At 49.6% G+C, this 70,635-nt stretch overlaps 1 protein-coding gene and 1 long non-coding RNA gene across 6 annotated transcripts; one reads left to right on the top strand and one right to left on the bottom strand.

Annotated features, from left to right (window-relative positions):
• Positions 1–14,182: 14,182 nt before the first annotated feature.
• On the top strand, positions 14,183–16,135 carry LOC139034680 (uncharacterized). Its single transcript, XR_011487170.1, has 2 exons — positions 14,183–14,357; positions 15,110–16,135. It is a non-coding gene; the product is annotated as an uncharacterized lncRNA (long non-coding RNA).
• A 36,222-nt stretch (positions 16,136–52,357) lies between these two features.
• Positions 52,358–70,228, bottom strand: AMOTL2 (angiomotin like 2). 5 transcript variants are annotated; one of them, XM_020875295.2, is made up of 10 exons: positions 70,001–70,228; positions 66,429–67,226; positions 63,494–63,779; positions 62,281–62,425; positions 61,875–61,967; positions 57,890–58,185; positions 56,839–57,146; positions 55,490–55,707; positions 54,800–54,961; positions 52,358–54,063 (listed from the first exon to the last, which is right to left on the bottom strand). In XM_020875295.2, exons 2-10 carry the CDS (start codon positions 67,163–67,165, stop codon positions 54,005–54,007), a joined length of 2,304 nt encoding a protein of 767 aa, XP_020730954.2. In that variant the 5' UTR covers positions 67,166–67,226; positions 70,001–70,228; the 3' UTR covers positions 52,358–54,004. The 5 variants fall into 5 exon arrangements, with proteins under 5 accessions (XP_020730954.2, XP_020730956.2, XP_070322822.1 ...); XM_020875297.2 differs by having other exon boundaries at positions 54,800–54,958; XM_070466721.1 differs by lacking the exon at positions 70,001–70,228 and adding an exon at positions 69,377–69,457.
• Between the last annotated feature and the right edge of the window lie 407 nt (positions 70,229–70,635).

Genomic DNA, 70,635 nt, shown 5'->3' with positions numbered 1-70,635 from the left:
ACATTAAAATTTCATACCCTTACCATGAATTTTACCATTCATCTTCAAATTGTACAATGCCAGTTTTAAATAAAAAATTTAAGAGCATTTAACTCATATACAAGAATCACAGAAATTATGCAACTTATATTTCATAGATCATGCAGGCACTTGTATTTCACTCGTAACAAGCAGTGAAAATGTTGCATAAAACCAACATTTTAATTTTACGTCTTGGTATGCTCACATGGTACCAACATTCTCTACCTTTACCTTACTGATAATTAAAGAACTGAACATCAAATGAACTCTGGGTTACCCTATCATTTATCTGTCGTCATTTTCAAAGTGAGTGACTCACTGATACAGGGAAGTAACACAAGTCAGAAGGGATATGGGTGGGTTCCTGGTTTCTTGTTTTTCCTAAAACACCACTGCCTTCTTTCTGCATTTGAAACAAGTTCTAATTTCAATGGAAAGCATGGCCTCTCAGGGCTGTGGGTCCCACTCACTCAGTCACAGATTGTAACACGCTTACCTGTACTCACTTGGAGTCCTGCTAAAAGCCCTCATGTTGTGAGTCCACCAGAATTCTATGTTCCTGGCGCACGTGCAAATGAAAGACACGCATACTAAACATCAGCCTTTGTCCCACTGGACTTCACTCACAAAGCACAAGTTTCAAAGGTAGAATTAATTACAAATTCAAAACAGGAATACAGAGCATTAAATTAATGCTTGCATGGAGGTCCTCCTGAGTGCATGTCAGAGTACAAGGTAAGCGTGCCGTGGAAGCTACATGGCAGGCATTATCGATGCTGTGTGAGAACGAGGGCTGCAGTGGGCGATGGCACGTTACACTGGTCTCCTCTGCTCGCGGATATTTTCCCTGGTCCCACTGGATCTCATTTACAAAAGCTAAGCTCCAAGAGAACATGAGTTAGATTTTAAAACAGTAACAGTCCACCATCTTGTTAAACTGAGTATGCACCCGTCTGAGTGCAGGGTCCCCTGAGGGTGTGGAGGGCTGCCCCCTTCTGCTCTCCTCCTCCTGCCTGATGGATGTGGGATATAATGGCAGGGCTTCGGCTCCTCCTGCCTGATGGATGTGGGATATAACGGCAGGGCTTCGGCGGCCATCGTGGCCATGAGAGTTGTGCCTAGGACTGGCGGGGAGGAAAGATCAGGCGGATCTGGTATTTCACACTTTACCAGCCTGGTTAGCCAAACTCCATGCTTTTATATGAGAGAATAAATCTGCAAGTGTTCTAAGATACTGTCAAATTGTGTTTTTGATCTACTATGTTATTGTTCAGTTGCTCAGTCATGTCTGACTCTTTGTGACCTCATGGACTGCCGAACACCAGTCTTCCTTCAGTTCAGTTCAGTCCAGTCACTCAGTCCTTTCTGACTCTTTCCAACCCCATGTACTGCAGCATGCCAGTCTTCCCTGTCCATCACTGACTCCCAGAGCTTGCTCAAACTCATGTCCATTGAGCCATTGATCCCATTCAACCATCTCATCCTCTGTGATCCCCTTCTCCTCCTGCCTTCAATTCTTCCCAGCATCTGGCTTCCTTGACCTTCACTATCTCCCTGAGTTTGCTCAAACTCATGTCCATTGACTCAATGATGCCATTCAACCATCTCATCCTCTGTTGCCCTCTTCTCCTCTTGCCCTCAGTCTTTCTCAGCATCAGGGTCTTTTCCAATGAGTTAACTCTTTGCATCAGTTGCCACAGTATTGGAACTTCAGCTTCAGCATCAGTCCTTCCAATCAACCCAAATTCAGGGTTGATTTTCTTTAGGATTCACTGGTTTTATCTCCTTGCAGTCCAAGGGACTCTCAAGAGTCTTCTCCAGCACCACAGTATGAAAGTATCAATTATTTGGCCCTCACCCTTCCTTATGGTCCAAATCTCACATCCATACATGATTACTGGAAAAGCCATAGCTTTGACTATACGGACCTCTGTTGGCAAAGTAATGTCTCTGCTTTTTAATACAAAGTCAAGGTTTAAAAGTCAAGGCTTTTCTTCCAAGGAGCAAGTGTCTTTTAATTTCATGACTGCAGTCACCATCTGCAGTGATTTTGGAGCCCAAGAAAATAAAATCTGTCACTGTTTCCATTTTTTCCCCATTTATTTGCCATGAAGCGATGGGACCAGATGCCATGATCTTAGTTTTTTGAATGTTGAATTTTAAGTCAGCTTTTTCACTTTGTTTTTTAACCTTCATCAAGAGGCTCTTTAGTTCCTCTTCGCTTTCTGCCATTAGGGTGATGTTATCTGCATATTGAGGTTATTGATATTTCTACCTGCAATCTTGATTCCAGCTTGTGCTTCACCTAGTCCAGCATTTCACATGATGTTCTCTACATATAAGTTAAATAAAGACGGTGACCATAAACAGCCTTGACATACTCCTTTCCCAATTTGGAATCAGTCTGTTGTTCCATGTCTGATTATAACTGTTGCTTCTTGACCTGCATACAGGTTTCTTAGGAGGTAGATCAGGTGGTCTGCTAGTCCCATCTCTCTAAGAATTTTCTACAGTTTAAGCTGCTATAAACCAAACCTAATCCTATCTGATACAGCACCCTTGTGTTCCTGTCCCTGTTGGGATACAGGAATTTCTGAATCCTTCAAGCCACTTGGAGGCCAAGGGGAGCCAGAGAAAGAACTTCTAGGTCAAATACCTGGCTCCCTACTGTTGTGAGTGCTGTGTCACTTTCTGGGCCAATCTGAATTGCCCTTCGGGGGGATTTATCTCAGTCCAGGGTTTGATAAACTATTAATATGTGGCTCAGGTGCTGTCCAGTTAACTTGTAAATAAAAGTGTTATGGCAACACAGCTATGCTCATTAAGCAGTCAAAAGGAGTCTATGGCTGCGTTTGAGCTGTAACGGCCGAACTGAATAGTTTTGAGATGGTTCTATTCACTGGAGGGCTTCCCTGGTAGCTCAGCTGGTAAAGTGTCTGCCTGCAATGCAGAAGACCCTACTTCGATTCCTGGGTTGGGAAGATCCCCTGGAGAAGGGATAGGCTACCAACTCCTGTATTCATGGGCTTCCCTGGTGGCTCAGAAAGTAAAGAATCCACCTGCAATGCAGGAGACCAGGGTTCGATCTCTGAGTTGGGAAGATCCCCTGGAGGAGGGCATGGCAACCCACTCCAGTATTCTTGCCTGGAGAATCCCCATGGACAGAGGAGCCTGGCAGGCTACAGTCCATGGGGTCTCAAAGAGTCGGACATGACCGAGCGACTCACACAGCACAGCTACTCACTGGAACCTTTAGGGAAAAGTTTGCTAACTCCTATCTTTAAAAATTTCACTAAGAACACCATTAATACCCCCAATTCATCTACCCCTGTGGCCTTCACCACCTGCTTTCACCACCTTCATCTTCCTTTTTATTCTTATACTCCTTCAGGCTCAGGGGTATGCTGGTAAATATTTAACAACAGGCCTCTCTGGGAGGTAAAAATGAATAGAGTTAGCCATATCTTTGGTGTAAATATTCACACTATGGCTGATTCAAGCTAACAACGTGATGCCAGTGAGAGCTGGGAGGAGATGAAGACAATCTGCTCCGAGGAAGGTAAGACGCCTCCAGTACAGCCCTGGAGCCCCTTCCTTTACATCTGGTCTGGGCTCTTTAACAGAACTCTAAACCCTAATCAACCAGGCCTGGCTTTGATATACTAATTGCAGCTAAAGGAATTTAGGGAATTTAGCTCCCTGGCTTTCAGCAAAGTAAAATTTCCCCTTTACTTGTTTAAGGTTTCTGTTCTGTTCATTACATGTTGTGTCTACAGAGTGAATCTAAGATATTAAACCCCACATAGATAACATTATTACAACATGTAATTCTGATGTTACAATTGTGTAAATACTATTTGCCAGAGAGACAAGTTGCATGACTGGAGCTCTAAAGAAGAAAATAACCTTCAGTTTCTAAACATCTGTAGGTCAGAGAAGAATGTTCCAGGGATCCAACTCCAAAGGAGTATCTTTTAATTTTTTTCTTTGCTTATATTTCTTCTAAGATGTAGTTTCTATTTTTAAAATCTCACTGTTTTTTGAATTATTTTGTTTTAGTGGGACATTTTCTTGAGTGATATTTTTCATCGGCTATTCTTTATTTATTTATTTATTTATTTGACCTCTAAGTGATAATACCGCCATTTCTAGATGGATCAATGATAGACATTGACTGACTTTTTCCTGTGGTAGGTTAGGAGTTGCCTCTTGGAGAGCTTTTTTTTTTAACATGCAGCCTAACTAACTTGCACTTCTTCCACATTGGCTGTTCTTTAATGTTACCTTTTCTGACTACTTGGATTTCAGAAAATGTCTGTATTTTTATCTTCCCGTTTGGTGGTATTTTTGGTTGGCTGTAGAGTTCCAGATTCAAATTAATTTTCCTTCAAAATCTGATGCAAAATCTGATGTGTCATTTCTTCATATATAACCTGTTTTTTTCTTTCTGGAAGAGTATATGATTTTTCTCTTTATGCTTTAAGTTCTGAAATTTTACCTAAGTGCAATTAAACATGTTATTTCTTTATTCATCTTCATTGGCCCTTAGTGGGACCCTTAAAAAAACAACACACAAATCCAAAACAAAATGTTTATTTGGTTTAATACCAAAATATAAAGAAAACAAAGATGTCAATAATAGCAACATGAAGATAATTCCAGTTAACATTTATTATTATTATTTTTTTAATTTGGCTATACTGGGTATTTGTTGCGGCACACAGGCTCAGTAGTTGTCACATGTGGGCTTAGTTGCCCTGTGGTATGTGAGATCTCAGTTTCTTGATCAAGGATCAAACCCACATCCCCTGTATTGGAAAGTGGGTTTTTAACCACTGGATCACCAGGGAAGTCCGCAGTTAACATTTTTTTAAAGCATAAAACAACAAAATGTCATGCAAAAAGCGAAACAGTTCTATACTGTATAAAAATGAAAGGAACAGCCCTCTTCGGGGAACCCACCTGCCAATGCAGGAGACAAAAGATGCGGGTTCAATCCCTGGGTCGGGAAGATCCCCTGGGGGAGGGCATGACAACTCACTCCAGTTGTCTTCTTGCCTGGAGAATCCCATGGACGGAGGAACCTGGAAGGCTACAGTCCATGGGGTTGCAGAGTCAGACATGACTGAAGTGACTTAGTGTGCACACACAGCCCTCTTCAGGCCTCACCTGCCATCCCTCTCTCCTTTTTCCTTGGTTCATTGAGTCCATCCTTCCAGGAAAAAACATTTCTACTGGTGAATGGAATTCACTTTTGGAAAATACACAACACACTCACTTAACACAATCAGCTCTCCCTCACTGCACCCCCTTAGAGATCTAACTGTGATAAGGAAGAACAAATCTGACTCCATATTGGAACTGTTTCTTTTACTTTAATCTTCGTCTTCTACTGCTTTCCCTACAAGTTAAGAATGTTGCCTATAGCCTGAAATATACAGGATAGCCCATCCTCAAGGCTCTGACTTTCAAAGGTATAACATGTTTCCATTCATAGAGAGATTAAAAGTTGCAGAACAGAAAATGACATTTGTCTTGTTGCAGGTTTACGGAAACATCATGACTTGACTTAGGCAGACAACAAGAAGAACAAAGGATTCCAGCACCAAGGAGTTTGCAACAACCAACCACACCTCCTCCCCCTTTTAAAATAAAGTGAAGTGAAAGTGAAAGTTGCTCTGTCTGTCTGTCTGTTTGCCACCCCATGGATTATATAGTCTCCTGGCCAGAATACTGACGTGGGTAGCGTTCCCTTCTGCAGTGAATCTTCCCAACCCATGGATCGAACCCAGGTCTCCCACATTGCAGGCGGATTCTTTACCAGCTAAGCTATCAGGGAAACTCTTTTAATATAAAAGAAATCAGAATTCTAACTTGGGTAAAATGATCGTTTGGGACACTAGACCACCATCTTTTCAGTCTGTTGGCTTTCTGGGAAAAATCACTATTCCTTGCCCTAACAACTTCTGTATTTATTGACCTGTCGTGAAGTGAAGAGTAGGAGCTTGGACTCGCTAACATAGCTAGTACCTTGTTGATGAACATTTAGATAATCTCAAGTTTTATGTCTACACAGACAATGCTATAATAAACACTGGATGACTATAGGTATCTTGACATCCTTTAATGACTATATGTAAGGGATAAATTCCTAGTAGTGATATTGCTGGAATAATGAATATGGACATTTTATTTTTTGATTATTTTTTTTTTGGTGCCAATTTGCCCTGTAAAAAATTTGTACATTTCACTCTCAATAACAGGTTGTCAGAGTGTTTCATTCTTTGCTAGCTTTTTAATAGTAGGTATTATCAAGCTCTCTGAGTATTGCCAGTCTGGATAGATGACAACATCATTGCTTTCACACGAGTTTCTTCAGCTGAATGTATGGCTTAATATCATTTCCTGTGTTTATTGGCCCTCTGAGTTTCTTTTTCCTGGCTCCCTATCTATGTTCTTGGCTTCAGGTGACCTGTGTCCTTCTTTGCCTCAAGAAAAAAAGTCTTCTGTTACTTCTTCAATTGTCTCCTTTCTCCTACATTCTCTGCCTTTTCCCCTATATACAGACATCTACATTCGTCCTTGCGGCATCTAATTTTTATCTCACATTTTCCAACTGTTGGTCATTTCACTCTGCCTTCAAGAAAATGTTTTTCAAAAAGAAAAAAAAAAGAAAGAAAATGTTTTTCACCATTATCTCGTCAACATTCAGCTTGCTCCTTTAAAAAAATGTATAAACAAAATATGGTTTATCCAGTTTATAGATAGCACTGTCCTGCAATTTCTTATTCCTGATACCATTTCCTAAACATTTTAGCAGTGTTTTTTGGCATGTACTTCTATATTTTTTAACTCTTTGTATTTCTCAATCCAGACATTGACCTTGATTTCCTAAGATGGAAGATGAAGATTTAGCCCTAGTACCACCTCCACATCCACACTGCCATTCTCTCCATCCTGCTGTAATAGTTGTGCCCTGACTTTTTGTTAATATATTAGTTACTTTTTGAGATAACTATGTGACTGTAGTTCATGGCTGAGTTCAAGTGTACATTAATATTGTGTTTCTTTTGTTGCTTCCCCTGGAATTAATAATTACCTTAAAAATCTTTTTTGACCTTAGTTTTATATGCATCTTTAATTAATTAATTTTATTTTTAGCTCCACTGGATCCTTATTGCTATGCACAGGTTTTCTCTCGTGGTGAGTGGAGGCTGCTCTCTAGTTGCAGTGAGCAGGCTTCTCGTTGCAGTGGCTTTTCTTGCTGTGGAGCTTGGGCTCTAGAGAACAGGCTCAGTGGTTGTGGAGCATGAGCTTAGTGGCCCTGTGGCATCTTCCCAGACCAGGGGTTGAAGCTGTGTCCTCTGCAGTGGCGGGCAGATTCTCCACCACTGGAGCACCAGGGAAGCCCTACATTCATCTCATTTTTTTCTTTTCTTTTTTCTTTCTTTATTTTACTTTACAATATTGTATTGGTTTTGCCATACGTTGACTTGAATCCTCCATGGGTGTATATGTGTTCCCCATCCTGAACCCCCCTCCCACCTCCCTCCCCATCCCATCCCTCTGGGTCGTCCCAGTGCAGCAGCCCCGAGCACCCTGTCTCATGCATTGAACCTGGACTGGCAATTCGTTTCACACATGATAATGTACATGTTTCAATGCCATTCTCCCATATCATCCCGCCCTCGCCCTCTCCCACAGAGTCCAAAATCATTTTTTTCTTTATTTTTAGTTTAAGGATAATTACAATATTGCGTTGGTTTCTGCCATACATCAACATGGATCAGCCATAGGTATACACATGTCTCCTCCCTCTTGAGCCTCCCTCCCACCCCATCCCACTCCTCTAGGATGTCACAGAGCACTCATGGAGCTCTCTGAGCCTACATACATCTTTAACTTAAAGCTCCAAAAAGAACTATACCCTCCAAAAAGAACTGCAAATGCCTTTTGAATTTGGAAGAGCCCTTTTCCATGGAATGGCTCCTTCCTTTGTTTCTCTTCCTCTTGAGGTTTGAGGACAGAACCAGGAAAGACAGGATCAGGGCTCTCGGGGAGGAATGAGACTCAGGAAAGAAACAGATTCCTGGTTTTTCTTCCTGGGGCCTAGGAAGGGGAAAACAGATTCACAGCAATCTGGAACTGGAGCTTCAGGGGTCAGCTGTCTGAACTCGAAGTGTCTCTACAGACAAGGTATTTTCAATGGTGGGTCGTTCCTGATCCATCTCCCACACCAGCCCATGCCCAAGCTGAATAGTTGCGCTGGACCTTTGCAAGAAGGCTTGTAACCCTATAACAGTGTCAGTTTTTCATATTAGCACCAGCAAGGTTGCATTTATCTAAGAATAGTATGTTGAGGGTAGGGGGAATGTGATGAGTCATGCTTGGTGGAGGCAGACGTGAACCAAAGGCGGCCCTTAATATCTCTAACTGGGCAAATGGGGTGGGACAAGTGGAGCAGAGAGAGAGAGAGACCAAGTCATGATGAGGGGGAAGTTTAACCTGGGCAGAAACACTTCCCTGACCACAGCACCTTCCTTTCCTACCCCTGCTCAGCACAGAACAGGTGTTTAATAAGTAATATAAATTCTAAGCAATGTGAGCTCAGGGCACCTCTCAAGGCTGTTGGCATGTTAGAAGTCTGTAATTTTGAGGCAGGATGGGGAGCCCAGTAACAAGCGGTCCATGCATTTTGATATAATTTTATTCAATGAATTGTAGGAGGACCAAGAGGGGCCCAGAAGGGCTCACTAGGGCTTGGCAGATCTCTTTTGGGACACCAGCCCCTCCTTTCTCCATCAGCAAACCCTTCTTTCTGCAGGTGGGGTAGGGACTCTCAGAAGTTGCTAGTTTTGAACAGAACCAAATTTTAGCTGAATGCAACCCCAGAGATGAGGTAGGGGTAACTGAAAGACTGCAGAATTTCCCCTGGCTTCATCTGGACTGTGCAGGCCCCAGCACTTTCCAAAAATGCTGGGCGGTGACACACCTCTGGCAGGGCACCTGAGCAGAAAAGTCTTTCCTCCGCCTGGTCTGGCTTTTGTGCACTTTACAGGATTCTGTCCTGATGGCTGCAGGGAATGCAGTCATTAGTCCCCAGACCACCAGTCTAGACTGACCCACTAACATCCCTGTTGTTTGGCCCTGATCTGTTTGAAAGTGTCCTGTGTCTTGTCCTGTGTCCTAGCTCATTTTGATAACCTTGCCCAGCACATGGTAGGTGATCAATAAGTAATTGTTGTGTGACTCAATAATCCCCATCCTCTCTCAGAGCTGAGCTTACAGTGTGATTAGAGGAATAGGTGACAATGGCTTTCCCTTTGTCAGCACTGCTCCCCTCTGGAAGGAACCCTGAGCATCTTTCAGAGCTCTCTGTCTTTCTAATGCAGCTGTGCTTGCACAAACACACACACACACAGAGGCTGATGCTCACCACCACCGCCCAGGACAGTCATTGCTCCTTTGTGTCTCTTAGCACAGAAATACAACAGTTCCTGCTCATGGGTTCCCATCTCCCTCCAGGGCTTCCCCCAGAGATATTTTCCAGGTGTTTTTAAACGTCTAGAGGCATTCACATCAATCAATGACATTACAGCACAGTTCTTCCTCTGTGCTCAGTATTGTTCCCTACTTTTCACCCAGCACCTCATTTACCCCTAGCAACAACTCCAATACCCAGAGAAGTTAATTTGCCTGGGATCACACAGATGAGCACAGAAAGGGAGCCAGGTCTTCCATGTCCATGTCTGTGCAATTAACTACACCACAATACTTAACACCGCAGCCGGGGTTCAGCAAGTGGTTAACAGCAGGAGGTATGCTGAGGTTCTGAGGCACTCCTGTTCCAGCCACCAGGGGCCGCTGTTTCCCCATGCTCCGGTCAGGAACCCGGCCGCAGTTCCACTCATCTATAGAACACCCACCCGGCTTAGACTTGTGAGCCCAAGGGCGTCCCCCAGATTCTAGGAGACCAGCCCTCAGCACAGCCTTCAGGCTGCATGGGCCCCAGGTAGACAAAGGGAGCGACGTGGAGGTTAACCATTGCGGATGGTATAGCTGATGTCTGAACTGGAGAATGTGATGCCTGTACTCTATTGCAATTTCTTGCCAGTGGTTTCCAGCAGCATGGCTAACTGTTAGGTTCTCTTCTAGGGAGAGGAAGGTCTGCTTTCAGCGATGTGGGCCCCTGGGGTGGGAGAATCCACAGTTAGACCCCTGGTCTCCAAATTGGGGTATACACGGTGATCTGTTGGAGATACAGGGAGAAAATACTAGTTTATGTATTTATTTATACTTTTAATCTAAACAAAAGAATGTAGTTTCACTAACATTTGATATCCAAACTGGTGGGGGCTCTCTCACATGGATGGATGTCAAATAGCCCTGTGTCAGCAAAGCATGTGTGACAGAGGTTATGTGTCCCTGCTAGGCTGAACTTGTAGAGTGAATTATGTACTTTACCCAAAGTCTTTACAGTATGAACAAGTAGCTTTTAAGAATTCCCTACAAAGAAACCAGAGTCTGAAGGTAACACAAATGATACCTGCACAAGTGACCCAGAGAAAGAGAAATGACTGAGCTGTCACTCAACTCCTCGTATGAGCTCTTAGATGTATATGACATAAAAACAAGGCCAATCCATTCAGATCTAACAAGACATCAGTCTCCCAAACCCAAATCTTTCAAAACCATTTGAAATTATATCTATTATCATTTATAGGGAGTTCTGCTATAATAGCAAACATACCTGGGCCTTGATGTCAGTAGTATTATGGGTGGGAGTACAGCCATATGGCATATCAAGGGTGCGAGCAAAAGCATGTTTGGAGGTTGAGGACCAGATCAAAAGAGCCTGGAGTTCCCTGGTGTGTGCCACTTTCCAAGAGTGCCACATTCCTGGCCTCACAGTTCTCAGAGTTTGCTGTGGACCAAGGGCCTGAGCACTGGGTTTTGTGGAAGACTGTTGCTGATATTGCTCAAGGCCAGTCATTGGAACTATGATACTTTGGGGTTTGGTTCAGATTCCTGCTGAGGCATTTCAAATCAGGTGGGTTTTGTTTGTTCTTGGTCTGCTTCATGAGTGCCCAATGCCTGTAACAGAAAGAGGAGGAAGGGGAAATGGGAGCCTTCTGTGGGAGACCCTCTTCTGGGCTCGCTGGAGTAGGCCTACTTTCTGGGACTCCCAAGGGTCCATCCTGGTTTACTGGTTGTTTCCCCACCATGCACAGTGGAGGGGCTTCCCCCTCAGTCCCAGTCCACATGTACTTCATTTCAAGGGCAAAAGATTCAAGAAAAAATCAAGGGATTTGTCCAAATCTTGACATAGGGAGAGTTCATTCTAAGTGGACTCAGTGCAAATAGATGCACGGTCACCTGTATCAATTCTTATCAGGGTGCAGTCCAGGAACTTCCCTGGTGGTCCAGTGGTTAAGAATCTGCCTTGCAATGCAGGGGATATGGGTTCAATCTCTGGCCAGGGAACTAAGATCCCACATGCTGTGGAGAAACCAAGTCCGTGTGCCACAACTAAGACCCAACGCAGCCAAGTGCAGTTCAAGGACCAATGGCATCAGGATTCTTTAGGATGATTTGGAAACATGCAGATTCCAGTGTCCCGCTTGAGGCCTCCTGACTCAGAATCTGTGAGTGGACTGAAAAAAAAGCATTTAAAATATACCCTCATCCCTACTCCCACCAACTGGTGATTCTAAAGCACACTCACATTTTAAAAACTTTACTCCACATAATAATATCTTTGAAAACTGTAGTTTTCCAAAGGGCTTATGATCTGAATTCATTTTTCTCAATATGGGAGAGGTAGGACCTGGTAGCCTTCTGTTGATTTTAAGGCCAAGGGTGGAATGAGGCTCAGAGGAGGTCAGTCAGTCACCTAAGTGTACAGGATGGGAGCTGCCCAGTTCTGCTGCACACATTTAACTCACAGGGTGGAAGGGAGCGAGATGATAGTCCACACATCAGTGAAAAGGATGGCTTCAAGTAACTCCATGGGAAGCAGAAAATTCTGGGGACAAATTCAGTCCTAAAACCATATCCCATTACCAGGCCCAGAGGGAAATACAAACACACTCATCTTTAGAAAGTGACCTCAGAACTCAAGCTTTCAAGTCTGGCCAATCTAACCGTGTGACCAGCAAAATCCATGGAGATTCTTTAGCAAAATCTAGCACAATGCATGATGGCCTCGCAATACTGAGTCTAGAGTAGGGGCAAGAATTAGAGCTCCCTCTTCTGGCAGAGCCTCCCCTTAACCCCCTCACCTCCCCACCATCCATCCCTTCTACCTCCCACTCCCACAAAGAAGACCCTCCTGCCCATGCTCTGCCTAGCCTTCCTCTGCCTTGCTGCTCATCACATTGCACTGTACTGGCCAGATTGGCGTCTGTCTCCTCAAGTGGACGGTAAGTCTTCAGGTAGGTCCTGAATCAGTTTGTGAAGAATGCTTCACAGAACGTTTGTGAAGTAAGTAGACTCATCACTGGGTCTGTTCCTGTGTCCGTCATGAATACTTCAAGCTCCTCACACTCTACCGAGACAGAGCTCTGGCCCTGCCAGTCAAGGAACCGCTGTGGTGTTGTGGCAGTCTGGAATGTCCATTTTCCGTGTCAGGGGAAGAGGCAGACCTGGAGCTAGGGCTGCCATCTCAAACCAGAGCTACAGGGCCACCAGCCATCTTGTCACTCTGGGCCTACCTCCCTGCCAGGTAAGAAGGGACTGCAGTGTTTTCCTCCTCTGAGAGGCTGAGAAAACAACTGAGCAAAGTAAGCCAGCTTTCAAGGTCAAGGCAAGCTAGCAATCAAGGCCAAGCTCCAATCCAGTGCCCCTCCTGCCCTGCCCTTTCTTACAGCTGAGGTGTTGGCCAATGAGAGTTTGGTTCCTGCTTTCCCATCTTTCCTGGCAACATTCACAACCCTCTCTGATGGTGAGCAATGCAAGTTCCAGGCATGCCTTCTTTCATTACTGGCTGCTCAGGTGTTACTTTAAGTACAGGGTGAATGCCTAACTGATGGGCTGATAAACATGCAAATTTCCATATGCAAACAATGTGAGGGAGTGGCTTCTTTCCCACTAAGAAAGATACCTACAGCAAGCTGAGAAAGTTGGGTGTGAGCCCATGCCTTCCTGGCACTGTCCACCATTCCACTGACCGCCTGTCCCCTCACGCAGGAGTGAGCAAACAGTACACACTCCTCTCCTTCAAGACCCTGGAGGTGACTTAAACAGGTATAGCCCAGTCCCCATTCTGGGCGCCAGTCCTCTTTTTGCGTACCTGTTTCAGTGATGTTTTGGGGTTAGTGCAGTTTGTGTGTGTGTTACGTTCCTACACCACTGTGGAAACCCTCAGTCCAGTGGCTTTCCACTTTTCTGGGGCCTCGGCTCCCCGGGATCCTTCCTATGAGGCAGTGGTGCTTTTTCCAGTAGAGGCTGAGGTACAGACTCAGACCCATTTTCTCACAGGTTTCAACTTAGGGCCACGTTTTCTTTCCCCAAGCCCTCAGTGGAGCAGTGGGAGGTGACTCGGCAGGGGTGAGGCCGTTCATCTTGGTCTCTGGCCCTGATGGTGCCAGTTGGGCCGGCTGGGAGGAGACCGCACGCAAGGGTGGGAAATTCCCACAGAGGCACCCATCAGAGGCAGGTCAAGACGGGCTCCCTGGGGACAGGATGGGGGGACAGGATGGGAAGCCAGGAGAGGAAGCCATCCTGGAGTTAGGATTTTGTGAAGGCTCTGAGGAGCCATTCCTTTTTTTCTGATTTGATTGGCAGCAAATTACAAAAACCAAAAGCGCTTTGGAGTCCTAATCAGTTTCCGGAAGCAGGCAGCTTCCCGGGGAAGATAAAGGAGGGGATTCTAGGATCCAAAGGGCGAGCTGGGCTCAGGCCCAGAGAACCAGGGAGGAGGCGGGGAGGACGGGCAGGGGGCCGGGAAGAGAGGGCAGGGCCCCAGGTCCCGCCTCTGGCCGCCGGCACCGCCAGGGGACGCCCTCTCCAGTGGCGGTCCAGCGTCCAGCAGGCAGGGCCTGGGGGCGGGGCCGGGGCTGGTGGGGCGGGGCTCGGGCCGTGTTCCCGCCCACCCCGAGGAATGCGGCCTTTGGCTGGTCCCGCGTCCGCATTCCGGTCCGCGTTGGAATGTGAACAGGGTGTCCACTGCGCGCCCTGAACGCACAAGTTCGGTCCCCTCCCGCTGGAGAACGCCTGGCAGCGGCTCCGGGGGAGGCCCCCCTCTCTGCCATCCCCCAGAACCTGTAGCACGTGCGGCTGGAGGACAGGGCCCTGACGGCTGCCAGGCCAGCGGGGACTCAACACCAGCAACAAGGGTAGCTGCTTCGTGAACAGATGTGGTTTAGAAAAGAAGGGAAACCCGATGTAGTCCGCACGGAGAAGGCAGGGGAAGGGGTGGAAGGGAAGATGGAATCCACCAGCCTCAAGGGGCAGAGTTCAGACCCTAGATTTGTCAACTTTAGGGGCATACTGTGGCTGGTAAGGCTTGAAGACAGGAAGGGAAAAGCAGAAGATCCTGTTTTGGGGATCAGGTGCTCTTTGACCAGCCAGGGAGGGACTAAATACCCAAGAGTAAGCATTTAATTCATTCACCAAATATTTACTGAGCTGCGACAGACCCTGAGCTAAATTCTGGAGGCACAGTGGTGAACAAGGCACCTCCTGTCCTTTAGGAGTTGACATTCAGATCAGCTGAGACAGTCGCTCAAACACCCAGAGAGGGAAGAAGCCAAGGGTGTTAGGAAACATAAAAGAATAACACAGATTGGGAGATCTTGAAAGGCTTCCAGGAGGAAGCTGCCAAGTGACCTGAAAGGCCAATAAGAGTTAGCCCCAAAGATGGGTGAACAGTGTTCTAGAAAGAGGGAGCCTTGTGTTCAGAGGGTTTAAGGAAGAGCATGCGTACTTAGACGCTTCAGTCAAGTCTGACTCTTTGTGACTCCATGGACCACAGCCCACCAGATTCCTTTGTCCATGGGATTCTCCCAGCAAAAATACTGGAGTGGATTACCATGTCCTCTTCTGGGGAATCTTCTAGACCCAGGCATCAAACCTGTATCTCTTGCAGGTGGCTTCTTTACCTCTGAACCACTGGGGAAACCCTTGAAGGAAGAGCATGTGATCCAAATAGCCCCCTGAGCCTGCCTACCCATCAGTGGCTGCCAGACCACCAGCTGAGTCACAACAAGGATCCAGGTTCCACCTCAGTTGAACCCATGACATTGGTTGGTTTATGGAACCCCCGTTTTACGGACGGCACGGTAGTGGGCCTGTGAGGACTCAACATGATACTTTGGAGTATTGTGGGGACTGTGAGATAAAATCCAAAAAGCATCTAGATGGCACCTAGTACCTAGTAGGTACTCAGTAAATACTGGTGGTCTTCAGTGCCCTGCCTGATTCACTGGGAGATGAGACCGGTGTGGGTGGTCATCATAAAGTTCCTTGGAAACATCTAAGGCACCTGGTGCTGTGGGTGCAGAGAACTGGAAACAGAGAAGGGCCTCTCCTGGAGGTGTGTTGTGGGAACATGGCCTGTGAGTGAGGATAGGAGGGTCAGGGCCAGGAAGGCTGGACTTGGGCAGTAGTCCAGAAAAGGAGTGATAAGAGCCAGATAAGAGCTGAAGGGGGAGAGAACAGAAAGCAGTGCTGAGAGATAGAGACTAGAGAGGCCAATGACCAGACTCTTGAGCTGATTGGCTGCAGGGTGGGCCCAAGGCCCCAAACCCACGGTTAAATCCCCCGCTTGTGTGGGTCAGAATGGAGCTGAGTACAGAAGGCCAAGTGGGATCCTAGCCAGTGCATCCCCAGTGTCCGTGAGCGATGGAGCAAGAACGTTGATCCAGAAATTCCTGAGCCTCCTTCCCAGGAATTCTTCAGGACCTAAGTTCTTCTGTACAGAGGAAAAGTGCAGGCCTTGGAATGGCCTCTCCAGCATTGTTCCTTGGCAAACACAGGAAGATGGGTTTCCTTTAGCTTTGTTGTGCTGACATCCGAATCCGGACCCCTTCCCCAGTCTTTGCGGCGGGGGAAGGGAGGCAGAGGCCCAAGCAGGCAATGGAAAATAAACACGCACCTTTGCTCTTCTGACTTACTTCACGTTCTTAGAATTTCCTCTCTGAGCTCTGGGTTTGTTAGTTTAAAACTCCACACATTGGTTAGGGCTGGGAAAATCCCTTGTTGCTTTGGAGAGATAGCTCCGCACCGGGGGCAGAGCACAGTTCCAGCGCCTTGGGAGAAGGGCCAACAGGCCTTCATCCTGGTGTCAGCGAGCTCCTGGTTCTGCCTGTGTGAGGGAGACTCTCACAGCTGGGTGTAGGGTTTCCTTTTGTCACCAATTCATTCATTCATTCATTCATTCATTCATTCAGTATTTATTGAGCACTACTATATGTCCTGCACTGTGCTGGATGCTGGAAATAGATGAATGAACTGGAAACATTAAAAATAATCTTAGGGGAAGATGCTATAATCAAGATGAGTAATATTGGGGGACCTCCCTGGTGGTCCAGTGGTTAGGAATCTGCTTGCCATGATCCCTTGCAGGGACATGCATTTGATCCCTGGTCCAGGAAGATACCACATGCTGCAAAGCAGCTAAGCCCATGAACTGCAACTGCTGAACTCATACTCTGCAACGAGAAGTCACCACATTGAGACGCTTGCACACAGCAATGAAGACGCGTTGCAGCCAAAAGTAAATAAGATGAATAATATTTTAATGCGATATTTAAAAAAAATAAAAGTCAATCCATGGTGAACAAAATAGGAGAATTTTAAATAAAGACAGTAACATTTTTGTGTTGGGTCACATTGGAATTTGGGCCATGTGGGAAAGGAAGAACCAGTAATAGTGATCACAGGTTCAGAACTGAACACAGCAATGGCAGAATATCATACAGGTATTGAAGTATCTCATGAAGTTTGCTTGTCAACATAGAAGAAACTCATTATATATTGTTGAGTGAAAAATAGATTACAGAACCGTATATAAAATATGGTATGGAGAAGGAAATGGCAACCCACTCCAGTACTCTTGCCTGGAAAATTCCATGGATGGAGGAACCTCTTAGGCTACAGTCCATAGGGTCACAAAGAGTTGGACACGCCGGAGTGACTTCACTTTCAGCTTTACTTTTCATATAAAGTATGGTCCTATTAGAAATATATCCAGGATGGGAACTACAGTTAGAACTATGGTTTTTCCAGTAGTCATGTATGGTTTTTCCAGGATGTGAGAGTTGGACCATAAAGAAGGCTGAGTGCTGAAGAATCGATGCTTTTGAATTGTAGTGTTGAAGAAGACTCTTGAGAGTCCCTTGGACTGCAAGGAGATCAAAACAGTCAATCTTAAAAGAAATCAACACTGAATATTCACTGGAAGGACTGATGCTGAAGCTCTAATTCTTTGGCCACGTGATGCCAAGAGCTGACTCATTGGAAAAGACCCTGATGCAGGGAAAGATTGAAGGCGAAAGGAGAAGGGGGTGGCAGAGGATGTAATGGTTAGATAGAATTACTGACTCGATGGTCATGAATTTGAACAAACTCTGGGAGATAGTACAGGACAGAGGAGTCTGGTGTGCTGTAGTCCATGGGGTCGCAAAGAGTCACACACGACTTAGCGATGGAACAACAAATGGAAACTATAAGTGCATATGTCAAGGTGTTAACTGTTTTTTATTTTCTCTCTTTTATGGTCTTCTTTTTGTTTGTCTGTGCTTTTTTTTTTTTTTTGGTTAACAGTAATACTTATATAATCAAAGATATTTCAGAAAACAAGAGAATTGTAGCAGAGCATGCTGGGCTGTACAGTCAGCCCCTTTCTTGACGCTGGCAAGAGGGTCGAGCCACTGTTACCACTCCCACTTTCTAGACGAGGAGGCTGAGGCTCAGCGAGGTGGGGGGACTCGAAGAAAAGTACCCACTGGGGCCTGGTAGAACCGGGCTTTGCATGCTGCCCTCCTGGGATCTCCATCACCTACAGCCCTGTGTGCTGGGTCTCTTTCCTCCCAGCTTCTTCCAAACAGAAACCTCTTAGCCTTTCTTCTTCTTGGCCAGCTGTTCCTGCATTGACCTACCTCTTCCACTGATGCTTTCTCAACTGAGAACATAACTGTAGGAAGAAAACCTGCAAGAAATATCTGGGTGGATATGGCTGGCCCCCTCTGGGCTTGTGAGGGACTGAGTAAGGGAATGAGAAAGTATTTCCAGTGTCATGTTTTTCTCTCTGGCACAGACACACCCCACAGATTGGCATGAATCATAAGTAATTCTCTGAGGCCCCCGTCTGTCTGGAAATGCCTAGTGGTATTTCCCAGAGTTCAGAAGTCATCGTCCTTCATGCCAGCAAACTTGCCTATTCCTCATGCAGCCACAAACCTCTGACTGCCCCCTGGGGAGGGCACTGAGGGGCGAGGGCCCTGAGGCAGAGGTGCCATTTCTGGAGCCTGTGGCCACCCTGGGGTTATGCATGCACAAGCCTCAGAGCTGAGACCTTCCTAACTCAGTAGAATGACTGTGTTAAGCATGGTACCTGTGGAGCCAAAAGAGAGGCGCACTCTCTCTCTGCTAAGAAACAGGTTTCTAGGCTGTAGCCTACTCTTAGCAGTGTGTGGTCTCTGCTTGTCTATTGAATGCCATGAAAAAGGGCACTTTTGCTTCTAAGTGTGGGTGTGCCAGATTGCATTTCCCAGAGATGGCGGTGACAGCATTCCCCTTGAGGCTAACTATGGCTATATCACTGTTATGGCAATAACATGTATGTGGAATTATGGTGTAGACATTTCTGGAAAATTTCTTTCAAAGAGAGATGGAATGACTTTCTGGTCTCTTTTTCCATACTGCAGCCTGTACTATGGATAGGATGGCTGGAGCTCTAGCAGCCTTCTTGGACCATGAAGACTTAGGGTTGGGGAAAGCTTTATCAAATGCAAGAAACCCAGAAGTTAGGAAAGATAAGATGAACATATTTGACTTGATTACAACTTTGCACAGCAAAAAGATAACACAAAGACAACAGATAGATTTGTCCTGGTTCATAAACCAGAACAAAGGGAGCCAAGAGTTTTTACAAACTGACAAGGAAAAGATAAATGATTAAATAGAAATATTAGCAATTTATTAAAGAGCAATTCTAACGAGTGAAAAGATATGAAAAATCACTAGTAGTTAGCAAAGTAGTTAAATCAGCCCAAAAATAAAAATGAAAATTATTATTAATAGCTACTGCTTGTGGACCTGCAGAGAAAGAGTATTCACATACATCATTAGTAGAAATGTTCATTTTTATACCGTTTCTGAAAGATCAATCTGTCAGCATCCATTAAAATTATTATATAAAATTAGCAATTTGATCTATTATGACTTGTATAAATTATATGTATATAAATATATTTTGACTGCCAATCTATTCTTTATCGTCTGTCTTCAAATATGTGCACAAGATGATGATAATTATTGTAGCACTTATCCATAGTTATTCCATAGTCCATGGAATCAAAGTGAATGCCTATTTGTAGGTTGAGTAAGTACAGCCATAACTAAGAAAGCTATGCAGCCATTTAAAAGAATGAAATAGAGAAATGCCATGATAAATTCTCATTAGACATCGATGAATAAGAAAGGCAAGATGAAAAAAAGCATTTACAGCATTTAGGGGAAACAACAACTTAAAAACCCACACACACACATACACACACACACACACACACACACATATGTTATAGGTATGCTTTGTTTGGGTCCTGCAAGAGTCAGTCCCCAAAACTGTATTAGACTTCAAGTTTATTGGGAAAAACTCTTGTGAGTGAAAATTGGTGAGTTTACTGAAGGAGACTGGTAAGGTGCATTTTTAAGAAAGTTTTGGCAACTCAGATGAGTGTCCTTGAGTCAAAGTCCCAAGTTCCTGGAGTACGGAGTCCTGGGAATAGGTCTGCCTCAATGTCCCTGCCTTGATAGTTCAGCAACTGGGGAAGCTGGCCTCAGTGCAAACATTACGGTCAGAGGTCTGAAGGCACAGTCCTGTGTTGTCACATGTTCACACATGTGGATATGCTTGTGTATGTGTGTGTCTGCATATGGATATTTGTGCATGTGTGTATACATGTAGACATATGTGTATATATACATGTATATACATTTTGTAGATGTGTATATGTCTAGGCATAGAGACAAGTATGGCATAGAGACAAGATATGTAATAGGTGGTTACAAGGGTTATGGGAATGGATCCTACCAAAAAAAAAAAAAAAGAAAGAAAAGAAAAAATTGCACTATGCAACATCTGAAGAAGCATCTCAATTTCCACCTGTTTAAAAAATGAATTCCTGAGTTTTCCTTCCTCCACTGATCAAACCTGGCTCTTAATGAAGCCCTACTCCATTTCTGATTCTTGTTTGTCTGTAGTTGACCTGTTTTCTTCCTGCTGAAAGTCTTTAGAATCTTCTCTGTGCCCCCTATTCTGAAATCTCACCACCACTTGTCTTGCTGAGAGTCTGTCCTCATTTATTGCACCGGGTACTTGACAGCACTTAACATGCATACTTCCGCTCAAGGAAGTTCTCCTGTGATATTTTTACACATTATTTCCTTCTTTCCATTTCCTCTGTACTTCCTTTGCTCATTGGTCTCTGACTGAGCGTCCAAATTTTCTCGTCTTTTTCTCTCCTGTCCTTTATCTTTGGTCTCTCTGGATGATTTTCTCATCTCCAAATCTTCCTATTAAATCCTGTCTGTTTTTATTTAGAATCACAGTTTTAATTTCTAAGATTTTTCTTTTCTGTCTTTAAAAAATATTCTGATCTAATTTAGCAGAAGCCATTTTCTCATCACTTTCACTTTATTGTTTTTATTGGCGTTTTCTTCTACTCTATGCCTTATCTGTTGTCTGCCTTACTCTGTTTCTTTTTTAAAATTTAGTTAATTAATTAACTTTAGTCAGCGCTGTGTCTTCATTGCTGTGTGAGCGCTTTCTCTCATTGCAGCAAGCAGGGCCTACTCTTTGCTGTGGTGCATGGCTTAGCTAGAGCTCTGCTTCACTGGAGAGTGATGGGGAATTCAAGGGTTTGTTGAGGGAGCTGCAGGAGCAAGTTTCTGTGGGTCTTTCCTCTAAGGCCTTTTAGTCCCTTCTGAGAATGATATAATCTGCCTCTGGTGGCAGTGGTTGGGGATATAGGGGAAAGGGGCTATGGGCTCCTCCTTCACACTTGGACTCTCATCCAATGCCCTGTTTAAGTGCTGGATCCCCCTTTGCCCTCTCTCATGCCCTGGTGCCCCCTGAATCTGGAGTCCCTAGGGTTTAACTTTCCAGTTCCCCCTGGGTGAGAGAGAAGCTAGCCTGCTGCTAGTGGGGAGGCAGGCAGGGTCTTGCTGTGTTCCCTGCTTTCCACTCCAGTCCCTCCTGCAGTGCCCATGTCCTGAGAAGCCAGGAGGCTCCTGGTGGGCAGGTCTCTCCGGACTGGCGCTCGGCTTTTAGTTTGTTCATCCGCCACTTTTCCTCTTTTATAAACACACTAACATCTGTGCTCTGTTAGTTTCTCCCCTCTCCCCTCTTCCATCTAAGGGTGGAACTATATATATGATTTTATATATAGATATATACATATACATATACCATGGATATATATATATATATATATATATATATATATATATATATATGGGATATATCATATACTATACATGTGGGATACACACACACATATATGGGATATACCACACACACATATATAAAGATGGGAGATATCATACCCTATATATATGGGATATCCATCCATATATATAGTTCTGCAGTTTGCTTTTTTCACTCATTATTAGGTCATGGGCATTATTCTGTACTGCATGCTCAGGTCTTGGATGTATTTAACTATCCCCTTACCATGTCCACATGCAGGATCTTGTTCAGAATCTTCAGCCCTGAACCAGGGCTGCTGGGAGCTTTCTGTGTGTCCGGGAGAGTGTAGTTGAGCCTCAGTTTTCAGGACCCTGCTGCTCCCAGCTGGATTGGAGGCCTTCGCACCATGTCTCTGCTAGGAGATGTTCGGAGATGGAGCTGGAGGGTGGCTCTTGCCCTTCCAGGAGAGGATACGTGTGCAGTAGGGTGCTGGTGAGGAACCTGGCTTCCCTGCCAATCGGCCCATCTCAGTGCCTGACACTGAGTCACTCCCATTATCTCCACTTTTCTAGGGAGGAGCCTCGCCACCTGCCTAGGGCAGCACCCTGAGTCAGAGATGAGACTCCTGTCCCATCTGCCTCCACTCTCCAGCCCCGGTTCCCAGGTCCGAGTTCTGGGCAGGCTGCCACAGACATACCAGTGAAAGGGCAGCCGGGCTGTAAGGCGACCTGACAGCTTGGGCTGGGGAGGTCTTCAATGGCATTTATTTGTTCCTTGAATAAGTAAGATATCCATAGACTCTTCACGTTCTTGGATTTGAACATGATGAAATTGTCCTTCACATTTCTGTAGCACAGCCAAGAAGCTCTTCATTAGAGCAAACTGGTGCTAATTTCTTATGCATTCTTAAAGAGATACTTCAAAGAGAAAAGAAGTTCGGAGAAAATCCACACTTCCTTCTCTGGAACCCCTGGGGGCAGATGAGTTTGAGAATTTGGAATTCAGAATTTGCAAAGGTAATGTGTATATATTATGTCACATCCCCAGCAGAGTCTGTAATAAAACATGTGAAGATTTTGATAAACAGAGACGTTGTCAGCCTTAAGTCAGTTCAGTTCAGTTCAAATTTTGCTACCAAATGTATTTGTGCCAAATTTCCTAAAACAAACCAACAAAGGCTTATTTTTGAAGAGAGTCTTGAATTTCAAAATTATGGATAAGGGTATTTGGATTTGAGCCTATACAACTCATTTAAAAGCTAATAGTAGTAGCCTGTATACACAGGGTCAGTACAAAGGAGCTTCTTGGTTATTTTTTTGCATCTGCATGGTATTCCATTCTACACATGCACCAGTCAATTTAGTCTTTTAAAGAACATTTAGGTTGTTTACAGTTTTCTTCCCAGCTGCACCAATACTGCAGGGAATACACTGTGTACTCATTTAGCACATGTGCAAGCATATCTGTAGGATAATTTCCTAGCAGTGAAGTTGCTGGGTCAATAAATAATAGTGTTAGTTAACATTTGCATGGCATTTACTAAGAGTGGGGCTCTAGAGTAGGTGCTTTACAATTACTAATATATTTTAAGTCTCTTGAGCATATCCAAAGGTAGGTACTATTATCATCCCATTTTACAGATGAGAAAAACTGAGGCACAGAAGAGTAGCCTACCTGAACAGTTAAGATTCAAACCAAGGTTCTGGGACTCCAGTTCATTCTTTTAATCGTTCTGTTCTACTGCCTTTTGAAGATCATGGGAATTCATCACTTAGAAGGGTGTTGCCAAATCACCCTCTGAACAGTGTGACCAATTTCCATTCTCACCAGCAGGGTGAGTGCCCTATTTCCACGCCAACGCTGTGCTGAATCAGATGTTTTAATCTTTGCCAATCTGATAGGTGAAAATGGTGTCTCTGTATAGTCATAATTTGAATTTCTTTTACTGTGAGTCAGGTTGAGCATCTCTTCATATAAGGGCCATTTATACTTATTTTCCTATGAGCCATCCATTCATGTCTTTTGCTCATTTTTCTGTTTGGTTATGTCTATGACTGTTGTTGAGTTTTTCATATCTTGGGAAGATGAATTCATGGTGATTCCAGTTACACAGAGCATTTCCCAAGTAGTTGTTCATCTTTTGATTTTGCATGTGGCAAATTTGGGGCAGAATACTGTGAGGAGGTGAATGAAGGAAAAGCCTTCAGTGTTGAGAAGTGGAGGGAGGGAGAAGATAGAACAGATTCTTGGAGCCAGGAAGGAAGGAAGGTGATGGCGAGATTGAAGGGACTGCTCGTGGAGACTGAAGCCAGGCCTCAGGTATGGTCCACTCAGAGCAGCAGGTGGGAGAAAGAGGGACTCCATGGCATATGCAGAGATGTCTCCAAGAAAGGGCTGTCTGGTGGCAAGGCTATGGTCAGCTCAAAGCTGTAGAACCGTGGACTTCTCCTGGGTTCACCCAGTTTTCAGGACAAGGTTAAAGTCTTCTTGGGGTGGCCTTGGCAAATGACTGAGAGAGGTGGTGGTACAAGGACCCAGGCATTTTCAAGCTTCCCCCACCAACCCTGGGCAACCCTGTGCTCTTCTGGTCCCTGGTGGACTGGCAGAGAATGCTAGGTCTGCCCTGCAGTCTGGAAGCTCTAGTCGTGTTTCTCTCCCTTCTTTTAGAGGCTTTATCTCCTCTGCCACACTTCCCCTATAAGTCTTCTTGCATTCCTAACTCTATCTAAGCATCAGCTCCCTGGAAAATATTTGCAGTCCAGACTCCTGAAATCTTCTGGTAAAAATTGATGTAAAAGTTTAGAATTCAAGAGCTATTCCTCAGTTTAAAAAATTTCACTGAAATGCATTTCATATCTAAGTCTAAAGATTTGTTTGTTTTCTATTTGGTGGTGACTGTAAGTGTTCTTCGAATTGGACATAAAGCAAACATGTTGGCCTGTGGGTGAAGACAGCTGGGTCTGCCAGCACCTGGGTGGGGGTTTCTGATCTCAGCTCAGAGGCTGGAGAAGCAGTGTGGAGTGGCTGGTCTGGGTCTGGGGTGACTGACCAGCTAGGCCAGGACCTCTGGACAGGTCTGTGGGGTAAGGAATGTGGGAGCACCTCCATCACTGGCCCCAGGTCTGAGAACACATCACACAGGATGTGGGGCTCAGAACAGTCTTTCGCAGCAGCCACAGGTGGACCTGACCATGCTGCCCTCATGCCGCCTCTCTTTGGCCCATCCGTCTCTCCTGGGCCTGCTGTCATGTCCTGACTGGCGTCCCACCCTCCGCATGCTGCCAGAGTGACCCTCTTATACTATGTCTTGGCCTTAAGCTTTGGATGTTAAAACCTGGAGTTCATCTGCCTGACCTGCAATTCAAGGCCCTTCATACACTGGCCACGCTCCTCCTTTCCAGTCACTTTTTAACCGCCCACATCCTTCATTCCGCATTCACAGGACCACCAGCCAGTCTGAAAACCCAATTAGTCTCTGTGCCTGAAACACCCTCCACTTCTGTCTCTACCCTTTAAGGCCTAGCTGATATAGCAGCTCCTCAGATGTGAATTCCAGGGAGAGAGGTAAAAAGGAGATAGAAAAGTGTGGCTTCCATTTGCCATGTTCAAATTTCCTTAAGAAGCTGCAGTAAATATTCAAAGTGCTCTTAATTAGAAAACCTCCCTCCCCTACCTGCTAGCCCACGAAACTGCCAAATCTTCTCATTGTGGAGCCTGGACCACAGGAGAGCTGGGTTATATGGGTTACATGTTCATTCCTGGAAGACAGTCTAATGGGCAGTTCTTAGCCATTCTTCTACAGGCCACCCCTGTTTCCTCCTAGACCACAATCAATGATCAACATTAAAACCACTAACTTGTGTCAAATTTCATCACCAAGATTGCCTGAAATGTTAAAATGCAATAGCATATAAGTCAGCCTGAAAACACTTGCTGAGCATGTAATACGGGTGATGAACGGTGGTAGGTGGGGGGTCAGTGGGTTACAAGGAAGCATAATATGCAACCGATGACCTGCTCCTACGGTAACAGATTGCCCCATTTGTGGGCACAGCAAATATCAGTCAACCAATAGCTATGTGTGGTAGGTGACACAGGTCCTGAGGGACAGTGGAGGCAGCTGGGGAGCACCTCCCACAGGAGGTTGAGGGGGTTGAGATGGTTTTTGAAAAGTGACTGTCCTCTCACTCTTAGTGAGGAGGGCCTCTCAGGAGACGGTGGCTCCATGAATCACTCAGGAAGAACCCTACTTATTTTGTTTGATGAGCCTGGGATGCATCAGATATCTCTATAAAGCACTGGTTGTCACCCATGGCTAATATTTTAATTACTTGGAAGCTTGAAAAAAATGCTAGTATCTGGGTCTCACCTCCAAGGAGCTTGACTGAATTGGCCTGGGGTGTGGCCCGGGTGTTGGGAATTTAGAAAGCTATCCTGGTGATATGTGGCGTGTAGCTGGGGCTGAGCACCTGGGCTGTGTAGGAAGTTCAGGCAGCGCGGCTGTCAGCCCGTCAACCCTCAGGCACACATACCTGCTGGGCTCTGGCATTTCTGAGGCATGCCGCTCATTTCATCCTCCGGGACAGTGGCCACTCCAGGGAGGGGCCCGGGGCTTAAATCCGACTCACACACCTGGTTCCCAGGAATATTTCTCTACCAGCTTCACACTAAGCAGTCATGTGGTTGTCGAGCAGGCTGCAAGCTGCTGGGCTTCCCTCTGCCCTCAGCGCCTCTCCCCTGGCGGCTTCCTGAAGCCCTGAAGCTACAGCCGTCGGGGGCGCAGCTCCCAGGACAGTCCTCCTGGAAGGTTCCCCCCACACACGTCTATGCTCACAGGCTGGGCAGGGGTCTGGCTTGGACCACGGAGGGGATCCAGAGTGAGTTTCCCTCCCTTGTGCTTACTGGCACGGAGCTGGGCCTGAATAAACTGCAGCTTGCCATTTGAGGCTCTCTCCACTCAGGGGTCTCAAGAATGCTGTTCCTCATTTCAGGGAATTCTGTGGGTGTGGCTGGTGGCCGCCAGCCAGAGGTGAGGACCGTGCGCCAGTCACAGGTTCAAGCCAAGGAGGCCACAGCCCTGCTTCCTTTCCGCAGCTCGTCCACGTGTCCAAGCAACTGCAGGAAAGTGCTCGGAGGGGTGACATCATGAGTTTCTGATAAGAAAGCTTGCTGTATGCTGGGGTTTATAATCAAGGTGAGAGATGAAATGCCTTAGCTCAGAAGCCTTTTTATTTATCTAGTTATTTATTTTAAAGTAAACTTGATTTTGTTCTTAAATGATACATGCTCCTTGTTAAAAGAAAAAGATGCGAAGAGCAACACACCCAGAAGACACCGAAATCCCACTGGCTCACTTGGTGAGCGTCTTCCAAGGTCAGTGCTGCTGACTGGTGTGTGTGCTGGGCAGGGGCATGGAGAACTTGACCTCTGAAAGCCCTCTCAGTCCTGGGTCTGCTTCAGTGATGCGATGATTCTCTCTCCACATAGCCCCCCTAGAAACTTCCCACTCCCCTGCCTTCTTGGGAAGAATGTCCAGCATGCCCGCACCGGAACCGGTCCAGGCAGAGAGGATGCCAAGCTGGTGGCTCATCTTCCTCGGGTCTGGTCGGAGCAGCCTCCTGGCGGTCATATGCAGTCAGCTCCCTTGCCTCACAGTCCTCCAGCTATGCTAAGAATGCGAACCATTTCCCATGGGGCTGGCAACTGAGAAGCAGTTCTGAGCCCAACCTCCCCAAATATCTGCTTTGCAAACAGATAAAGCAGGGAAGCATCCTGAAAATGTGATCTTAGGCCCTTCACCTTAGGCAGCGTGCACATCTGCTCGCCTGCCAGGAGTGTTTATGCTTTGAGAGTCCATCTTGGAGTTGTTAGGGAGCCAGCTTGGGATGTGGCGTGTTCCCCAAGGGGGCAGAGAACACAGAACTTTCTGAACAGAGCCTCTCAGGAAAATGAGGACCAAGTAATGACCCAGGCTTTTTGCAGAGGTCTGGCTTCTATTCCTATTCTGGGGTCATCCAGGTGCCTTTTGGCCCCTGAGATGTCTGAGCTGCCTTCACCAGCATTAAGAAGCTACCTGGAACAGCCTTTGGTCTGCCCAGTTCACAGCACCTCCATTTGTGACCTGATGGGGTGGGGCAGTGGCAGGGCTTGGCAGATTGTGAGGGGAGGCAGAAGGCTTGACTTTCTGAGTCCCTCTCACCTTCTGAGAGGCTCTAGCATGCCTTGCTGCATGCATGACTGGACCCCAGTGACCTACATAACCTTCCAGATGTAAGTCACGGGGGAGTCCTGACTCATTCCAGGGGAGTCTGACTTGGGAAGGGTAGAGGGTGGGGAGAATTGATAACCCTGAGATGTTGAAACCACTTCAATGTTCAGGGATGGCTCAGAATCATATGTCCACAGGGTGGATATATCATGTAAAAATCATTATTGTAAATACTATTTAACAACATTGCAAATGTTCATGATACAATGCTAGGTGAATAAAAGGAAGAGATGCATATTTTTGATACACCAAAAAGAAGAGACTAGAAAGGGATTAAAAAAATAACAGTGGCTACCATGGTGTGATTATGGATGTCATTCTTTTAAAAGAAAGGAGTGGCTTTAAAGGCAGACAGATCTGAACTATTGGCTTAGTTATAGTTCTCATTAGAAGTGACCTTGGCAGTTAGCTTATTATCTCTGAGACCAGTTCCTCATCTGTAAAATGGGCATAAAAATTCCTGCCTTACAAGATTCCTGTGAAGACAAATCAGATGATGCATTTCCTTCCTTCTTTCCTCCTCTCCCTCTCTCCCTCCTCCTGCATATTTTTCACTAACACAGCACCATGCAATTACCCACAAAGAATTCCACCACTGAGTCATCATTAGATCTGCCTAACGCTCTCTCTCTCTTAGAGAAGTGCATCTGCCTGTTTGTGCTCAAGCAGAGCTGGAGCCCACACGCTCTGATAAGGAAGGACTAGAGTCCAGACCACCAGGGACTGGGGAGGTCTGTTCTGTCTTTGCTTTCAGAGCTGCAACCCCACCTCTGGCCCTCGAGTGAAGTCATAAAGGCTGTAGGGTTTGAAACGGGTTTGGGAACAACTCCTGCAGCTCAGCTGACACCATGCACTGAAATGATCCCTTTCCCTTTCTGCTGTTGGGCTCTAGCCGGATTCATGGTTCTCAAAGCAGGTGCCCCGGAGGGCAAAGACTATTTCCAGTGGCAAGTGGACATGTTGCATTTCAAGCAGTAGTATAATGGTGTAACAGAAGTGACATAAAACTGAACTAACACAAAGGGAAACATTGCATTAATAATAGTTGGGGTTGTACCCAGATATGTCAAATACCAAGAAGGAGCCAGAGAATGACTGAAGCGTGGGGGCCACTCCCTGCCCTCTTGCATCTATCCTCCAACTCTGACCCAGATTTGTCTCTTCCAGTGTCTTCCCTGACTCCCTCTCACTACAGCAGAGAGATCTTCCTAGAAGGAAACCTCTGCTACAAGGCGGTACCCTCAGGGAGAAGTCTGGACTGCTCCTTGGCAAGGCGTCCAAGGCCTTCTAGGATGGTCTCTACCCATCCTGTGAGTTTCTCTGCCCATCTCATGACCTCCTCTGCCACCCTCATCCTTTCCACTTTAGATTCCTATACATGGATCTCCAAACCCAGCCTACCAGCTGCATCTCTGAGTCTTGGGATGTGTTGACTCCCCTCCCTGTAACGTCCTTTCTTCCTGTCTTAAGAGCTACTATTCAATCTTCAAAGCCTTTTCAAGGATCTCTTTCCTCTGTGAAAATGGTCTATTGCAAAGGGTTAAGCCCACTTCTATCTTGAAAACCATTTTATGACAGGGAGCCCAGAGCTGCTGCTTCCCTGACTGTCTCCTCAATGAGGAGGTCTCTGTGGGCCCTGAACTTTAAGTTCAGGGTTCTGGAACTTTGTACATTAGTGAGTATATGACAGGTGCTCTTGTACAATGTCAAGTGACATTGTACAGGAGTCATGTGACATTGTACAGGAGGCAGTGATCAAAACCATCCCCAAGAAAAAGAAATGCAAAAAGGCAAATTGGTTGTCTGAGGAGGACTTATAAAGAGCTGGGGAGAGAAGAGAAGCAAAAGACAAAGAAGAAAAAGAAAGATATACCCATCTGAATGCATAGTTCCAAAGAACAGCAAGGAGAGATAAGAAAACCTTCTTCAGTGATCAATGCAAAGAAATTAGGGAAAACAATGGAATGGGAAAGACTAGAGAGCTCTTCAAGAAAATTAGAGATACCAAGGGAACATTTCATGAAAGATGGGCAAGAGAAAGGACAGAAATGGTATGAACCTAACAGAAGCAGAAGATATTAAGAAGAGGTGGCAAGAATACACAGAAGAACTATACAAAAAAGATCTTCATGACCCACGATGGTGTGATTACTCACCTAGAGCCAGACATCCTGGAATGCAAAATCAAGTGGGCCTTAGGAAGCATCACTATGAACAAAGCTGGGAAGGTGATGGAATTCCAGTTGAGCTATTTATAATCCTACAAGATGATGTTGTGAAAGTGCTGCACTCAATATGCCAGCAAATTTGGAAAACTCAGCAGTAGCCACAGGACTGGAAAAGGTCAGTTTTCATGACAATCCCAAAGAAAGGCAATGCCAAAGGAAGTTCAAACTACTGCACAATTGCACTCATCTCACACACCAGCAAAGTAATTAATGCTCAAAGTTCTCCTAGCCAGGCTTCAACAGTACGTGAACCGTGAACTTCCAGATGTTCAAGCTGAATTTAGGAAAAGCAGAGGAACCAGAGGTCAAATTGCCAACATGCGTTGGATCATCAAAAAAGCAAGAGAGTTCCATAAAAATGTCTACTTCTGCTTAATTGACTATGCCAAAACCTTTGACTATATGGATCACAACAAACTGGAAAATTCTTCAAGAGATGGGAATAGCAGACCATCTGACCTGCCTCCTGAGAAATCTGTAGGCAGGTCACGAAGCAACAGTTAGAACTGGACATAGAGCAACAGACTGGTTCCAAATCGGGAAATGAGTATGTCAAGGCTGTGTATTGTCACCCTACTTATTTAACTTATATGCAGAGTACATCATGAGAAATGCCAGGCTGAGAGAAGCACAAGCTGGAATCAAGATTGCCGGGAGAAATATCAATAATCTCAGATACCCAGATGACACCACCCTTATGGTAGAAAGTGAAGAAGAGCTAAAGAGCCTCTTGATGAAAGTGAAAGAGGAGAGTGAAAAGTTGACTTAAAACTCAACATTCAGAAAACTAAGATCATGGCATCCGGTCCCATCACTTCATGGCAAATAGATGGGGAAACAATGGAAACAATGACAGATTTTATTTTGGGGGGCTCCAAAATCACTGCAGATGGTGACTACAGCCGTGAAATTAAAAGACACTTGCTCCTTGGAAGAAAAGTTATGACCAACCTAGACAGCATATTATTTTGCCAACAAAGGTCCATCTAGTCAAAGCTATGGTTTTTCCAGTAGTCATGTATGGATGTGAGAGTTGGACTGTAAAGAAAGCTGAGTGCTGAAGAACTGATGCTTTTGAACTGTGGTGCTGGAGAAGAAAGACTCTTGAGAGTTCCTTGGACTGCAAGGAGAGCCAACCAGTCAATCCTAAAGGAAATCAGTCCTGAATATTCATTGGAAGGACTGATGCTGAAGCTGAAACTCCAATACTTTGGCCACTTGGTGCAAAGAACTGACTCATTTGAAAAGCCCCTGATGCTGGGCAAGATTGAAGGTGGGAGGAGAAGGGGACAACAGAGGATGAGGTGGTTGGATGGCATACTGACTTGATGGACATGAGTCTGAGTAAGTTCTGGGAGCTGGTGATGGACAGGGAAGCCTGGCGTGCTGTGGTTCACAGGGTTGCAAAGAGTTGGACACAACTGAGTGAACTGAACTGAACTGACAGGTGCTCAATATTAAAAATATATGGTAATTACAGCTACTACTTATGAAGTGTTCTCCATGTATTATCTTATTTAATCCTCACAGCCTCCTTCAGAGAAAGAAACTATTGACACACCCATCTTAGATATGAGGCTCAGAAATGTAACTCATTTGCTGCAAAGCTGAGAAGTGGAAGGATTCGAGCCCAGGCTGCCTGATTTTTGTGCTGGGCCCTTAGCTCATCACTGTCTGCAGTCAGAGCTGCCCCTTGGTGGGGTGCACCAGGCAGGTCTCTGGCCCCACTTGGTTCATGGGACTCCTTCTGGCCACCAGGTGTGACCACAGCACCCGGGGCTGGAACACTCAGGCTCCTGGGCTACTATATAAACAGCACCAGGAAAAGCAAGAGGAAGGAGAAAATAGAATTTGAGTCAGATGCCTTATGGAATTTCTAACCTATTTTGAATTCTGGGAAGAGAAAATAAATGGCCCTGCTTATTCCAAGCATGTCAAACTAATAAGGGGCTACCTACTGTCCACATGCAAAAATTTCTGGCAGGTGACACCTGCAAGCTAGAGGCCAGGAATCTGAGACCCAGATGCTCTGATCTGGGGCTCCAGGATCCCGGGGCTGGCAGCTGACCAAGAGGGAAGAAGCAAGAAGGGAAAGGAGTGGACAGGACAGTCCTCCCAGCCCTGGCATTTCCTGCCGGAAGAATGTGGTCCTTGTCTCTGGAATGTGGGTGGCCCCTCCTGCAAGGAACGGGAAGTGAATGGCCACCTCCCTCCAAGCCTCCACTCTGGCTGGGCTCGCTTGCTCTTAGGGGCACTGGGGTGTCTAGTCTAGCCCCATTCCTCAGCAACCCTGTCTGAGAAGAGGCCCCGCCACCCAGAGCTCCAGAGAAAAACACTGGGAAGCGCAGTTCATTAGCTATCTTCAAGCACGTGCACATCCGTGAGTTCAGTCAATGAACACTTATTCCTTCATTGAATGTGTGCCCTGGGGCTGGATGTACTGTCAGGCGCTGAGGAGTTGGAGGCATCTGGGAAGGTCTAGATTGAAGTTTTTCACATGCACGTGCTGGGCCCCACCTAATCTAGGAATTGAGACTTTTGGAGAGAGGTCTGGGCCTGAAGAATTTGAAAAACTCCTCAAATAATATGGAGCAGAATGTCTGGCTCAGATACAATGACCAGATTGGAAGCATTTTTTGTTCACATTCCTATCTCTCTGGAAAGGTGGAGGCATGATCTCTGGCTTGGATTCATTTGTTCATTCATTCCACTGGTATTTAGTGTTTTTGTTTTTTTTTCACTTAAGCTTATTTATTTTTAAGGTAAGTAATATATAAATCCATTCTTATTGTTAAAAAACCAATCCAGAGTGCCAGAGAACTCAAATAGAAAATTCCCGGGACTTCCCTGGTACTCCAGTGGCTAAGACTCTGAGGTCCCAATGCAGGCGGCCCAGGTTCAATCCCTGGTCAGGGAACTAGACCCCACACGCTGCAACTGAGAGTTTGCATGCTACAACTAAAGATCCCACGTGCCACAACTAAGACCCAGCACAGCCAAATAAATAAAATATTAAAAAAAAAGAAAATTCCCTTTTTACTCCATCACAACCATACTCCCCTCCCTGGAGATACTGTTATCAGTATACTGAGCACCTTTTAGACACATCTCTAAGCTTGGAGAGGTATGTCACACACACATATCTCTGTGTATAGATATGTATATATACCAACACCTCGTGTTCTTATATTTGTATTTATTTATTTATTTGGCCATGCCACCCTGCTTGTGGGATCTTAGTTCCCTGACCAGGGATAGAACCTGAGCCCTCGGCAGTGAGGCCCCAACCACCAGGCCACCAGGGCTCTGCTTAACACAGAGAAGTATAAAATCACTAATGTGGTAAGTGCTGGCTAGAAAGAATGAGCAAAATTATCTCTGAGCTTGTCTCAACTCTACAATTTTACTTCTGCATTTCTTTGAAATGTCATTCCGTGTTTACAATTATCCCATGTGGTCCAGACTGCTCTTTTCTATTTTTGTTATCGCTGTGTTTTTCCCATAGCTCAGGCCGCAGGCAGGGGAAGTATGCTGAAGACTCAAAGGTCTCTCCACTGCCCCAGGGTTCCTGGGAGTGAGGGCAGCAGGGGACCGGTGGGTGGCCAGCAGCCAGTCACGTATTCAGGCGGAACCAGTCACAGAGGCTGTCTAGGGGGAAGAGATAATGGGATTTTAGAACAATTGTAAAAATACCTAACATGCCAGCAGGGAATGGATCAGTGGGTTCAAGAGGTGCTAAGGCTTCTGACCTTCCATGGAAGCCAAGGGAAGGAGAATTCCAAAGAAAGTGCTCCAGGGTGTCAGGCAGTACGTGTGTATGTGTGCATATACTTGTGTAACAGAAGCTGACACCATGACCCCACTGCTAGAATCCAGCAGAGATCAGAAAAGCCACCCCTCTGTAACAGAGGGAGAATCACATCCAAGGCCTAAATCATCAGAGAAAGGATGTCAGGCAGAGCCCTGGAAGGAGCCAGCCCTGTCCCTGTTCTGGCACGGAGAGCAGAGGGGACAGCAGCGTTAGCTCAGCCACATGGACACTTAACCTTCCTAGGGATGGGGTAGGGGCAGCAGGTCAGTGAAGTCTGAGTCTCTCAGGCCCCTATCTTCTGTCTCCCCCCATCTCTGCGGTGGCTTTTGGCATTTGCCTATTATGAGTGAAGCAAGTGCCCGGCATCCTGGTCAGGGTGCCAGTCCATGAGGGCCAGTCTTTGGTCTGGTTGATGTGCCCCTTTCCCAGAGAGGCAGAGACAGGCTCCAGGAAAGCTGCGATGAAGAGCGGGCTGGCCCATGGAGAGCATGGCTTCCTGTGTTCTCTGGAGCAGGGGCCATCCCCAGCCTCTTCTCCATGCCCAGATACCATGGTGTCCCAGAGCTCTGGTGTGCTGTGCTCAGCTGCTTCAGTCACGTCTGACTCTTTGTGACCCAATGGACTGTAGCCCACCAGGCTTCTCTGTCCATGGGATTGTCTAGGCAAGAATACTGGAGTGGGTTGCCATGCCCTCCTCCAGGGGATCTTGCCAACCCAGGGATCAGACCCTCATCTCCTGCATTGCAGGTGGATTCTTTACCTGCTGAGCCACTGGGGAAACTTCCCCCATCCCCATGTCCATCTGAACAAAGAGCCCCCTTCCAGGCAGCAGGCATTTCCTGGGGTCCGAGCTGTCCTGGTCACCCTCTCTCCAGGCCACCTAGTACCCCTTGGCCCACTGCTCTCTAGGGCAGGAACCTTGGGAAAGCCAAGCACACAGTTCTCTGCCAGGGTGATGTGAGGCCGCCTCTGGCCCACGGGGCCCTATGGAGACCAAGACAGCAGGCCAGGGAGGCTGCAGGAAAGGGGGGTGGCGTCAGAGGTGACATGACTGGGTCACAGCTGACATACTCCAGCAGGTGTGGGATGGGGGTCAAAGACAGTGACTGAGGTCACATGGTGGGGACGATGGGGGTGCAGATCCCAGGAGCCCATGGGAGGAAGAAAAGCTGGACATTCTTCTGCTGGGAACAATTCCAGGCCAGAACTGCGTGTGGATCCATCGAGTCATCCCTAGCTCAAGCCCCTTCTGTGATTCTGATACCCCTAGATCCAAGTCCAAGTCCCTCACGACAGCCTTCAAAACCCTAGCGCAGGCACCTGCTCTCTCTTCTAGCCTCTCCCCCTGCTTCTCATCACCGCAGCTTCTTTCTTGGCGCTTCCTCTCTTGTCGCTCATCCCTCATCGTAAAGTGTCACCACTTCCCAGAAACCTTTCCCAAACATGCCAGTGTCCTTGGTGACCTGGAATGGCTCTTTCGTCTGGGCGTGTCCCTTCTCTAACCAGAGATAGGCAATGGGCACAGAGTGGAAGGCTGGGCCCAGGGAGCCCGGCTTTCCCATTCTCCTCTGCCCAAGTCTGTGTACCAAGTCTCTCAAACACAAGGACAGCACCAAAGTGAAAATGAGTGCAAACAAAGCATAATGCAGGGAGAGTTTCAGAGCCCAGTCCCTGACTGTACCGTCCAGACCAGCAGGCCCCAGGGTGGTCCCTTGGAGACAGCGACTCTGGCAGGGACGAAAGGATTCCATGCCAAATGCATTCCAGAATCTCTCCATGTCCTACATCCTTTATACCCATTAGCACATTAAAGGCTCTGAAAAGTCCTTCAAGAAAGTGCCTGTTGTTGTTGTTGAAGTCCATGCTTTGCAAGTTGATGAGACCAGGGGCTCTGTTGTGTGCCTGTGGGACACAAAGTGTGAGGCCCATTAACATTGTCCAGGGCTCCTTCCACCACCTCCCTGATGCCACCACCTGACTTCAGGCAAGTTCCTTGGATGCTCTGAGCCTCAGATATCTATTAGCAGAATAAGTTCCTCATGTGGTCAGTGAGTGAGTACAGGTTTGGCTGGGAGTTCCAGGAGGACACATTGTGGGCTACTGTGGGTCTAGTCTTGGGATGGCCTAGGGGCCACAGGGCAGAAGGAGGGGCGAGTGCTCTGGAGGGCATGGTCCTTAGGATTAGGCCCAGGAACCCACTTCTGACCCACCCAGCAGCCGTCTGAACAAACAGCCCCCTTCTAGGCAGCCGGCATTTCCCTTTCTCTAGGCCATCTAGTACCCATTGGCCCTCTGCTCTCTGGCCATGTAGAATGGCTGCTGGCCCCCCCATACACAGCTCTCCCCCTCACCCCAGCCACCCACCTTTTGCTCTCACACCCCTTCTCTTACTGACCAGTTCAACCTACAGGCCTCAGCTGAGCCATCTTTCCCCTGTGAGGTTTTCCTGCTTCCCCCAGATCATGGGTCTCTGCCTTGGGTTCCTGTAGAATCTCTGCTTCCCCTTCACCAGCTTCATGAATGCTTGCTCCACCTGTTGTGAGTTGGTTTTTTTTTTTTTTCAGCTGCCTCCAGTCAGCTTGAACCCCTCTGAGTCAGGTCTGCCGCACCATCCGTGGCCAGTACAATAGAGGAGGTGCCGAAATGTTGCTTGGACTGGTGAATCCCTCTCACCCGCTCTGGGCTTGTTCTGGTATCCTCCTCCTCCCTCCGGCAGGAGCTGGAGACCAGGTCAGCCTTCTGCTGCTGAAAGTGATGACTCACCTCTCCCTGTGTCAGCAGCAGGTGGTGGGAACCCCTCCCAGGAGCATGGAGGAAGTGCCACAGACTGGCTGGGCCCTGTCATGGGGAGCAAGGGACCACTTGGTGGGAGGTGCCGGTGCAGGGGGAAAGGGTGGGAAACCCACCTCCGCCCTGAGCATCTCCTTGGTTTCTGCCAGCAGGGGCTGTGCAGAGAGGCGGTGGCTGAGATGGGGCCTGGGCATCCCTGGCAGATGATGGAGGAGGAAGCCCAGCCCAGACTGCCTGGCGCGCATGGGATCAGCAAGCCCCTGGAAGTTGGTGAGGAGCCAAGGCCCAGTCCTCCCCTCCTTAAGCCTGGGGTGGGAGGTGGGTGGCAAACTTGATGCGGGACAGGGCCCTGGGGCCTTGTAGTTATGCCAGAGCAGCCCAATGGGCAGTCAAGGCAGGAAGGCAGGGTGGGATGGGCAGGCATGCAGGCCAGGCCCAGTGCCTCAGGGAGTGAGTGAGCTGCTAAGAGGCTCCATTCTGGGTGAGGCCTGATGGCCATGCTTCCTCCCGTGCCTGGGGATCCTGGGTCCATGTGACCCTGGGCTTGATGGCCCCCATGGTCAGTGTCTAGCAGGGAATCTCCCATGGGTAACTTGCCCGCTGGGGCCCCTGGCTGTCTTTCCCAGCCCTCTGGTAGGTCACTGTTGGGAACTTAGGGACAGAGCTGCCAAAGAAATACCAGGGTGGCCAGCACTGTAGACCTTGAAGTAGGAATGGCGGGGCGGCAGAATGAGTCTCCAGCTCCTCCTAAAATGTAATCTGACCCTGCCATTCCCTGCCTTGTATCCTTCCCTGTGTCCTCTAGGCGGTCAGGGTGACAGGCAACCCTTGCCTCCTGTGATGCAGTCTTGACACTCTGTCTAGCCTCATGTCCAGGAAAGAGCCCTCTTCCTAGGATCTGCTCTTCACACTGCTCACCTCTCATTTTTCTTCACCTGTGAGCCACTTCTGTGTCCCTCTGCCCTGAAGGCTGGGCGCCAGCGTTCAGCTCAGGCCTGTGTGTGCTGCACTTGCTCTCCAGGACCGTGACCCTGATTCCCATCTGGTTCCTCCATGCAGCCCCACAGCTCCCACCAGCCGCCAGCTCAGGGCACCGCTGAGCGGGTCCACATGTCACACTCTTGACCTAAGGATCCCCCAGGAGCTTCTCCACAATACCTTCTCAGCCTGCAGGCAGCTGTGCCCATTCACCTACCCTAGCAACTGGCTCTGCTTGGGCCAGGGGCCACCTGGCTCTACCAGGAGCCACTTACCCAACCTTCCTAAGTGTGGAATTCTCACTCCTGCTCCTGGGGGCTCCCTGAGCCTAGCTGTGGGTTCTTGCTCATGATGGCCAGGCAAGATCTGATATCTTTCATGTGGTTTACATTAGGGCAACTGAACAGCAACAGGGGGCCTAGGTTGAAGAAGGGTGAAAAGTAGATCCTAGGAGGAGCGTTCTTCCTTGGACAGACAAAGTTAAACACGGCATCAGTGAGTGAATGAATAAATGAATGAGCCAAGAGCAACACACGTTCTTGAAGATGATGGTAAAACTTGCAAATCAACAGTTTTGCTCAGGGAGTGCTGGCTGGCTACACTGAGAAGCTGGGAAGCAGAGAAGTCATCCTTGTAGAAACCTCTTCTCCACACCGGCTGCAGTCACTCTGCAGCTGGCTCACCACCACCTGGGACTCAGACACACATCTCCTGCTCAACCATCTAGGGATGGTTCCAGGTCTTCCAGGCATGTTGCTCATGGCTTTCACTGAAATGAAGATGCAGGGTGTGTGTGTGTTCTGGTGCACATAAAAGTAGTTACATATGCTTAGAAAATATAACAAAGTAAAAAGAAGAAAAGAAAAACTACCTGTAACTTTATCTTCCAGAGATGGCCACAATCAATATTGGTTCATAAATTCTATATGTGCTGGGTTGTATCCTAAGTATTTCACTCAATAGTATGCCATGGACTTTTTCTGTGTCAGTAACTACAAGTCTGTTTATTCAGCATGTGTTTATTGAATACCCCCTGCGTGTCAGACACATGCAACTGTGCAGTGACGAAAATGCCTGTGTTCTCAGTCCCTGTCCTCGTGAAGTTTGCAGCCTAGCAGGGGACACAGGCCTCAAGAAAATAAATACACAAATACTTTTTTGATTTTCTATTTTGCAACCATTTTAGAATTACAGAAGACTTGCAAAATGAAGCAAAGTTCTCAAATATCCATCACCCAGCTCAGCTTCCCCTGATATTGACATTTCCCACAACCATTATTATAGTTTTGAAGACCAAGAAGTTAATATTGGTTCAGTACCTATTAAAAAGCAGAGACACTACTTTGCCAACAAAGGTCTGTCTAGTAAAAGCTACGGTTTTTCCAGTAGTCATGTATGGATGTGAGAGTTGGACTATAAAGAAAGCTGAGCGCCGAAGAATTGATGCTTTTGAACTGTGGTGTTGGAGAAGATTCTTGAGAGTCCCTGGGACTGCAAGGAGATCCAACCAGTCAATCCAAAAGGAAATCAGTTCTGAATATTCATTGGAAGGACTGATGCTGAAGCTGAAGCTCCAATCCTTTAACCTCCTGATGCAAAGAACTGACTCATTTGAAAAGACCCTGATGCTGAGCAAGATTGAAGGCAGGAGAAGAAGGGGACAACAGAGGATGCGATGGTTGGATGGCATCACCGACTGATGGACATGAGTCTGAGCCACGGGGAGCTGGTGATGGACAGAGAAGCCTGGTGTGCTTCAGTCCATGGGGTTGCAAAGAGTTGGACATGACAGAGCGACTGAACTGAACTGAACTGAACTATCTAGTACAGACCTTCTTATTCTGTTCTTTTTTTTTTTTTCCTGTTCCAGTATCTAACCCAGTGTCTTATGTTTTATTTAGTTGTCATTTTGCCTTAATCATCTCCAATCTGTGACAGTTTTTAGTCCTTCCTGATCTTGAGACTTTTTAAGACTGTTGGTTACTTTTTGAAGGTCTCTTAATTTGGGTTTGTCTGATGCTTTCACATGATTAGATTGAATATGTGATCATAAAGGATGCCACAGGGGCGGCATGTCCTTCTCTGTGCATGGTATCAGGAGGTGCATGATCACAGTGTCTTATTACTAAGGATGTCAATCTCTTTTTCACTTAAATACATTAAAAATCTGCCAGGTTTCTCCACTCCAGTTTTGCTATTTCCCCTTTGTCATTCATAAAAAATTGATTTTGGAAGAGAATTTTGAAACTATATTAAAAGCATGTTTCTTCTTTTAACTTTTGCCCACTAAGGTTAATATCTAGGGGTAGATCTTGCCTATGGAGATCTGGTATTCTAATAGTAGTTTTGTATTTCCTCATTCCTTCTATGTTTAGCAAGTAGAATTCTTCTGTAAGGGAGAGTTGTCACAAATACTTCTTCTATGACAGCAGTGAAGAGTTTTACAAGGATGCAATGAGAATGGAAGAGAGTGACTTAACTTAGTCAGGGGTAGTCAGTGAAGTCTGCCCTGGGGAGGTGACATTTGAGAAATTCCTGCAGGATCAAAACAACTTACCAGGGCTCACGGGATGTTTTAGGCACAGGGAATAGCATGAACAAGCGATTTACTCACAAAGCTGAAGAAGACTATGTAAAATTGTACGATTAACTTTGGCCAGCTAGGAACCTTGGCCATCTGGAGGTGCTTCCTCAGTTGAGGGGAGCACTGCTCTTTACTCCAGCAAAGCCTTCCCAGGTGGAAATGAGGGCCTAGAATTGCCGGTATTTCTGGAGTTCAAGAGAAGCTAGACATCGGGACTTTTTTTTTCCATAAAAATTTTCTTTTTAATGTTGGCAAATAATCCCATTTTCCTTAAAAGTCAAATGAAACCTGTGAGCTATCAGCGTTTTGGACTTTTCTATACAAGACTTTATTATTTTAGAGCAATGTTTGGCTCACAGCAATATTGAGGGGAAGGTACAGAGATGTCCCATATGCCCCCTGCCCCCACCCCCACACACAGCTTCCTCATTATCAATACCCCTCACCACACTGGTATGTTTGTTTTATCTGTTGAACCATACATTGATACGTCATGATCACTCTAAGTCCCAAGTTTACATTAGGGTTCACTCTTGGTGTTTTACACTCCATGGGTTTTGACAAGTATAAGATAATCTGTATTCACCATGATAGCATCATACAGAGTAGTGTCATTGCCCTAAAAATCCTGTGTTCTGTCTCTTTACCCCTTCCCTCTCCCTTCCCTTCCAGCCCCAGTTGTCAGTTTTTACTTGCACATGGCTGAATCATAATTTACTTATCGCTATACTATGGCTGGACCTTGAACTTATTTTCACTTTTTCATTGTTGACAACCTTGGCACCTTCTCTATCTATGAAGGTTTGCTCTAAATAGTTACCTGTAGCCTCTTCATTACCATACCCATGGCTTTCCTAGGCTTGTTCTCCTCCAACCCTCCATGCCTGAGACTTCTGTCTTACCTCTACTTTACTTTCACTCAAGCCAGAGTTGACTGAGACCACCCTGGAGTTCACACCATTAGTAGAGTCTGTGAGGTGATCTGGGATGTGGTTCCATAGAAGGTCCTTAGCTCCCATCTGGGTAGAAGGCACTGCTGGTCCTGTCTTGGGGGCATTTCAGGCTGGAGTTCTGGCTTGGCTAATTATGCTGCTCTGCTTCCTGGAAGAGCAGGGCCCAAGGCCAGCTCTGCAAGTGTTCTGATTGTTGAAAGGGCAGCAAATACATTCCTGATAGATTCACCGAATTGCTTTGATAAGACTGGTATGGGGGAGATAAGGAGTTTAGGCCTGATGCCAGAATCCAGAGAAGAATTCCCAACACACGAGAAGGAAGAACTTGGGGTCCACTCTTTGAGCTGGCAGGCAGGGCACATTGCCCCAACTTTCTGGACATGCCCAGCTTTCTTCCAGGGGTGCCCTCCTGAACCTTGGTGTTGTGACTGGGCTGTTCTTATGGTGTGTGTCAAAAGCCAGCCAATACATGGTGGGAGGAGGCGGCAAAAAGAAGGGCACCTTTCCTTTCCCCTAGAGCTCCTACTCAGGGAGATAGGAAAAAACTTTCTTTCCTGCTTGTTTTGAAGAAGGCTTCATCTGTGTCCAGGTTAGTGGTAAGAGTGGAGCCCTGATGACAGCTCCTAGGTGGTGAGGTGGGGGATACATCATTTTCTTTGGTCTTAGGTTGGTCCAGTGGCACCTACTGGAGGATTTTTGAAGTTATGAATAGAATAAAGCTACAAGATAGTCTGACTGTCAGTGGACTTCCTTCTAGAATAAATTTAAAAGTTTAAAAAATGACCATAGGAATAACAATGTCCCCATTAACCAAACGCCTATTCTATGCTAGAGCTAAGAGCTCTTCATGCATTATCTCATTTAACCCACATGCCAGCCCTGTGTTCAGGATGAGTTTAAAAACCTACTCAGAAGCTGTGTTAAAGCCAGATCTGTGAGTAGTGACAGGCTTGGCTGCCACAGCATCCAGAAATCCCCACCTGGACCACAGTGGATAAGACCCCACTGTCCACTGCACACCCATTCATCTGCCTTGTGTATGCTCTTAGGGGCCCCAGGACATATGCCACCACCCTGGGTCCTTGCCATGTTTCCCTTGCTTGAGAAGGGATTGCCCATGGAGGAAGGGTTCTGGAATAAGTTTCCAGAAGCTTATGCCCCCCACCCCCAAGTCTGGGCCCCCAGGTGAGGTACTCTTGACTGATGGACCAAGCTACCCAATGGGAAGGGCTTCATTCTAGGTTTTGATTTTTCATAGTCTCCACTGCCTCTGTAATTTGCAAGGATAATGCATATTCAGACATTTGTAATCATACAATGGTCACTATTTCTATCAAGAGCCTTCACGCTCTTGAGATCCTATGTTTATAGATTCATTTTTTTCATTCATCTCTTGGGACTCAGTAGGTACTCACTGCACCTGGCCCTGCTTGAGGGACTGGGAATACTGCAATGATATGACCCCAGCCTCCCTGGACATATATTCCTGTGGGGAAAATCCTCAATGAAATACCAACAAAATGAATCCATATAAAAAGATTGTATACTATGACCAAGTGGGATTTATCCCAGGAATGCAAGCTTAATTTAACATCTAGAAATCAATGTCATTCTCCATATCAATAGATTTCATGACAAAAATTGTATGATCATTTCAATATTTGCAGAAAATGCATTTGATGAAATTTAACACTCTCTTGTGATAAAAACACACAACAAATCAGAAACAGAAAGGAACTTCCTGACTTGATAAAGGAAAGGAAAGTGAAGTCGCTCAGTCCTGTCTGACTCTTTGCGACTCCATGGACAGCAGCATATGAGGCTCCTCCGTCTAGGGGATTTTCCAGGCAAGGGTACTGGAGTGGGTTGCCATTTCCTTCTCCAGAGGATCTTTCCGACCCAGTGATCGAACCTGGGTATCCCACATTGCAGGCAGAAGCTTTACCATCTGAGCCATCAGGAAAACCTCAGGGAACTTGATAAAGGGCATCTCCAAAACCTCATAGCTATTATCATGCTTAATGGTAAAAAGTTAAATGCTTTCCCTCTAAGATCAAAATAAGGATATCTACTCTCACTGCTTCTAGTCAATATTGTGCTGGAAGTTGTAGCCAGAGAAATTAGGCAAGAAAATTAAATGCAAGGCATCTAGATTGGAAAGGAAAAAGTAAAACTATCTCTATTATAAATGATATAATCTTGTATTTAGACAATTCTAAGGAATCCACTAAAAATACATAAAAAATTACTGTATAAAACAAGGATGCAAGCCCTCTGACACATAATCTCCAGGGCTGCATAAACCTAACCAAAGGGTTGGAATAAAAGAAAACATCTACTTAACACCTTTTACCCCATGACAACTGGGTTTTCCCTAGGTATGTTCCAGTCAACTTTGGGTGCCAGCATATAGACTGGCACTTAACATCATGGTGACCTGCATGTCGGGAATGCATAGGCTGTCTGCTCCTGGCCTTGAGTCAGTTCCTGGGATCTCTGACACACTCTTGCCCAAACCTGACCCCACCTTGGCCTTGTCCTCCCGAAGGCCTGGTGGTAAGAGGACAGGCTTGCTGTTTGCTCCTGTGGAGCTGTGTTGGCAGGGCCACCTGAACACTTGGATGAACTTTGTCCCATCTGTCTGTCTGCCACTCGCTGCAGACATCAGGTGTTTGCTCCTAGTAGAAATTCTCTTGGAGAAGAGTGGGTCTGTGTTCAGGGAGCATGTGTGCATTTCTGGAAGTGTGTCTGTGGTGTGCATGTTGGTATGGATGTGGGCCACAACACTGTGTGTGTGTGTGTGTGTCTTTGAGTGTGTGTAAAAGTGTGCATACCCTCATTAGTGTACCTGAAGGTTTATGCAGGGTGCTGGTGGGCACAAGTGCCTGTGGCCAAGTCTGTGAGTATATTTCAAGTCTGGGTGTGTATTTGGTGTGGAGGTGTGTATATATGACTGGGTGTGCATTTATGGGTGTGAAGGTGTGTTCAACAAGAGAACACACACGTATCCACATATCTCCACATGTCCGCATGTCTCCACATGTCTGCTGCCACATACTCTGGGCTCAGATGCAGAAACAAATCAGAACATTTCCTGTAGTCATGGCCCTGCACTTTTGTGGACACAGGAGTGGGGCTCAGATCACCTCCTAGGCTGGAAGCACCTCTTTTGTGCAAAGCTGGAAGTGGATGCACCGAGCATGGCCAAGAGAATGTCCTGTGGCAGGTGTGGAGAGCTGGCTCCTGGAGGAAGAAAGTCCTAAAAAGGGAGAGACCACTTACAGGGAAACTGTGCTCCCATTAGGATCACAGTGGCTTCAGGGAGGCTCTTCCTGGGCTCCAGATGGATGCTGAGAGGGTGTGGATCACCCCAGGCCCACCTTAGGGGAGACACACCTCGTGGAGCTATAGATCCTTTGAGGATTCTGGGTCATCTGTGGGGATCCCATTGTCCTCCCTTATAATGCCCCCTCACTTCCTGCCCTCCACCCCTTGCCCCTCAAGAAGGCTTCAACCAAATTCCAGGCTTCAGACACTTGTGTGGTTCTCCCCCTCACCTCCTTCAAATCTTTGCTCCGATATTAGCTTCTCAATAACCACCCCTTTGGGGCTTCTCTTGTGGCTCAGCTGATAAAGAATCCGCCTGCAACACGGGAGACCTGGGTTAGATCCCGGGGTTGGGAAGATCCCCGGGAGAAGGAAAAGGCTACCCACTCCAGTATTCTGGCCTGGAGAATTCCATGGACTGTATAGTCCATGGGATCACAAAGACTCAGACACGACTGAGCGATTTTCACTCACTCATTCAACCACCCTACTTTCAGCTCCTCATCTCTCTTGCCCTCCTGTTTTTCCCAAAGCTTTGTCAGCTTCTCATACATTGTGACCAGCAACAGGAGCAGATGTGAGTGTAGACATGGAAAGTAAACATTTAGAAACTTCTATAGATACTTCAGAATCTATAGCAATTTGACATTGTCTAGAAATCAAAATGCAGATTGGAAAAAAAATAAACTGGCTTTTTGCCACAGAGGATTTAAGAATCATTGTTCTAACACATTCCATAAAATGTATTCAGTTTTATGTTTGTCTTCCTCTCAGCCCATCGCTGCTTCAACACGAGTTCCATGGGGCAGGTGTTTTATCTGCTTTCTTCCCCACATTCTCTCAGGACCTAGAATAGTGTCTGGCACATAGTGGAGGTTTAATGGATATGTGTTGAATAAGTGAATGTGGCAGAGGTGGAATGAGCTGGTGAAGCATCATCAGCTGGACATGGGCGGAAGGGCAGCAAATGCTCCTTGAGCCCCATCCCTACCTGCTGGCCTTGAGCACAGGGCTATGGTCTGATCTCTTGTGAGTTTTCTTGGGACTTCAGTATCACAGGGCATGGCTGGGAGCTGCCATCCTCATCAGAAGATTTCCACCCTGCCCTTATCCAGAAGAAGCCTGGGGCTGGCAGGGCCAGGCAGGAGCAGTTCTCTTGGAGGTGGGCGAGGTTTGATTCTATCAGATGTTCCCACGGCTGGGCTCGTGGCCTGCAGTGCCTGGGCCTGCCTCATAGGCCAGCCATCCTGCAGGGCTGGTTCTGGGCTCACACACCCAGAGCTGCCTGCCTAGCCACTCCCCACCACCTTGGCCCGAGCCCTCAGGTTCAACCTCTCCTTCTCTGACCCTGAGACTCCACCCACAGATTCTTTTTCGTCCTCTTCTAGCTCCAGAATGGTGGTGGTGGGTGGGTGTGTCGGGGGGTGACTGTCTACAGTTGTACCTCCCCGAACGCACCCAATCTCATCAGAATGGTGGCAGGTCTGGCCCAGGAAGAGGAGGCGTGGGCCCTCTGGCCAAAACATCCTAGGGATGTCCAGGCAGTGTTCAGGGACACTTGTGACCTCAGCATGGGAACAGGAGGAACCTCTGTGTAGTTAAAAAGATCAGTTAAACCTTCTTACCTGCTCCCTCTTGACCAGCAGAGCCACAGACTACTGTTGGCTAACAAGGGTCCCGCAGTCTGCAGGTTTCACCTCTCTTCCCTCTCCTTGTCCTGGGAAACACACAGGATGCTGTGGAGGGGGAGGCTAGAGGAGTAAGTGATGCTCAAGTTTGGTTTTGATGGATGACTTTTGAGCTAAACAGTCCAAGAGAAGAGAAAGGAAATGAGAAAGGCATTCCAGAGAAAATGAACAGGGTGGGCAAAGGCCCGTTGGTGAGAGAGATCACAGTGCCCTCAGAACCACAGATCCATTGTTTGTATGGCTGGGTGTGCACAGGAAAGTGATGGAATCCAGAGCCAGGAAGGTGGACTGGGGCCAGTTCTAGTTTAGTCAACATCTTTGACCACCCCTGTGCTCAGCTCAGGATGGGACATAATGATAAAAGAGGTGCTGGAAACATAAGGATGTTTGGACACACAATTTGCCTTATTCATCCCTGGATCTTCAGTGGCCACCCCAGTGCTGGGAACATGGCAGGCACCCAGGAAACATCTGTAACATGAATGAAGGAACGAATGAAGGGATGGCCAAGTCACTTAAAGATAAATAGGTTAAAGAAAAGTCAGTTTTGCTGAGGCAGAGAACCCAAGCCTTAGAGAAGATTCTCTGGGAAGGAGGACTATTTTTATTTTAGAGAAGGTTGCTGTAGTTTTCACAGTGAACCTCAACTGTGGCTTGTGAGGTTAAGTCACTCCATGGTTGCAACGTTGGTCTTTTTGCCACTGATGCAACAAGCTGTGAGGATTTCCACAGAACCAGAGCCTGCAGAGCAGGGATGGGGCAGGGCCTCCTGGAGCTAGAAAAGAAGCCACATTGAGGCAGGGAACTGTCCACTGTTGCCCAACCACACCTGGAATGTGGCCCCAGGTAGGAGCCTTTGGACTCACAAGTGACGTTTATCTGAGGACAACTCGTGACTTTTGGCCAGCTCAGAATCGAAAGCAGACAGTCAGGCCCTGCACCATCAAGTCTCGTGGCTCTCCAGCCGACTGTCAGATGTCCATGTGTCCACCCCCACCCCATAGCCACACCAACTCTGGCAGGAGGCTGGAGCTCTGCTTGGTGGGTGAGAGCAGCAGGTAGACAGGGGCCAGCCATGGGTCTGGTCTTCTGCAAGCTGGTCAGTCCTACTGTACAGGCGCCTTGGTGACATCTCCCCACCAGACTCTAGGGCCCTTGGCTGTGGACACCTTTGCCCCAGTGGGAGGGATGGGGTAAGAGAGGGGACCCAGAAGCAGCCATTCCTTGTGTCCTGGGTTGGAATAACTGCAGCTTCATCGATCCCCAGCTCCGAGCTTCGGCAGGGAGAACCAAGGATGAGCCCAGATTGAATCATGGCACCTCCCAGAGCACTGTTCCTTTGAGGTGATGATGCTCAGATGCAGACTGATTGGGAAGTTAATAAAGCCTGTGCCTTGAGGTGCTCACTTGAACAAGCCCCTTCCAAGACTCTAGACTTCTCTTTGTCTTTGCCATTTTTCATTCTTCTTCCTAAGAAGAAGCATCTCCCCAAATTATATAAACTTCAGGTTCCACAAAACTGGACCCACCTCTGCCAGTGCTCCTTGACTCCGGAAAACCTTGAGCAGACAGTGGGTGCCTGGGGACTCGGGCTCATGGGCCTTCTGCCCGAATCTCAGGCCAGGAAGTCTGTCCCGCAGCCTGGGTGTCAGATGGTGGAGGGCTCCAGCTCAGAGCAGGCAGTGTTCTCTTTGTAGCCCAGGGCGAGTGTGTTGGAATCGCCGGGCCAGCCCAGTGGAAGGAGACTGTCAGCTATAGAAAGATCAAAGTGTCATCTTGAGAAGAAGGAACCGGCAAGTGTGAATGCACCAGATCAAATAGCACTTCTCTTTGCATCCATATGGTCCACCGGTGGGGCATTTGTGTTGACCCATGGCTGACTGCTGGTTTAAAACAGATGCTGTGATATAAAACACCCTGAACTGTATGCTTTGAAAGAGTGGATTTTATGGCATGTGAATTATATCTTCATATTAATAATAACAAAGGATACTAGAGCTCAGTGGCTGTGGAGCTTTTCTGCTGGCTGGGCCCTAGAGGGCACAGCTTGGTGCTGGGGCTTCTGGGCTGCTTCCTGAGGCATCACACACAAGGACAAGTGTTCAGGTACTGTCCAGGTCCTCACTGAGCTGGGGGACAAGATGCTGGTACCGCAAACAAGGTCCTGTCCGGCTTGGGTCCTTGGGGCTGGTGGAGGGGCTTTAGCCACTTCTGGGCCCCTGGGTCCCCTTTTGCTACCCCCATCTTGGCATATTTACCAAGGCCTCTGAGCCTGCTACCGACACTGCTGGGGACGGGGAAGAGTTAACCATTAACTCGGAGGTGAGAGAAAGGAGAGGCTTGGGACAGCGCCCATAGGCAGCCTTCCGGCCCTCTGGGCGGTGGGGGCCCCTCCTGAGCTGCACTCCCAACCCTGTTGGCCGAGGCGCTGGGTGGGGGCTGGGCGGGCAGAGCAGAGCTGTCCCTCAGAGAGGAACTTGGCCTCCAAGGGCCCAGCAGAGATACCAGTGGGACTCAGGGACTGGCCTCATCATGGCCCAGGCCCCCTTGTCACTGGTGCCCAGGCACGTGGGCAGACACTCCCCTCCCCAGGGCCAGCCCCCCCCCCCCCGCCCACACCAGCCTGTGGCTCACCTGCTCCACAGCTCTGCCAGGCTGCATTTCTTTCTATCTTTCTTTCCTCTTTTTTTTTTTTTTAACTTTATTTGGCGGCTCTGGATCTTAGTTACAGCATGCAGGATCTTCAGTCTTCGTTGAAGCAGGTGGGATCTAGTTCCCTGACCAGGGATCGAACCCAGGCCCCCTATATTGGGAGCTTAGAGCCCTAGCTACTGGACCATCAGGGAAATCCCTAGGCTGTATTTTAAATGGCAGTGAGAAGCTGACCCAACCCCTTGCTTGAGAAGACATAGCTCTTCACACCCCCTGGTGACCCTGTCACTGGACACTGTGGTGACCCAGGAAGGACATCAGCCAGAAATAGATGTCCTTCCTGTCTTTCTCTGTGGGACAGACTCAGGCACTTACATGTATAGACACATACATGCACACATGTATGTACGTCAGGTACACTGGTTTCTTCGACCGCCTGGTCTATGCAAAGGAAAAACTAAAGTGACTCTTGATGGACTGTATTCTTGCAAAGGGCCCTAAAGATGCTTTACAAGCCCCTGACCAAGGTGCTGGGGATGGGATGGTGCCCTCATCAGGCCTTACTGCACTGGGTCTGAGCTGCCCTTCAGGGCTCTTTTGGGGGCAGGTGGAAGTGGACAGGAACCTCGTTGCCAGGCTGTTCTTTGGAACACCCTGCAGGCGCTGCTGTTTTGTCTGGATACACCTTAGAAAATGTTTCTGTGGGCTGGTATGGCCAGGAGAAGCAGATGGGAGCAGCGGCTCTGCTCTTCAGGCCACCTCCGAGGACCAGGCTTGCAACTGAGGAGGGCAACTTACTCACACTCCACACAGCAAATCCTAATCTAGGGCGAGATGGGCATCGGTGCTGCCTGCCTGGTGGGAAGTGGCCTGCGGGGGCTGGGGTGGAAGTGTGGACTTGGGGTGCCTTGTGTTGGGCCACGCTATCAGCAAAGATGCTAAAAATTCCTTGGATGTTCCCAATTCCTCTATCTGTTTGGTTCCATCTCTTTTTGGCAGGCAAGGCTGACTCAGGAGGTCAGTCTCTAGGATCCTGCCTCAGATACTCATCAACATGAATGCTGAGGGCAGGAAGAGAGATGCAGACGTGAAGAACAGACATGGACACAGCGGCGGAAGGAGAGGGTGGGATGAATTGAGAGAGCAGGGTTGACATATATATACTATGTGCATGCTCAGTTGCTCAGTCATGTCCTGCTTTTGCAATGGACCGTAGCCTGCCAGTCTCCACTGGCCATGGAATTTTCCAGGCAAAAATATTGGAGTGAGTTGCCATGCCCTTTTCCAGGGGATCTTCCCAACCCAGGGATTGAACCTGTATCTCTTGTGTCTCCTGCATTGGCAGGTGGACTTTTTTTTTTTACCACTGTGCCATCTGGGAAGCCCCCATATATACATTACCATGTGTAAAATAGATAGCTAGCGGGAAGCTGCTCTATAGCTCAGGGATCTCAGCTTGGTGTTCTGTGATGACATAGAGGGATGGGGTTGGGGGGCTGGGAGAGGAGGTGTGTATATATATAGCTGGTTCATGCCTATGTGCAGAGTATATCATGCGGAATGCCAGGCTGGATGAAGCACAAGCTGGAATCAAGATTGCCAAGAGAAATATTAAAAACCTCAGATATGCAGATGACATCACCCTTACGGCAGAAAGCGAAGAGGAACTGAAGAGCCTCTTGATGAAAGTGAAAGAGGAGAGTGAAAAAGTTGGCTTAAAACTCAACATTCAGAAAACTAAGATCATGGCATCCGGTCCCATCACTTCATGGGAAATAGATGGGAAACAATGGAAACAGTGAGAGACTTTATTTTGGGGAGCTCCAAAATCACTGCAGATGGTCACTGCAGCCATGAAATTAAAAGACACTTGCTCCTTGGAAGAAAAGCTATGACAAACCTAGACAGCATATTAAAAAGCAGAGACATTACTTTGTCAACAAAGGTCTATCTAGTCAAAACTTTTTCCAATAGTCATGTATGGATGTGAGAGTTGGACGATAAAGAAAACTGAGCAGCTAAGAATTGATGCTTTTTGAACTGTGGTGCAGAAGATTCTTGAGAGTCCCTTGGACAGCAAGAAGATCAAACCAGTCGATCCTAAAGGAGATCAGTCCTAAATATTCATTGGAAGGACTGATGCTGAAGTTGAAGCTCCAATACTTTGGTCACCTGAAATGAGGAATTGAGTCATTCAAAAAGACCCTATGCTGGGAAAGATTGAAGGCAGAAGGGGATGACAGAGGATGAGATGGTTGGATGGCATCACCCAGTTGACAGACGTGAGTGTGAACAAGCTCCGGGAATTGGTGATGGACAGGTAAGCCTGGAGTGCTGCAGTCCGTGGGGTCGCAAAGAGTTGGACACAACTGAGAGACTGAACTGAACTAAACTGAACTGATAGCTGATTCACGTTGTATGGCAGAAACTAGCACAGCATTGTAAAGCAATTATCCTCCAATTAAAAAAAAATACCAAAAAACAGAAACATGGCTAAAAAAACAAAAACAAAAAACAACAACATGTGTGCTGAGTCCCTACACCTACCCTGAAACTCCTTCACTCATGGCCATGGGGGTGACTATTCCCATCACTGGCCTCTCTGGCTGCCCACTGCCTGCCAGTCCACGTCCTGGGAGGGAACCTTAGTGTGCCAACTGGGCCACAGAGGCAGGGGCTTTGTTTCTGATACAAGGATGGTTTTCTTTTGTGGATTGGAGTGGTATGCTTTTCTGGGCCTGGGACAGGAGTGGTGATGCCACAGCTTGGGAAGGAAGCAGTGCCCAAAACTATGAAGACCCTCTGCCAGTGTACACACAGCAAAGAACCCTGTCTGTCCAACGGTCCCGACAAGGACTCTGTGCTGGGCGAGGGGAGGGAAGGATAAAGCCACCTTCAGACACCTTGGCCCACTGTGGTCACCACAGCATGTGGCCAAACAAAGCTCTTTAGGACAAAGCTACCTGAGGAGGCTGCCCCTCTGCCGGACCCTCCCAGATTGACAGAAATGTTCTCTGGAAAGGGGAATGCCAACCACATCCTCATTCCAACCCTCCTCTTCATGCAGCCTCACCAAATTCACAGGAATTTTGGATCCTCGAAGAGATTACACTGTGTATACTCCAAGCTTTGAAATTAAGGAGGGACCTGCCTTTCCCCAAGGTTTCCCACTATCAGAAAATGGAAGCCAGCACCCTTCACCCCTCTCCTATGAGAAACAGCAGTTACTGAGCTGGCGGCTTATGGACATACTCTGGTGTTTAAGAACCAAGGCGCCCAGGAGCACAGGGTGGAAGAGTGGGGGTATAGCTCGGTGTTGAGAGTGTTTGGGGACTGACATGGGAGGCCCCCTCCCGAAGTCCCTTCCGTCTCTCCTTTACCCCTCAGTGCAGTCCCTCACTTGTACAAACACACTGCTTCTAATTAAAAAAAAAATTTTTTTAATTAAAATACTGTTATACCCAGTGGAATGCAGCAGCAATCCTGGTACAGGGTAGCATAACAAAACAGCCATGTTTACATTTTAAATATTCACGATAACTTAAACATACAGACACACATCATGGTCTTTGGCAGAAAATGTTCACAGCACAAAAAAAATACTTTAAAAAGAAATACCAAATATTAATCCAAAATATATTAAGTTGTTTTTTTTTTTCCTTTCACAATATTTTTTTGCCTTTTTCTCTCTTTTTTTCTTTTTGTTTTGTAAACAATGCACATGAACCAAATGCATTTTTCAGTTTTACAGAGGGGTAGGGGGATTTAAAAAAATATGCAATTGTCCAGCAAATGCGAATGTTTAAAAAGGAAACTTGAGGAACCATAGGAATAAAATAACACATACAAAAACCTAAAAACAGTAAAAGAAAAACAAAACAAAAACAAAGACTCAAGGAGAACTAAAAACAGTTGAGACAAACCACGAAAACCCACCAGTCACTCATGGGGCTGAGTTGGGAGACTCTTTAAGACCAGAAGTAAGTCACTGCCACTGGCAGGCTGCCATCGGACACTGCACTCCAGTTCCCGAGCGCTGGCCCTGTTTCAGGGTGCTGCGCGCTGGCGGCTTGAGGAGCCAGCCTCAGGGCGCCATGCTGTGATAGGGCTCCATTCAGAGGACCATCTGAGTCATGTCTTACAGCTCATGGACTAGTTCTCACCAGCATAGTTCCCTCTCCCAGTGCCTCCAGGGGGAACAAAGACTCTGATGAGAACAAGGCCATCTCTCCAGTTTCCTTTCAGAGAACTGGTGCTGGGAAGCCCACCACGGCAGATGGGCGTGGTGGCGGACTTCATCTAGCTCAGGGTTCATAACCAAACTGACAAGATGTCCCAGGGACAGGAGCTGTGGAGCCATTTCAAGAGGCTGGTGGTGGTGAGGTCCCTTGGGCATTTCAAACAGGGCTCAAGATGGGGAAAAAGCAGCCAACATCCCGTGGATCAAGCAGTAACAAAATCCATGGACCAGGGACTTGAGAAGGGGAGATAACTGGGAGGAACCGAGGCAGCAGGGCTGGGAGCATGGAATGAGGGGGCGAATCTGAAGCAGCCCACTTCAATCTTCTGTTTCACAAGAAAGGGAATTATGTACAAACTGCACGGCACATCCCAGTCCTCTCCACAGTGCAGGAGGCGCTGTGGGCTCTGCAGGACTAACACGCTCAACAGGCCGCCAAGATTCAAGTCCGGGTGATCCCCAGGAGGCAGTGAGGAGCTGAGGAGCAGATGGAGGTGGAGGGACCACACTGAGCCAGGCCACCTGGAGTCCGTGGGCAGCCATCCTTGGAAATCAGCCCCCAAACCAACATATCCCCTCCCTCCCTGCCCGAGTGCCCAGTGTGGGTGCAGTATTCCCTTCTGAGCTTTCAACTGCTACCCTGGCAGCAAGCCAGGTAAAGGTCCAGTCCTCAGGCTGCATGGGCCCAGGAGGAGCACGGGGCTAAGGAACAGGGTCTTCTCGGGGGACGGGTGCTCACAGCTCCCCTCTCCCATGCAGCATCCTGCTGGAATGGCCGTGTGGCAGAGGGTAGCAGGAAATGGTTCAGAGTCCCCAAGGTGCCACCTCCTTCAGATCAGGATCTCCACCATGTCGGAAAAGTCCTGGACTCTGGATATAGCAACGGAGTCTGGAGAGATAAGAGCACAGGCACATGCCAACGAGGGTTACTAGACTAGTCTTTTAAATCCAGTAACATTTTAAAGATAGGCTCTATCTTCACCAACTTTTCCCACCTCAGCCGCCCAGGTCCCCATAACTTGGTCAACCAATCACAGAGCTCTGTTCCCTCCCAGCTCTCCATCCAGACCACCAGCCTCCAGAGTGGAAGATGCAAATGTTTATAACTAGGAAGTGGTTGGAGGGCTTGGAGGGAGGGTGGAGAGCACAGAGGGAGGGAGGCTACCACATTCTTTCCATGCCTGTGGTTCCCTGAGCTGGTGAGGCATAAGCAACTATGCAAAGGCTAATGTGAAAGAGAGCAAACACATTCAATGGCATCTTCTCAAATTTCTCCTTCCGGGACTCTTTTAAAACAAAGTCTTCTAACTTGGGAGTGCCAAACTCCATAATCTTAGATGTTCAGATTGAAAAAAAAAAAAAAGATGTTCAGATTGGCCATTAAAGATCTAAGGAAGACTTCTGAAGAGGAGATAAAGGGCCTCCCAGGTAGATCTGTTTGTAATTAGGGTTTCCAGTTCCCCTATTCCTATATCCAACCAGCTCTCTCCCCGGTACTGAGGTGGGTCCCACATCCTGCTCACCCTCCCTATGCAGGGCTCCCCGTGGAGTGTGGGCAATGAGTGGGGGCGGGACTCACACCCCAGGGTGCCCTCAGCCACCCACAAAAGTTGGGGGAGACTTACCCAGTGAGGCTGTTCTCTGGCCACTGCTGCACCCCAAAAGGCTGTCAGGCTCCAGGCTGTCCGGGGGGCCATCAGTCTGGGTGCTCCCATCCCTGCTCCCATGTTTGGCGTGGGCAGCGAGGGGAGCCACAGTCACAGGCTCCTCCAGCGGGGCCCTGTCTGCTAGGAAGGCAGGAGTTTCAGTTACTGCCCTGTCCACAATATGTAGCCCCCATGAAGAAGACCCTAACTTAACGACACCTCCTGGGGATGCTAGTTGCTCATGATTTGCAAGAACTTTGATTACACTCCTGTTTCCAAACAGGACTGGGTTCCAAAAGCTTGGAGTGGAAGAAGCCTTCTTAAAAGGTTGTAGATTAAATCTTAAAAGAGTAAGAATTCCTGGATTTCGTGGCGTCTGCTTAGGAGGAGAAGTAGAAGTGCTGGCCCAGAAGGTACCTCTGCAGGGCAAGTTTATTTTTACTTTGATGGTGAGTGGCTGGGGCCAGGGTGGTGGAATTTCCAGAGATGGGGGCTATAGTCTGCCTTGTCACACCAGGGGACAGCTGCAGGCTGCAAGGTCAGTGGAGCCAGACTGTAAGCCGGCTCCCGTGGGTGAGGAGTTGGGACGCCTAGCTTCTCCGAGCTTCAGTTCTGGAAGGAAAGGCCTGAGAACAACCTAGCCTCTGCCACCCACCCACCTCCTCTCACCTGCAGCCAGTTGGGCAGAGGCATCCACCTGCCGTTCGCTGGAGGAGTGTCCTTGCCAGCCCTGGGTCCCTGCTGCTTCAGCCACGAAGACAGATGGCACGGACTTGGCAGGCCTCAGGGGGCCTGGGGCGGCCTTGCCAGGGTCTTTCCTGGAGCGCTGCTGAAGAACCTTGATCACCGCATCCTTCTCCAGGATCTGAGCGTGGAGCACCTTCAACCTGAGGGGTGAGAGGCCGTGTTTGCATCTTCGGACCCACAGATCCTATGGCCTCCCCGCCCTCCCCGCCTCACGGAAGCTGGAGGGTAAGCCTTCCTTAAAGCCAGGCTGGGGCCTTCAGAAGTGCCATCAGAGCTCTGCAATGGGAGGCTTTGAAAACTACCAGTGCATGAGAGGCTGGGCCATTTCCACACTGGCAAACCCAGGGGTAGGTTCTGGGTTCGTCTGATGATGGTAGTAGGGCTGTTGATCAAAGGAGCTAAGTTGATTGCTTGTGTTTTTGAGCCAGGAAGAGGTCAAATGGAAATTTTGTGGGGCCTCTAAGTTGTCTCCAGAGTGAAATTCCAGCTCCCCACAGGCCAGGGGCCTAGGCCACATTCGCTCTGGGGTGGTACCTAGCATGTAGGGTGAGTGAAGTGAAGTCGCTCAGTCGTGTCCGACTCTTTGCGACCCCATGGACTGTAGCCCACCAGGCTCCTCCATCCATGGAATTTTCCAGGCAAGAGTACCGGAGTGGGTTGCCATTTCCTTCTCCAGGTGATCTTCCCAACCCAGGGATCGAACCCAGGTCTCCTGCATTGTGTGCAGATGCTTTACTGTCTGAGCCACCAGGGAATTCTAATTCTCTGATTTACACGGTGCGAGGTGGGGGAGCAGGTGGAGGCCTGGAGCCTTGGGTGTCATCCAAGAGTGGAGTCTCCTGGGCAGACCAACGACTCGGTTGGCACCTCTGAGAAAGAATAGCCTGTAATGCCAGCTGTGCCGAAAAGCAGGGGGTCAGCTCAGAAGTAGGAGGGATTGTTAGGCTGGGCAGAGTGAGGGGTATTTAACATGGATTATCATGGATTAAGGACCAGGCAAAGAAAAGAAATGAAGTCGCTCAGTCAAGTCCGACTCTGCGACCCCATGGACTGTAGTCCGCCAGGCTCCTCCGTCCATGGAATTCTCCAAGCAAGAATATTGGAGTGGTTGCCATTCCTTCTCCAGGGCATCTTCCCAACCCAGGGATTGAACCCCAGTCTCCTGCAGACTCTTAACCGTCCAGGGAAGACCTAAGGACCAGGCAAGGGCTGGACAAATCCCACCCTACCCCCAACCCCCTGCCGCAGGTACCCGGCCTGCAGTGTCCAACCTGCTTTCCATCTCCTGATGCCTGTGGCCGCCGGTGAGCAGGCCCTCATTGAAGCTGCTGCTGGGTGACGGCTGGGGCGAGTGCCGGATGAGAGTGGTGTCGCGCTGGGCGGCGGCCGTGGCGGCCGCATCCATGGCGAACTGCCTCATGGCACGTTCCTCCAAGTACTTCTGTTCCCACTTGGTCATGTCAGCTTCCAGCGCCAGCACCTGCTCCTCCTTCTCCCGCAACTGCTCCGAGAGCCGCAGCGCACTGAGCTCTGGGGTCCCAGCACTGCCACCGCCACCTCCGGGGCTGCCTGCCTGTCTCTGCAGAGAGAGGGGTACCATGGTCAGGGGTGGAGGGTGGGGTGTGTTGGCTGCAGGGTCTCACCGCCACGGGAGGAATCTCCCTGAAGCCAGTGCTTGATCAGCTGGCACCACGCAGTCTGCACAGCCTGCTTCCAGCAGGAGACAAAGGAGAGCCACAGGTCCCCACACCCTTGTCCCAAATACTGTGGCCAAGGGCGCAGAGGAGATTGGGTTTGCTTTTGCCTAGTGACCATATACATTGTCCTCTGAACTGGGGAAGGGGTGACTTAATGACATAGGACAATTGGTGTAAACTACGACAGACCCCGGCAATCCAGGAGCTCTGGTCACCCTACTTCTGTGGGAAGGGTGAGGTTAGTGGTGGAGACAGAACTCTATCTGGTCTGTAAACACGAGAGCTATTTACACAGACCAAAGTGAGGATAAAAGTTGCTCAGGATCTGGGCAACTATCTTTCCCACTCCTGATCTCAGAGAGACGCATAAGAGGTGGCTAGTCCCCTCCATCACAGCTCCTGAGAGACTTTCTCCAGAGACCAAGGGTGCCAATCCTGGCTGCTGCTGAGGATACAGGCCCAAGGCTCCGAGTCCCTGAGGGTGGCATATGGCCAAGGGGCAAGGCCTCTGCTGAGACTGATGGGCCGGGAGGGGCCTTCGGCAACGCTAGCCCAGGTGGTCCTAACTTTCCAAAAGGGCTCAGGCCTGGATCTCAATAGGGGCTCTGGGGCCTTCCCAGCTCACCTGCTGTGCACGAAGGGCCTTGAGTTCCTGCTCCAGGCGCGTCCGCAGACGTAGCTCCAGCTGCTCTCGCTTCTCGCAGGCAGCCTGCAGCTGCCCCAGGGCCTGTTGTAGCCGTTCCACCTTCTCCACGTAGGCCTGCTTCTTCCGCAGCTCCTCTTCAGCTCTTGCCGCACGGCCCTGTGCATTGCTCAGGGCCTGCTCCAGCAGCTCGGCCCGCCGCCGCTGGTCCTCGATGGCTCCGCGCAGCAGTGCCATCTCCCGCTCTAGCTTCTCCTGCTCCTGCTGCTGCTCATAGCCTGCAGCGAGAGAGGGAGGGGCATGGTCAGGGACGGCAGCTCCCTCGCTGCCCCGGAGAGCACCCACCATGTGCCACGCTCTGTGCTGACCGCTGCTCAAGCTTGACTGCATCTTCTCAGTAACACAGGAGTTAGGTACCCTTATTAACCCCATTGTATGGGCCAGGAAACTGAAGTTCAGGTTAAGGCCTGAGCAAATGTCAATGTCAGACCAGAGCCCTTGCAGTGATAACTGGGCCACACTGCTCCTCTGCTGGGACGTGGCCTTGCCAGGAGACAGCCCGAGACACTGTCCACCTGCGCTGGGTGTCACCATCTCCAAAACACATTCACAACTTCCCTTCAGCCTCATGGTGATACTAGAGACTGGGCAGGCAGGAACCGCGATGCCCATTTCCAGATGAGAAAACAGAGGCTCCGATGGACTGTCACGTGGTCAACTGTCACGGTGGAAGAACCACCATGTGCTGCCCCAGGAGTCAGGCATTTACACATCTTATTTCCCTGAAGCCTCCAGTGACAGTCCGGGGATCTGTGATCCCCACCTTAAAGAGGAGGAAATAGGAGGTGAATGGTCAGGGATCAAAGTTCGCCTGCCTCTCAAGAACCAGGCACCCCCACCCTCACCCCTAGTGTGCAGGCTGCCTGCCTTGCTGGAAGGCAGAGGGGAACCAGCCAAGGGACCTGCCTGATGGACTCAAAGGCACCATCTCTCGAGCAGCACTGTCACAGCACAGAGGAATTTTCTGCTGTAACGGACTTGCTCCACACTGTGCCAAGCAGGGCAGCAGCCACTAGGCACATGTGGCCAGTGAGCGCTTGCAATGTGGCCAGTGCCAGGGAGGAGTCAAACTTTTCATTTTATTTCATTTTAATTAATTTTCATCATTGGGCCACGTGTGGCTAAATACCTATCAGGAAGGACAGTATAGACCCTGGAACAGAAGAGTGAAGGCTTGAGATCCAGCAGGCAGAAAGGAGGTTTCAATTACACAGGGCCCAGGAGGACACAGGCCACCCAGGTCGGCTCTGGTTCACTCTGAATTTTTGAAGGCTGGGCCCAGGCCCACCTCATTCTTTGGGGCAAAGGGAAAAGTTGGTGAAACTCAGTAACACTGGGCCTTTCATTCTGAGCTGGCCTGACACCTGAATGGGGTGGAGGGGGCAGGCAGGAGTGCTGACTGGGACTTTGGACCCAGAGACAACGGCCCTGTCCTGGGAGGCTTCACAGCGATGGACAGCTTATAGAGTTAGTCAGAGGCTGGCAGCTCATCCCAGTCTTAGATGGTCCCATCTTATGGCCTCAAAATCTGGGGTTTGGGTGAGAGGAAACTGCCCAAGGGGGACTCGGCTGGGAGAACCAGGCCTCAGGACTCACGGCCAGATGCCCAGGGTGGGCAGGGCCTGACCAGAGCTGGGAGTCTGTACTGCTTGCCTAGTAGGAAAGCAGATGGCACTGGTGATAGGGGCCACACTCTCCTACTAGCACTGGCTCTGGAAAAAAGGTGAGATCAACCACAGACATTTTCCCTGAGGATTCTGGTTTCCTGAGGATTCTTGCTCCTGGATGTCAGGAGCAAGGAAGGGTAGTTTGGCTTTCCTCAGCCCTTGGGGAGGGTACCAAGGACCCAGCCTTTGACTTCCAGAAGTTTCCTGCTACCTTGCACACCTCAAACGCCCTGGCTGTTTCCCTGGTGCTTCAGACAGTAAAGAATCAGCCTAAAATGCAGGAGACTCAGGTTCGATCCCTGGGTCAGGAAGGTCCTCTGGAGAAGGGAATGGCAACCCACTCCATTATTCTTGCCTGGGAAATCCCACGGACAGAGAAGCCTGGCCGGCTACAGTCTATGGGATTGCAAATAGTCTTAAGTGACTGAGCAGCTAACACTTTAACTTTGAAGGCCCTGGTAGAGCTGGAGGCTTGAGACCTTGGCCATCCCCAGCCACCAGGATAAAACTCTGGGGGGAGGATGCGGCCGCCTCCAGGCTTCGGTGGGAGCAGATTCGGGAGACACAGAAGGAGGCCATGGGCTGGGGAGCAGTGGAGGGAGCAGGAGGCCCTCCCTGGAGGAAGCAAGGTGCCACTGGGAAAACAAGTCCCAGTCCCTTTGTCCCACTGTCCGTCCCCTGCAGCGTGGCGGGCGGGGCACAGGCAGGAGTGTGGGGGGAGGGGGAGGCGCGCGCAGCGGAACAGCCCGGGCTCAGGAATGCCCGGCATCCAGGTCACCCGCCGCTTGGAGATTAATGGCTCCAGCCAGGAGCCAAGAACAGCCTCGCTCCCCAGGCAGCGGAAACGCCTCCAGGCTGGCCAGCCCCGGGCCCCTCCCCTGCCTGCTCCCAGGAACCAGCCCGTGACTTCCTTTCTTTGGCAAAGCCTGGCCCCATTCTGCCCCTTTCCAGCAACTCGTCCTCTCCGGACTCGCAGTGAAGAGACCCCCCAGGGCTATCCCCACTCCCCAGCCCTGACCACCATCCTCTCCCTCCCAGAGACCTTCAGTCACCTCCTCCTACCTCCTGCCCACCCTCAACCCTCAGCCCTTCAGTGTTGCACTCCCCCATTCCCCTGGGGGCCACCCTGTCCAGGCCTGAGCCCTGCATGAGGAGGTAGGTGCTGCTAGTCAGAGCTCAGTCTTCAAGCTGCCTCTCTGCTTCCAGACACCCCCAACCATCTAGCTTAAGCTCAGTAAGCTTTTGCAGGGGTTCCTCCTTCCTCCAAGGCAGCCTTGCCCAGACACCAGCTGCCGCAGTGCACTCCTTTGCAAACACTCAAACAGCACTACTGCAGGCAGTAGCAGACGGGAGGAGCTTATCAATAACAGCCTCTCTGTCTCTTCTGAAGGCTATAGACTTCTTCCTACTATTGAGTTGGTGGCTTCCTTTGTCCCCCCCTTCCTTCAAACTGCTTCCACCTCCACTGGAGCTATCCTGCTGCTGCTTCATTTGCCACCCCACAATACCCCTCTCTCAGGGTGCTGGGGACCACCCCCCATCACTGGCCTCTGGGGCCAGACCATCCTTGTTCCCTGGAATCCATGGTAGGAAGACCCTGCTCCTTCCTCAAGCTCCCCACCTCTCTTGACCTTGTCCTGGCACCTTCCTGACCTGTTCCCACTCTGCTGCATTCCTGCCAGGGGCTCAGCACAGCTGTGCTGGAGAACAAATGAGTGACTGCATGGGCCAGTCAACAATGAACGCATCTGTTCTTCAAGAAGCCTTTGACTATCCTTTTTAGGGGAGCCTCCTGATCTCCTTCTTTAGGGTGCCCTGTTTGTGAAGCTCCATTTTTGGCTGGCCAACACTTGTTATGGCCCAGCCTCACCATGCTCCCCAGCTTTCCACATGTCCACCCCTGGGAGACTCAGACTCTTCCTTCTCTCTCATCCCACCTGTTCCCGAGTGCTCGGCTCTCCTCAACTGCTTCTAAAGGACACTGAACTGACGGTCAGCACACCTCCCCAGCTGTCCTTCGACCCACTGATCTCCCCAGTACACAGGGAACCAGATCCTGCTCCTCTTGGGAAGCCGCCCCTCCCCTGAGTCCAGCCCAGTGATGGGTGCATAGTGGGCATTCGGTAAAGCCACACTCCAAGCCTGCTTTGGAAGAGGAGGCCAACCCTCCCTCAAGAGGAGCTCTCCTGGTCCCACCAGCCACACCTCTGCTTGGGCTCCTGAGTGGGCCCCCTACTTACTCTGAGCCAGCAGCTTGGCCACCATGTCCTGACTGCCTGCCTGGGCCTCCTGCGTCTTGCTTGCCAGGCGGCGGTTTGCAGATTCTAATCTTTCTGTTTCAAACGAAGAAAAGATGTTTTAAGGAGAAAGCTTTGAGTACAGGGGAAGCTGCCTGCTGGGGTGACCCCCACCACCCCAACCAGGGAACTATCTGTCAGGCTGCATTCTCCAAGCTGGGGGTGGGCTCATAGGGAAGCCCCAGGTCACCCTGGGCCACATGGGTGAGAGCTCCAGGAGGGCCCCAAGGTTTGAGTTGATTTATACTATTTTTGCAGAGGACAGAGATTCTGAATGATGTCCTAGAACAGTGGACTCAAGCTGTCCATAGGTGCTCTCTGCTCCTCCACCTGCGTGAGCGGTCCTCACCTCTAAGATCCCGGTTGAAGTCCTGCAGCCTCCTCATCTCACTGTCCATCTTGTTCCGCATGGTCTTCTCCAGGGCCTCTCGCTTGGAAGAGGCCCTTGTCAGGCTCTCGTGGGCCTCGGAGAGCCGCTGGATTTCGCTCTCCAGCTGCAAGAGGCAGAGAGCAGAGCTGAAGGAAGGGGAAATCTCCCTGGGTGGCAGTGGCATCAAGGTCCCCTTCTTAGGCCAGGGTTGATCGCTGACTCTCCATCACAAAGGGTGAGAGAAGATACAAAGCCACAGCAGAAAACCCACCTAGCCCGAGTGGGACGGGCTGCAGCCTGTAGCCTCCAGAGAGGGACCAGACTGCTGGAACAGGCAAGCCAGGGTCCCCTCTATGTCCCAAGGTCCTCAGTGAACACAAGGCCACGTTCTCTGGAAGGGGCTGCCTCCAGGGTGACCGAGGGCAGCTTCCTGGTGCCTAGTGGCCAGAAAGAAGCATTTTCCTTTTGTTTGGCTTCTAGTGAGAAATTTGAGCACAATGGACCAGGATCAGGCACTGAGGCTCCAACCATGGTCTGGGGGGTGGACCTATCTTGGAGATCACAGGATGGTCACAGGAAGCCTAAGGCTACCTGCTAAGGCTGAGTGCACAGTAGGTGACCCTTCACTAAGAAGGGAGCACCGGATCCAGCCTGAGCTGCCTGGAGTATGTGCCCCTCCAGCCCTCACCCCACAGGGCCAGCCTGGCCCCGGATGCCCCACCCACTTGGCAGCTGGCAGGTTCCGCACGTGCTCCTAGCTGGCCCGTGATTCCAATAAGTCGCTCATTTTTTGCCAAGAGGAGGGGCTTTCCCTGTGACCAGGGCTGGCCTGGAACAGACTTGCTGTTGTGTGGGGGATACAAAGGGCTCTCTGTGGGAGGTGTCCACGGAGGGGGCGTGTGCAGGGGAAGGGTGCGACCATGAAGGAGTCGGTGAATGGGCTCTTTCTAACCACCACTGGGCAGCAACTGCTCGTGCTCTGGGCCTGCTCTGCCGGCTGCTCCCCAGCTGTCTGGAGTCAGCCAGGGAGGGGTGCATGAGGGATGGGGGTGGGGGGCCCGAGGGGCAGCTGAGAAGCCCAGCCAGACCAGCTTTCAGACTCCTCTGCCTCCCTTCTGACAGCCCCCTCCCGGGTCAGCCCTGCTGGGGTTCCCTTCCTCCCCCCTGCTTCTGAGGCCTCGGCAGGGCCTACCTTCTCGATGCGGCCAGCCTTCTCCGCTGTGCTCTCCAGCTCCCTCTGCAATCTCTCATTGTCCCTCTGCAGCCTGGCATTCTCCCTCAGCAGGGTCTCCATCTGGGCCAGGTGGGTGCTGCCCGAGGTGGCCAAAGAGGCCTGGGTGCTTGCCGGGCCCTCCACCCCAGGAGGGCTGAGGGCGGCCAGGTGTGGGGGTGGGTGGCGCTCCTGAGGCTGCTGCAAGTATTGGTACTGCTGCTGCTGCTGCGGGAGGAACACAGGGGGCACCTGGGCCTGCAGGATCCTGGGGGACAGAAGAGACGGTCCTCAGAGACCACGGAGCCACAGAGAATTGCCCCAGCCCTCCCGGGCAGACAGCTTTCCTGCGGCGTTAGGCAGTAACCTCTGGGGAAGGTCTTTCCACGTGGTGTCCCCAAGACCCTCAAGGGCCAGGGAAGCAGGGCATTACCATCAGCACACTTATTTCATGCCCAGCCTCCTGTGGTCCAGGCCTTGGGGATCAGCCTGAACAGTCCCAGCCATAGGCAGCTCTTTTTGAGTCTGGAGGCCACACTCATCATGACTGAAACTCACAACCTTCCAGGCTCCTGGGCCCCAGCAGCTACCCTGTCTGTTCCCATTGCTGGTGTCAGGCCCTCCACACACACCTGCCCACGCAGCACACTCGCTTCTTCTCCCTCCTATTCTGAGTCCCGTCACCCCTTGAAGAAACATTTTTAGAAGACTGTGGCTAAGGTTAGAGTGGTGAGACAGATGTCAGGCTGAGTCTGGGCTCCAGAGTCTGACAGATCAGGCATTCAAATTCTGGCTCCACTGTTTGAGTCCATGGTGCACGGGACCATGCCCAATTAGGAGGGTGAGAGTCTCTAGCCTCAGGCAGGTTGTCAGGGCCACATCTGCCTGGCAGAGTGCTGGGCCTGCAGCGGGCATCTCCACAGTGACAGCCCACCCTCTGTCTCTTCCAGTGGAGACCACAGCCTACTCTCTGCTCAAAGAGTAAATGTGACCCAAACAGCGGATTATCCAGGGTGAAGGGGCCACCTGTGAACTATTACAGTAGCCTGAGTTAGGGACAGTGTTCTCCTGGCCTCTGGTACTGGGGTCCCATGTCAAAGGAAGGAGCATGTGGGGTCACACAGCTTTTCTGGGGCCCCGTGGCTCCAGATGTAAGAGAATTAGACTGCCTCAGTTTCACCAGGAGCTTTCCCAAGTCCCAGAAGCCCCAGATGAATCCATCGCCTCAGAACCCATGCCTGCCCTTCCCCTCATCCCTCCCCTTCATCCTTCCCCCTCTAGACTCCAGTTCCCCTGCTCTTCTTAGACCTAAGGCTAAGTCCTGCCGCCAGTTCCCAGCAAACAATCTTCAGCAGATTAGCTGAAGGAGAGGCTGGCAGATGTATTTCTTTTCCTGAGCAAGGTAGAGCTTCCAGTGAGAGCTGAGAGGGTACCCCACTGGAATGTGCAAACTCTCCCTGTGTTGCTAAATGTGGCACCTTGGGTTGGCTCCCTCCAACTCGCTCCCCTGCTCTAGGCCAAGCAGACACAAATGGCATTCTTTGGGGATGACTGGGCTCTCAGAAAGAATAGAGCCTCCTTTCCTTCACACTTGCTCCCCCCACCCCCACTTTTTTTGTTCTCCCGCAAACAGCCTACTTCCTTTCCACGACATTATCTTTTCCTGACAGGGCTCAATAAGCATGGTCCAAAGAAGAAACCACAACTCAGCTTCTGAAACTCTTCCAGGACCAAGCCCTGAGAAGGGAGATAAGGCAGGGGGGGCCTTGAGGCTGGCAAAACCCCACAGGCTCAGTCCTCTGGTGCCTCCATTCCAGAGCCATCACATCACTCATTTCTCGAGAGCAGAGAAAGGCATCTTTCCCCGGAAAGGTTGCACAGTGGGAAAGCAGGTGACTAAATGAGGACTCAGCAGGCACAAAGAAAACCAGACTTGAACCTTGGGGCACCAGAGGAAGGGGGTTTGCAAGCCTTCAGGCCCCCCTACTGGGGTTTCCTGGACCCCTGTGTGTGGGGTGGGGGGTGGGGGCAGAATTAAGGGCGTGTGAAAAGGGCGTGTGCCAGCTTCTCAGGAGAAGGTCCCCGGCCAAATGAAAGCCTCATTTCTAGGAACCTCATTTCTGAAAAGTCTCTGGGCTTCCTGCCCCTCCTGGGCATCCCTGCTTCCATTCATGCCCCTAGAATCCATTCTCTACAAGCAACAGAGGAACCTTTTTGAAAAGGGACACCAAATCACATCCTCTAAAGGCTTCCCTTCACTCTCAGAATTAAAAGCTGAGTTTCTCACCGGCAGCTGCTCTGGAGCCTCCACATAAAGGGTCTCACCTGGAACAAGAACCTTCTCCCAGGCTCCTGCCCCATGGACCACACAGAAGAACATGAACGGAAATGGATGGCAGTACCAGGGCAGCTCCTGCCCCTGTGTAGGAGAGGAGAGATCTGTCCGGAGGCCATCTGGTCCTTTCTTCCTTGCCTCCACTTAGGAATGCCTCCCCAAAATCACGGACAGCAGAGAGGAAAAGACTTCTGTTTTTAGAAGCCTCCAGAGGAGGTCCCACCTTCTTCCCACTTAACTTGGGAAAGATTCCCAACTCTAGTCCTTGGAAGTTCTTTCTGAAATCTAACCTTTAGCCCCCTGCTCTAATTGACAGCCTCTGAGAACCCTAGTTACTTGACGGCTACAGCCAATTAGGCAATGGTGTCTGTCTCCAAATTAAAGCAAGGGATGCTGCTAAGTACTCATGTGACCCTGGCTAAATCCCTCTTTCCTTCCAGCATTAGCTCCCATCTTGGGAGGGAGAGGGAATCACCGGCCTTCCTCTGGAGCCCACCAGCCTCCTGGAGGCTCTTCACCCGGGGGAAACTACACTGGAAGGAAGCCAAGAGCCTGGTGGCCAAGACCAAGGAGGGCAGTTACCTGACTTCCGCGTGCTGGAAGTGTGGACTGCCACGGGCACGGTACCGCGGGTCAGTGACGGCAGAGGTGGTCTCGTGAGCTAGCATGACGTGTGGGTACTGAGGTGGAGGTCCTCGCGGCTCCGGGCCCTCGGCAGTGGGGGCGCCCCTGGCTGGCGGGCCCTGCTGGTTGCGGGCCAGCTGGGGGAAGCTGTGAGAGGCGCTCATGTGGCTGGGGGTGCGGGCCCCGTTCCTCTCCAGGGACAGCTGCATGAGTCGCTCGCTCAGGGAGCGCACGTGCCCGTGCCTCAGCTCGCGCAGGGCCTCATCCTGCCTCCGGCTGCCTCCCGGGGGCCCGCGGGGCTCCCGGTCCCCCACGTGTGGCCAGGGCCCCGCCTGCTGGGAGGCATAGTACTGCGAGTGGGCTTTGGCCTCCTCATAGGTGGGCAGCTCCTCGCCCTTGCCAGGCTGGGGGCACAGGCGGTAGAGGCTGTTCTCTGCCAGGTGGGTCTCGGTGCCCTGGTGCTCCTGGCCCTGGGGTTCCTGCCTCGTGGCCTGCTGCAGCACCTGACTGTCCTCTGGTGCCATGATCTCCAGGGGGGCCTGGGGGCTTCCTGTGGCCCCAGCCCCGGCCCCACCGCGCAGGGCCTGTTGCTGGATGGCCAGCAGTGTGCGGGTCTCGGTCAGGTTGCCATAGCGCAGTTGTTCCTGGATGAGGCGGTGCAGGACCGTACCTGAGGAGTCTTCCAGCGTCCTCATGCTCCCTGGGCTTGCACACACCCGCCTGGACAAAGGCCAGTGGCACCTGGCCCCAGAGCACCTGAGGAGGAGAAAAAGAAGAGCCCTCAGTGGGAGCACACGGGGACTTCCCATTACTGTCTGGTTAAGGGCAAGGCGATGGAGGGGCACACAGGCCTGTCAGACTGCCAATGCTGCCACCTACTGATTAAGGCCAGTCACCTAACTTCTGAGCCTCAGTTTCTCCATCGGAAATATGAAAATAATGCTAGCTTCGTGGAGTTGAGAATTAAGAGGCAATGGCTATTGAGGTCCCAGAGCGCTGGGACCTGGCAAAGGACTGCCATTATAATCATATTCATGGAGATTTACTGTGTCTAGAGAAAGATACCAGGAACCTCTGGCTCCTGTAGTTAGCTTCACATTAGAGAGCCTGATGAGAAAGTCCAGGGCAGGCCTAGTTCAGCTTTAAACACTAAGCTCTTGTGTCTCCTGCATTAGCAGGCAGATTCTTTACCACTGCGCCGCCTCTACTTTATCATAGGTGATAAAGCATGAGTCCTGCCCGGTAGAGGTGGTAAAGAATCTGCCTGCTAATGCAGGAGGCACAAGAGACGTGGGATGGATCGCTGAGTTAGGAAGATTCCCTGGAGTAGGAAATGGCAACCCACCCCAGTATTCTTGCCTGGAAAATCCCAGAGACAGAGGAGCCTGGTGGGCTACAATCCACAGTGTTGCAAAGAATTGGACACAACTGAGCATGCATGCATGCATGCATGCACCCGCCTGGTAGAAGCCCTAGGCAAACAGCCCCCACAGCATGAAGCATGCCTGAGCCATGGCCTTGGCACAGCTAATTCACCACCCTTTACCCTGCTGAGCCCTCTCTGTCATGGGATGACCTTGGCAGTCACTCTGCAAGGTGAACAGGAAGGAGAAAATGCATCTGGATCGGTGAATAAGGGATGAAAGATGAGAGAGACTACACTAAGAGTGGTTTTGCAAAAGGAGGCAAAAAGGTGCCACCCATCAAGGTTTGTGGGCCAGTCACATAGTCTGTGCCCTGACAGTAAGCGCACACGTGCTCCAGGAAAAAGAAGGGGTGGCACGATGTCTCTGATTTTATGATTACCACCCCAGCCACACACACACTTGCTCCTTCGAAGTGCCTGATGGTCCTCGAGGCACAAGAGGGTGGGCACTCAGCATCTTGATGGTCAAGACTGCTTGAGTTGACTAAAGGGGTGCGGGAGCAAGCGGGAGGCTCTTGGCTGCAGGCACCCAGGGCTGGTGACTCTGCGCCTAAACTGCAGGGAGACTGTCTCCTGAGGAAGGTGCTCCCTTCTGAGCCTGTGCTCCCAGTGGCTCAGGGCCTGGAAGACTGTCCGCCTCACCTGGCGTCCTTTCCACAGCCTTTTCCAACACAAACCTCCAAGCTGGGATTCAGAGAAGACCAAGCATAATCCACGCCTCCACAGGTCCTGTGTATACAGGAGGACAGTGGAAGGAGTGTGGCCCTCCTCTGCCACAGAGCTAGCCCCAGTTAGGGCTTGGCTGGCTGGCAGAGCAGCCATTCCCAACCCACTCCCTCCTCCAAGCTGCCCAGAACTGGGGAGAGGGAGGTGGGTCTGGAGGACATCTCGGTGTTCACACTTCCCGGGACCCCATCATCCCCCCACCCCACCCCCTACACACACAGGGGGCACACACATACACAGGGGCACACGCATACATAGGACGCGCGCGCGCACGCGCGCACACACACACACACACACACACATATATACAGAAGATGCAAGACTCTAGAGTTACCCGAGGCAAAACAAACAGGAATCAGTTCGCCCTAGCGTTTCATCCACGGGGCATTTCCTAAATTAAACACTGTCTGGGCTGACTCCAGCAGAGAAGAACCGGGGAATGCAGTTTTCCGGACAGATTCCAGCCCTTCTCCTCCCCCAACAGTGTGCCTGGGAACAGGGAACACTTCCCGCGCCTTACAGCCCTCGTTTGTCTCAGTCAAATCTCTCTGATGCACACAGCTAAGCTGTTACTAAAATCCGCGCCCCCGACCCGGATCGTGCACCCCTGCTGCGCTAGCTCGCGGGGCTCTCTGAAACACCCGCTTCTAAGCAACCACACAACTCCGGCCTTTACCTTGGCTCACTCTGGCCCAAGGAACCAAAACGAGGGTCTCTAAGTCAGATCGCACCCCAGCCAGGGATCCCGCCCTACCCGGACTCCTGGCTGACCACGAGCACCCTGCGGCTGCCGCAGCGCCTGGAGCGGGTGGACGACGGTAGCCGTGGTCCGGAGAGATCTTTAAGCGTCGTGGATCCGCCTCCCCCCTCCCTCCCGAGCCCTCTTTGTTTTCCAAATGCCCAAGCGCTGACGTCACCGGGCTGGACGATAGGCTGCATTCTTTCTAAGTGAGAGCCAGACCGTGGCTCCGGAGAGGATTTTCCAAGGAAGACAAAGAGGAATTCTTGGGCTAGTTAGGGAGGAAAGACACCTGTAAGCCCCCCCACCGAACCAAATTAGCCCCCGGGCCCTGCAACTTGATCTCCAAGCAGCGCCTCCTTCCCAGATCCACGCTCCCAAACACCCACTCCTATCTGCCCACGGGCTGTCCCTTCCTTCAGCCCCAGGGGACCCGCGCCGCCTGCGAGAGCTCCCAGGGGACCTGCAAGGCGCCCCCGGACGGAGCTGCCCTCGCCCCGCCGGTTGCGGGCAAAGGCGCACCGCTCCTGGAGGACTCAGGGTCCGCTCGGCTTCTGCTCCCTCTCCCGGAAAAGGCCGGGCTGGAGCGCGTTTCTGCGGCCCCGCTCGCTCCCCGCAGCGCCAAGAGGCCTTTCTTACCGCTGCGGCCCGCGGGTGCTCCGAGCGGTCAAATCCGACGGCCCGGCCCGGCCCGGCTCAGTTCAGCTCAGCTCGGCGAAGGAGGTGCGCTCTCGGCTGAGGCGCCGACGCTCTGGCGGCTCAGCCCCAGCGCGCAGCCCCAGGATCGGCCCGCGCCGGAGGCGGCAGCTATGCCAGGAATGTGAGAGTTTCAGGTTCCCCCTCGGGATCAAAGCGAACCACAAATAACCTCGTAGCGCGCCGCCCTCCTCTGCTCTCCGCCTCCTCCAGCGCCCTCCTCCCCGCCCCCGCCTTCCTCCGGGAAGGCGGCGGTGTGGACCCGGCCGCCCCGGCCTCCTGGACTCTCTGCGCCCCTCCCCGGCCAGCGACCCCCGCTCTCCTTAGGAGCTGCTCGAGTCCATCTAGGCCCCTTGCCGCCCTCAGCCCCGTAGCTGGCCTTCCTCTCACTCCTCCAGCTCCATCGGCTGGACGATACCGAGAATGTACATGGCATGCCCTCGAGAGAGACCCTGGGTGTTGCTGCTGGACGTGGTTGGGGGTGAGAGGGGCTTGGGGGGTGTGTGTTGTACAGGGAGGGAAGACTGGAAAGATGTTCATATCTGCCCTATTCAGACCGTGCCCAAAGCGAAGAGATG

Source organism: Odocoileus virginianus, chromosome 4, assembly GCF_023699985.2.
Source record: "Odocoileus virginianus isolate 20LAN1187 ecotype Illinois chromosome 4, Ovbor_1.2, whole genome shotgun sequence".
Classification (NCBI taxonomy): domain Eukaryota; kingdom Metazoa; phylum Chordata; class Mammalia; order Artiodactyla; family Cervidae; genus Odocoileus; species Odocoileus virginianus.
This window is presented reverse-complemented; position numbering and strand designations above follow the sequence as displayed.

What these genes read in the sequence shown, in the direction of transcription:
- AMOTL2 (XM_020875295.2), bottom strand. Translation starts at nt 67,165, where the DNA reads ATGAGGACGCTGGAAGACTCCTCAGGTACGGTCCTGCACCGCCTCATC. An exon ending in GGCCAAGCTGCTGGCTCAGA is followed by an intron (nt 58,186 to 61,874) that starts GTAAGTAGGGGG and finishes CTCTCGCTGCAG; the next exon opens with GCTATGAGCAGCAGCAGGAG. An exon ending in CATCAGGAGATGGAAAGCAG is followed by an intron (nt 55,708 to 56,838) that starts GTTGGACACTGC and finishes CTCACCCCTCAG; the next exon opens with GTTGAAGGTGCTCCACGCTC.